Genomic DNA, 72,089 nt, shown 5'->3' on the forward strand with positions numbered 1-72,089 from the left:
TGTGTGGTATTTGTTGTTGTGGTTGTTGTACATCATGAGGAATTACTAGAACATCATCTTTTGGAGTATCATCTAGCACTACATAATCATCTTCTTTGTTCTCATGTTGCTACAACAGATCTTTGTACAACACTTTCTCATTGAATATGACATCCCTTCTTCTTACAATTTTTTGATTTTTAAAATCCCAAAGCCTATCACCAAATTCATTAATGTCATATCCAACAGATATACATTTCTTTGACTTAGCTTCCAACTTGGTTCTATTTTTAGAATCTATATGAGCAAATGCTTCACAACTAAAGGTTTTGAGAAAAGAATAACTCACCTTCTTACCAGTCCATGCTTCCTCTAGAATACCACAACCCAAAGGAGTAGAGGTACCTCTATTAATCAAATATACAATAGTATTGACAGCCTCTACCCACATGTGTAAGGGCAACCCAACATGCAATGTCATGCTCCTTGCACGCTCCATTGTAGTCTTGTTCATGCATTCAACCACTCCATTTTCCTGTCAAGTCCTTGGAACAATTTTTTGTTGATGAACATCATTAGTAAAGTAATAATCTTCAAATTCATGACTGCAATACTCACCACCATTATCAGATACAAGACATTTTAATTTGTTAGCAGTCTCATTTTCAACCAAGCATTTCCATTTCTTAAAAGTTTGACATACATCAGATTTTTGTCCAAGGAAATAAAACCATACTTTTATAGTTGCATCATCAATCAAGGTAACATAATAATAAGAGCCACCAAGGGAAGATACTTGAGCCAGTCCCCATACATCCATATGCACAAGCTGTAATTTTTCCCTTTTATTTTTCTTCCCAATCTTCACAAAACTCACTCTCTTTTGTTTTCCATACACACAACATTCATAGAAATCCACATTTCAAACTTGGTAAAACTTTCTTTGAATGAAGTACTTTCATACCTTTTTCACTCGTGTGCCCAAGTCTATAGTGTCACAACGTTGTATTAGAATCTACAGCAGCTACTTGTTCTCCCTACTCAACTATAGCAACTATTCCTGAATATTCATTTTTCTCTGAAACAATTAAAGTAGAAGGAACAATATGACTTGTACAAAGATATAAGGTGTCTACTTTCACACCTTTTGAAACCTTCCAATTTTTATCATTAAAAGTAACTACACAACCATCATCACCAAGTTGCCCTACTAAAATTAAATTTCTACTTAGCCTTGGAACATGTCTTACCTCATGTAGTGGCCAATGATTCCCATTCTTTAACTTAATCTTAACTTTTCCCTTTCCAACAATCTGACAGGGTTCATTATCCCCCAAATAAACAAGCCCAAAATCCCCTTGGACATAATCAATGAAATAACCTCTATGAGGCGTAGCATGAAATGAAGCACCAAAATCTAAAACCCATGAATCGTCAACACTTTCTAAAGGCAGAACCAAAGCATCCTCTTTGAATTTGTTACTTACCACATTTTGCCTCCTTGTCTCCATCTTGCTTTTCTCCTTCATTTTTATTTTGAGTCCAGCAGTCTTTCTTCTTATGCCCTAGTTTACCACAATACCAGTAGTCATTTGGTCCTCTCGATTGAGACCTCCTCCCCTTTGACTTTCTTCTTGATTTCCCATGATTTCTAGAATTATTTCCTCTTTTAGTCATTCTACCTCTACTTTGTGCTTTCAAAGCACTTCCTAATGTAGATCCACTTGTGAGTTTCCTCACTCAAAATAACACTAATCACATCATCATATTTCAAGGTACTAGATCCAAAAATAGAATTACTCATAGCCATTACCAAGTCATTCCAGCTTTCAGGCAAAGAACACAAAATCAAGAGAGCCCTAATTTCTTCATCAAAATTGATACCCATAGAAGATAACTAACTAGTAATAATATTGAACTCATTTAAATGATCTACAATAGATCCACCTTCTTCCATTTTCATATTAAATAAATGCTTCGTGAGAAATACCTTATTTGAAGTGGAGGGCTTTTCATACAATTTTGCTAGGGTTTCCATCAACTCTTATGTCATCTTCGCTTTTGTAATATTAAATGCCATTGATGGTACCAAGCATAATTGAATGCTTCCAAGCGCCTTTCTATCTAAAAGATCCTAGTCATCATTTGACATAGATCCCTAATTCTTGGATTTGTCTCTCAATGGCTTCCATAAATCTTTTTGATAAAGATTGTCTTCTATTTGCATCTTCCATAACTGAAAATGCTTCCCATTAAACTTGTCAACCCTCAGCTTACCCTCATCTACCATCACAACCACTCAACCATGAGACTTTCCTATAGAGCATAACTGAAAAATAACCTGGCTTTGATACCACTTGTTAGGAGTTAACCACAAATAGAAATAACAATTACATGCAAATATAAACAATATAAAAAAATAATAGATCACACATAAAAGAACATAAGACAACAAGATTTAACATAGTTCACCCAATCCTTGGGCTATGTCCACCAAACAACAAGTCCAATATTATTATGATTCAATGATTACAACCTGATTACAATACGTAATCCCTTACAACTCAATATCGTTGCAAGAACCAATTTTTGTATCACACCTTATCAAACAATCCCTAACCTTAAGCCCTTTTATATAAGTGTTTGTGTCAATTTAGGGTTAAAACTAGTTACAACATGTTAGCCATAAATTGGCGAATAGTAGCCCAAAATTTTGTGCCATTGGCAAATCAAGAATAGTAGCCCAAAATTTTGTGCCATTGGCAAATAATAGTCCAATTTTTTTTATAAATAATTTATGAAGTATGTACAATACTTTCTTGGTCAGTCACCACAAACTAATATTGACATGGAGGTCTACCAAAAAGGTCATAGGAGATGGTCCAAGGCTAGAGGAGATGGCCCATTGTACTAGGGAGAGAGGCAAGAGAGGACTCCCAGGTGAGGGACAAAAGTTAATGTTTATAGCAGCATGGAGGAGTGGACTTCAGATGAGAGATGCACCTTGGAGGAAGCCAACATAAACTCCATGGATAGAAGTCACAAGAAGATAACTTGAAGGAATATTGCAACAACACATAGATAATGAAAGAAGAACAAAGAGGCATTAAATGAGAAAGATGAATGAAGACAAAGTTGATGATCTCACTCAAAAAAAAAAAAAATCTTACAGGTTATTTTCATCCATGTTTCCAAGGGGGTTGGAAACTTTTCAAGATTGGGAGTATGGTGTAGGAACACCTAAATTAAAAGAAAAAAAGGAGGTTAAGAGTCCTAATGTGAGATATTTAAATTAATTTAAATTATTTTTAATGTATTTGAGTCCATTAAGTTGAGATGTAAAGGCTAGAGAAGTCATTTGTAATAAGTTGTCAAAATTGTGCAAGGAGATCTTAAAGTGATCAAGAAGGTCAAATATGAAATAATGCCTTATAAAGGATAAAATTTATGTAAAATTTTCATTTAAGGGTGATTCAAGTATCTACGCAAAGATTTGTCAATTTTGGAGTTAAACTTGTAAAAGTTGTAATGCAAAATGCATAAAATGTTGTCATGAAAATGCATCATGATTAAAAAAATGTAAGGAGTTGGTTCAAAAGGTAGTTGTGAAGTTTTAAACTACCAAAGAGTCTATAAAAACTGATTTATGGTTGAACCAAAGTATAATGGAAGGAAATAGTTACATTTGAAATGAATTTGGAGTGATTCTAAGTTGTTATTTTGATTGGTTTTTCAGTTTTTGTGTTGGTTCCAAGTCTTGTACATCCATGTAAAGCATGGAAACCATGTATAATCTATACATTTGGATATTAGGATGAATAAAATTTCTCATGGCTTTGGTTTGGGTTTATTTCATGAGTTTTGGTAGTTTTGGTAAAAGTTATTATTTGCCTATTTGAGGATGCTTGACTAGGGTCAAATTGAAACGTTTTGTGTGGAAACATTTTGATGAATCAAGAAATCTATTTATATTAATTGGAAATATATGTGAACTATCTTTCATTTACAGTTAGTGTGAGTCATTTTCATCCAGATTTGTGCAAGTTATGTGTATTGGACTGAAGACTAGCTTTTAAGGATCTTCATTGAAGTTACAAAAAAAGATTGCTATTTTTGTAATTATATATGAATTGGAAAAAAAATTATGGCTTATGGATTCAAAAAATATACTCATATATTGTTAATTAGAAATTGGTTTGGTGTCATTTGGAATTGTTTGGGGAAAGTTATTAGATGCCCTAGGTAGGGTTACTGGTTTTACTTCTGATTTATGATAATGAAATGAGTCTTGATACAAACATCATAAATTGTAATTTTTTTATTTTATTGGGATCATATCTTGATAATTTTTTGTAATTCCTAATTTGGAACAATTCATCCAAATAGTTTGGAAAGAAAGTTTTAGAAATAAAAGTTATGAACAATGGAATCAGATTCCTCTCAATTTGCTTATCCTGATTTCTATATCTGATTCCATTGTTCATAACTTTTATTTCTATGCTTGTTCTTCTCTTCTACACAACAGATTTTGGTTCATCTTTAGAAATCTTCTTGTTCTTCACTTGCTTCTCCTTCCATCGGGAATTGCATCAATGTCTTCTATTTAACTTTTCTTCTACCCTCAGAGCACACTGATAAGAATCCTTAACCAAAGCAATATTCAACATACCAATCTCATCCTAAATATTAATTCTTAGACCATTAATACATCTAGCCACATTTTCCTTAGAAAGTTCTCTATGTCCAAACTAAATTGTTCACTTGTAAAACTCCTCATATAATCCTTCATGGACATGTCCTTTTGTTTTAGATTCTACAACTTCTTAAATAACTGAAGTTCATAATCAATGGGAATAAATTTAGCCTTCAATTTAGTTACCATAAATCTAGACCTAGTGATCTTCAATTCACCTTCCTCTTCTCTATCTCTTAGCAATTCTTTCCACCATAAAGCAACGTGTCCTTTCAACTTAGTCTGTGCCAACCTTACTCTAAGCAGATCTCCAATATCCTCTAACTCAAAGTAGTATTCTATCTCACTAGTCCAATCAATCAGGTCTTCAAGAATCAAAGTACATGCATTTTATGATTTAACTTCAAGTGAGCACCAAATCTATCCATCCAACCAACTCTGTTGTCCATAGGTCTCTCCATCCAATCAGCTCTGTCTTCACAACTAGATCCAATAGCCTCAAAGTGTTCAAAAACTTCCTCATAACCATCTTCAGCACCCACATTTCTTGGTACAACATCTATAGCCCTCATTATCTTAGCGACCATATCATTTTTTATCAACTTCACCTCAAATTTGAAATATGATCTAATCTTCTCTATAATCCTTGGCTCCATGGCATCACAGAGATTGCAATTTCCCTATGGTCTAGTCTTCTCAAAGGCATCTTCCAAGATCTTCACAAACCCAAGTCAACCAACCCACAAGATCAACTAGCTCCAAAAGATTAGCACTGCAAGATAAACTAGCTCTGATACCACTTGATGCAATACAAGGCAAGAGAATCCCAAATTGAGATGTCCTAGCCCTAAATGAGTAACCACACAATGAAATATAAATAATAACACAAATATTTAAATCCAACAAAATGCCAATTCTGATTATAGAATCATAATATTTACATCCAACATGCCTGGCTAAAAGGCCTTCCAAGTTATGACCAAATATAAAGCAATTACAATAATAGTTCTACAAGACCTTGCAAGATCCAGCCACTAGCTATCCCAGACCCACAATTTGGTAAAAAATCCAAGAAGAATCTAAACTTGTTCTCACAAGCCACCAAGAAACCTTCATGTTTCCCAAGCCCACACTTAGCTACTAGCTCTACTTAGCTTAGCTCCTCCTAGCTACTCCATTTTGAATGATAATATCAATCAAGACATCACAAGGCCCTCTACTTATACTAAAAAAAGCCATAGGTTAGTCTAACATGTTACATTAAATAAACACTTGCATTAAATACACCCTAAAGCCACAAGCCGACCTAATAGACTAGAATAAATAACACTTAGGATAAGCCCCAAGTTTACAATGCATAACTAACTCAAATGAAAAAATAAAAGTATGCATCCTTAGGCATAGGTCCACATGGTATCTGATGATCCAAATCTAAGTGCACATAAGCAAACTCCCACAGATCAAAGCTTGTTGAAATAATCTCCAAGGTTTGTCTAGCACATCAGGACACATTACCAACAACCAACAAAAAAGGCTCTAACTCCAAGATGATTAATTCAAACATTATGCACCCTTAGAAAAAGGTTCCCCAATATGGATTGAAGACATCCCCAATTGCACAAACCATAAGTCCATAAATCCAAGATCAATGTCCCTGCATACAAGATTGTCGAATACCCTAGGATGCCCCTGCATCACAATACCTCTGTTAGGATGTCATCATCATATGGTGCTCCAGGAGTTGAGATTCTTAAGATCTCACTTAGACATGTTGTAATTACTAATTTTATTTCCACATCATGGTGTCTCAATAACTTAGGTTGACTTAAGGCGTCCTTAATTGGAGAAAGAATCTGCTATATAAATATTGAAGATAATTGGTCCACCTTGCATAAACATAATTCTAATATATCTAGTGATAGATTAACACCCTCATTGAGTTATTTTCCAATCTTTTATAGTGCCTTCAACCACCACTATCATTGTTGGGCACTATAGTGTGATCCAAATAAATAAATCTCAACCATCTTAATAGACTAGCAAGATCACCATCTTCGATACAATGTTCCCAACTTGTGCCCATCTGAGTTACCCCTTTTATGGTGAACCAAGTATACTCAAATAGTACAGGCCTATCAACCTTCTCAATAATACACTCCCACTATACCAATTGGAACTACCAACATACTAGTCTACATTGCTACCATATTAGTCAACACTACCAATGTACTAGTTGTAGAGCTATGAAATCGAGTGTGCTAAGAATATCAAAAACTAGTCTAACATTCACAAACTAAATTAACTAACAATACATATGATTAGACAAAGGAGACACTATAGATGTAGGCAAACCAAGAATAGTAAGTTCCCCAAGTGTGACTTTGATGTTATCAATGTGTCCAACAATGAGGGATGTGTGCTCAAATGTGCTCAAGCTTCAAGTGATGGGTTTCTGGTCAAGCATGGAGATGGGTGAAGGATTTGGCAATGGAGGTGTAGATGGATTTTGACATGGTAAGGATGTAATGGATATGTTGTGGTGGCTAATGGGGCATTATAAGTTTGCATTAAAGGTGGATGATTTGTGAGATGAGAGGGGTTCAATTTATAGGCCAAGGAGCGCTTGAATTACCAAGTTTTCACCATTGGAAACTTATTTCTTTTTACTATTTTCTTTTGCCTTTTTAGATATTTTGATTTTTTAGGTTTTTTTCACAAGACTAGTAGGACACACTAATGAGCTTAGGCATAGAACTTCTTGAGGTGATTTATGTTGGTGGGATCATTCAATACTTCACCTTCTAGGGTTGATAGTTGATAAGCTTCAAAGCCAAAAGATGTCATGACAACATATGGACCAAACCATGTGGGCTCAAACATGCCTTTCTTTTCTCAGCTTACCTAGACTTTCATATTTTCTTTGAGGACCATGTCACCTTCTTGAAACTTTCATGGGTGAACCTTTTTGTTGAAGTTGTCCTTGAGGCGATTTTGATAGATCGTGAGATGGTCATAGGCCTGTTGCCTTTTTTCATCAAGTAGGTCTAGCCATGTGAGTCTAGCTACTTTGTAGTCTTCATCTATTATTTTTCCTCGCAAAGAAATATGCAAGGATGGGAGTTCAACTTCAATAGGTAGGATTGCTTTGACACCATAGACCAGGGAGTATGGGGTTATTCCTGTGGATGTACAGAATGAGGTATAGTAAGACCATAAGGTGGGGTTGATTTGTAAATGCCAGTCGTGACCAAAATCATTAACAACTTTCTTGAGGATCTTGAGTATGATTTTGTTAGTTGCCTCAACCTGACCATTACCTTGTGGGAAGTAGGGGCTAGAAAAATGGTGATGAATGTGGAGGGAGGTTCATAAATCTTCTATATTGAGGTTTTCAAAGTTACCTGCATGGTCTATAAAAATGGTAGCAGGGATACCAAAGCGACATATAATATGATAAAGGATAAATTTGGAAACTTGAACTCATGTGGCAATGATAAGAGGGACTATTTCTATCCACTTGGTGAAGTAATCTATTGTTGTGATTATCCATTTGTGACCTTTTGAATATAGAGGTGCAATAGCACCAACAAGGTCAAACCACCAACATGCAAATGGCCATGGTGGTGAGATGCGTTGAAGATCTTGAGCTGGAGCTCATAATAAATTTGCATGTTGTTGACATGGTAGACACCTTTTGACAAAGTCACAAGCATCATGTTCTATGGTAGGCTAGTAGCATCTAGCTCTGAGTATTTGTTTGGCTAGGACTATATCGCTCATGCGAGCACTACAAAGTTTGGTGTGTACCTCTTTGAGAGTCATTGTAGCCTCATTTTGGTCTAAACAATAAGAGAAAGTATCATGATAACCTCAACAATATAGGGTCTTAGCTATGATATTGTATCAAGATTCTCTGTGAATAAGGTTTTGGCATTGGGTTCTTGTGAGAAGAGGAGATATGATACCATTTTTAATATAAGCATACATTTTGTGGTACCACGGGGATTGAAGACCAACCAAGACACATACTCATTTTGATTCATCATTCTCATATGCGAGCTCATGTAGCTGCTCAATTAAGAATTCATATCGTGTGGCTTCCTAAGGGATCTCCAAGAGTGAACCAATAGTGGGCATGGCATTTGCAACCTTGTTTTATAACATGTGCACTTGTGTGAATTGGACTTGAATGAAATGTTGTTTTAATTGATAAACCAATTCTTTGTAGGGTTGAAGTTTATCGTCCTTTGTCTGGTACTCGTCAGGGACTTACTTGATAATTAATTGTGAGTCTCCAAATACCTATAGCTTTGTGATATTCCATTCAAAGGCTATCTTGAGTCTTGCAGTAAGAGCTTCATACTCTGAGATGTTGTTGGTGCACTGGAACTGAAATTTAAAGGATTTAGGAATGTATTCACCTTGAGTTGTGACCAATAGTATGCCTACTTTGGATCCATGGGATGTGTAAGATCCATCAAAGTATAGCTTCCATGATGGTTGTTCCTCTATCATGTAGAGATGTTCATCTAGAAACTCCATAATGAGAGGTTGATCAACGACTAAGGGTGCATCAACCAAATGATCTACTATAGCTTGTCCTTTGATTTCCTTTTTGTTGATATATTGGATGTCAAATTCACTAAGAAGCATGATCTATTTGGCTAGGTGACCTCTAAGTATTGTGCATAACAACATGTATTTCAAAGGATCAATCTTGGAGATAAGTTGCACAGTATGACTCAACATGTAGTGGCGAAGCTTTTGAGTGGTAAAGACCACAACTAAGAAAGCTTTTTCCATAGGCATGTAGTTAAGCTCATAAAAAACTAGGGTGTGGCTGATGTGGTAACTAGCCCTTTCTTTTCCTTTGTCATCAAGTTGTGCTAGAAGTGCACCTAGTGTTGTTGGGGTAGCTATTATATACAATATCAATGGTCGTCCAGCAACTGGCAGAACCAGGATAGGTGGGTTAGCCAAGTATTGCTTTGTTAGTTCAAAGTTGTGTTGGCAAATAAGATCCCATCTAAAATTTTAATCCTTTTTTAGCAAATGTGTGAATGGTTGACATTTATTTGCAAGTTGTGAGATAAATCAGCTAACTAATCGCAACTTGCCTTGGAGAGAGTGGGTGGGAATTCTAGCAAGATAAAAGGGACTACCTATATACTATAAAGACAGAGGGAGAGGGGGAGGACCCTCTTCAATTATAGGGGGGGTGGGGGGCCCAAAGTTGTCATGGTGTTTTGGGAGGAGACACATCCATGATGGCTTCAAACTTCTAAGGGTCAACCTTGATACTGCATCATGATACAATAAAACCTATTAGCTTGCCAAATGTGACATCAAAGACACATTTCTTGGGGTTCAACATGAGATGATATTTGACTAGCCACTCAAACACTTCCTTGAGGTGAGATAAGTGATCAAGGGCATTGAGAGATTTGACCAAGATGTGATCCACATAATCTTTAAGGGTTTTGTGGATGAGATCATGGAAGATGATCGTCATAACTCACTAATAGGTCACCCTTGCATTCTTTAACCCAAATGACATCATGCTATAGCAAGAAGTTCCCCAAGGAGTAGTGAATGCAATCTTATGTTGGTCTTCTTTTTTTATCTAAATATGATTGTACCCAGAGAAATTGTCCATGAGAGATAGGAGCTCATGGCCTGCTGTGAGGTTGACAATCATGTCAATATTTGGTAAAGGGAAGTCATCTTTTGGACAAGCCTTATTGAGGTCCGTGAAGTTAGTGCAAATCCTAATATCACTTAAAGGCTTGGTGGTGGGTACCATGTTAGAGATCCAATCAAAATTAGTCAATGGGGTGAATGATCTTTGCATCAATCATCTTTTCTAACTCCACTTTGATGAGTACAACAACTTTGGATGCATCTTTCAGAGTTTATGCTTGACTAGTTTAACCTTCAGATCTACAACCAAGTGATGTACCACTAACTTAGGATTGAGTCCTGGCATGTCTTGATATGACCTTGTGAACTGACCTATATTTTGTTGGAGCACCTCAATGAGAAGGTCTGCTTGTTCTCATGGTAAAGATGTTGCAATGTATGTGATCCTTGTTATCTCTGTTAAACTAATGTTGACTGGTTTGATGTCCTCTATAAGGATGGATGATACTACAAGCTTGTGATCTTGTGGGGGAAGGATGAAATATCCATCTTTGGGTGCCTTAGAAAGGTTTTCACCATCATATACATCCTTTATTTTTATTTCATTTTTTGAGTGATCTGATGGTGCTTTAGAAGAGTTTTCACCAAGGGATACTTTTTCTCTGCTCTTTTGCTTTTTGTTTTCTTTCTTTTGATCATTTTTGCAACTATAGATTTCCTCCTCCCCAAAGTAACCTTGGGATCCAACTTGTAGACATAAGCTAATTGTGGTGGTGGCTTTTTCTATGGTGTCTCAGCTCCCATGAATATGAGGAGCACATGCTCCATGAGAACTTGTCGACATGCATAACACTTGGTTGACCCTAATCAATGAGTTCAAGATGAGTGAGAGGGAGGTCTATGAGGTTAATGGATAGTTCAAAAAGCATGAAGGCTCCTAATATAAGTTTGTCAAGGAAAATGTTATTGTAGGATTTCTTTTTGACTTCCTCAAGGATGTCTTCAATCTCGACAAGATTGTTTTGGATGTTTAAAAAGGCATGACCATCTTTTATGGTGCCCCCAATTGTGGGGATTCCATAGCTAAGACCTTTCTTTTTCTCTTCCTTGTATGCTTCTATAGGGTGTCTAATGCTTGACTCGTCATGGCCCAACCACCTCCTTGATGATCTCACTATTTGGTAGCAAGGCGATGTGAGTGTGGGTATTTTTGTTTGAACTAGTTAAGGAACTCTTTACCTTTTAGAGGTGGTTTTTTATATAGCCATGCATTAATATCAAGGGTGGTTTCCTCTCCATTAAGGATCCCATTTGCAACAAATGTGGTGGGTTTGAGTTGTTTGATCTGAGGAGTCATGTTTGGCTTGTGCCCTTGAGTATGTGGATCAAGCGGTAAAGCACCCACGACAAATGCATCTAAGAGATTGTATTCACCACAAACTTGGTAGTTGACATTAACTACGAAAAGAGTGGAGACTAGTATGGTATCTGGATCGTGGCAAGTACCAAAGGAACTGGCCATGGTGTTGCCAATTTTGATTTTGGGGCAATGGTTATCATATGAGGCATCGACCACATTGCAATAAGTAAAGGGTTCAGGATTAGCATGGATGGTTATCTTAGTGCCATGATGAGGAAATTTGATGCACTGATGATATGTAGAGGGAATGACTTTCATATTATGGATCCATGGTCGGCCAAGGAGAATGTTGAATGGTAGGTTAACATATAGAGATGTAGGGCCGATCCATTATCTATCATGACCATTTTGACAACAAAGTCAAAGACCATGGCAACTATGCATAGTGAGAGTATATGATTTGGCTTAATAGCTGGGATATTAGAAGTTTTGAAGGACAAGGTGCATGAGGTAGAGAGATGGCCTACCAAATTTTGGAATTCGACAACATTGATATTAGTGGGAACATGAAACAAGGACACTATCAAGGATTTGTTTGTAAAGTGGAATAGTGTGCAAAAGATCTAGAATGAAGATTTGCACTGGCATGTTCCCAAGGTGTTCCAAGATATTATACTGTAGGATTGTTGGGATAGGTGCAGATGGTCCAACTATGTTGAGTCGAGTCCTTGTGGTAACTACACATTGATTGTCTGTGCCTTTGATATTTATTACATTTACAGAAGGCTCTATCTGAGATATGCAACCGATCAAATTTTGATAGTCCAAGTAGGTCAATGTATAGTTCTATGTTTTATTGTGGTTATCACCTTTTTTGGTTTGATAATTATTTGGTTTATTGGTGTTGTTAGTGGTAGTATCTTTCATAAGATATTTGCTCACATCTTTGTTGCGTGGGGGAAATACATTTTGGTATACCAATAACCCTGCATTTGGGGAGGTTTGTGCCCCCATTGTGATTTCCTTTTGATCAATGATATCTTGAACAAAGTCTTTGAGTTGCATACACTTGAGGGTGGGGTGTCCTTTAATGCAATGAACTTTGTAGAACTCGTTTTCTTTATACTAAGATGCCCTTGATTGATTTTTTTCTAATGGTTGAGTTTGTGGGTGTCAAATAAGATTGTTTTTAGCCAACTTTCAAACATGATGTCAAATGGTTCCCCCAAAGGGGTGTATACTCAAGATTTCCTCTGGATGCACGACCTTGACCCAACTGCGATAGTAATGGTGTTCATATGATTTAGAGGATTTTGTGCTTGTGGATTGTGTTGCATATGTTGTGATGGGGGTTGTTGGTATGATTGTTGGTACACACTCTATTGATAATAATATTGTTGTTGTTGCAACATTTGTGGATAGGTGGGATTAGTTGCATTGGGTACTACTCCTACAACATGAACTTGTTGTGTATCGGTGGCACCATTAGTGACCATGTTTTTATTTTTGTTCCAATATTGTGGTTTGTCATTGTATTGCCCTCAATCTTAGGTGTTTTCTTTGTAAATTTTGATGACACCATCTTTAATGAGTCCTTTCTTGAGGCCTATTCCCTTTTCCTTGATGTCTTTGTATGTCTGCAAGCAATTCATAACCATGTGGTGTGCAAGACTACGATGTGCGTTGTTAATGAACATCTTGACAAGGTGATGTTCGGGTATGGTGCATGAGATCCAAGTTGTGAGAGTTTTCCATAATTGTAAGTAATTTGTGAGGCATTCCTCTCCTTTTTTTTGGTATGAATTACATCCACTACAAATAACTCAGTCTCAACTAGGTGAGCATATTCGGCCACAAAAGCTTTTGAAAGATCAACAAAGGTACTAATTGTGCCCTGGGGTATGTGACAAAACCATTCAAGAGTGGGGCTTCCTAGACTTTTGGGAAAAAGTTGCATGAGGAATATGTTATTATAAGCCACTTCTTGGCAATGCATATTAGACTCTTTGACATGTGCGACCGGATCACCTTTCCCCCTAAAGTTATCAAATTTTGGGATTTCAAAGTGTTTAGGAAAGGACGTCATTGTTATAGTCTTGTCAAATGGATATGGATAGTGATTTTCAAACTTGAAGATCTTGGACTCATTTCCATCCTTGAGTGCTTTTAGGGCACTTTTCATTTCTTCCCACTCAGGGTTGATAGGAGTTTTGGCTAGTGCCTCTAATCCCAGTGCCCCCGATGGAGGGTATGTATTTGACTGTGTAGGCGAATGTAGGCAACTTTAGTTCATATACTATCGTGGATGAAATGAGAATTGCGTTACTACTAGGATGAGAGGCATGGGTTGTTAGAATGGTGTTTGTACATACTGTTGTGCTTGCTAGATGTAGTTTTGATAGGGCGGTTGTTGTAGCAGAGGGTAGATGTGAGATTGTTGTCCAGTCAGAGGATTTTTTATGGGGGTTTGGACATGCGATGACTACAATGGGAATTGTTGGAAGGGTGGAAGTGGTGGATATAGCGGTGCAACAACTTGAGATTGAGTGCCTAGCTGAGGTGGCAACTGGAAGTTGTATGGAGCCAAATAATTAGTATAAGGAAATACACCCATTACTGGCACTAACCGAAGTGGCCTAGTTTGGTTGCTTCCTAGAGGTGACATGGAAAAATAATTCATGATGGTAGGTGTGGGGTTGATAGAAAATGGTGGCGGCGATTAGAAATTAGGCATAAATGGATTGCTAGTGAAAAGATTGGTAGGTGGACCCTATGATTGCTTGAAACTCGAAGGACCTAGTGGAAACGAGGTGGCGGGGTTATTACTGGTAGCAAATGGGTTACTATTAATAGTGAGCAAGATAAAAGGTGGATTGCTAGACCCCAAGGATGACATCCTTGTGGTATAATGATTGGTTGTGCTACTGAGAGGGATGGAGTGTAGTGCTGGTAGATGCATATGAAGTGGAACTAGAAAGTTGAGAGGATGTAGCACTACTGAATGAGATAGAAGTAGATGGCATAGTGAGGGTCGTGGTGTTTATAGATGCAACAGGTGTAGTAGTGGTATGTTGGGATGTTGTGTGGACCAATGATTGTGCTATGGTGGGTTGATTGCTTTGTGGGATTGGAGAACCAAGTTGGGTTGATGGTATATTTGAATTCACGGGTTATGGTTGTATCATTTGATGTCCTCATTCTAGTATAAAAAAGGATCACTTGGATCAGATGGTCCAATGGGGGGTGGTAGCTTTCTAAATAAGGGATGGGCAAGATTAGATATGTCTAAAGGCAATGGCCTCCCAAAGCCAAAGACACCAACGTTGTCTCTTAGGAATTTTGCCTTGATGGTTTCCCTATTTCTATCTATGATGGCATTAACAATGATCACATTTCCTGGTTGATTCATAAAGGCATCTATGTCTAGTAAGGGACCTGACTTTTCTAGATTTTGTGATGGTGGATCATGTGTGATTGGCAATACTGTTGGGTACAACTATGCACTACTTGAACTACCGCTAAGGTTAAGATCCATGTCTTTCTTCTTCCTTTTATTCCTAGCGAGATGTGTGGCAGGTGGCATGAAATAATGATGTTCCCAAGGATGAAGTGCAAGATGGTAGGACAATGAGTGCAAGGATAGATGGGTGGATGGTTTTGCTAAAACTTGATAATGATATATTATGATGGTGGGATTTTCTAGGACACAAAAAGATGTATGATAGATGTGCAGGAAGGATCCTAGTTCTTCTGATATGATACCTAAGAAGCCTAAGGATAAGTGATGTGATGCCAAAGTAAGAGAGAGGATGTTTTTTTCCCTATGTGCAAGCTCGAGATATGATGGTGATGTCAACTCTAAGGTAGACTTATGAGCTTTTGGAAGACAAATGATAATCAAGTGTAGAGCCCAACCTTTTGCTCAAGGTGACGAGGGACACACGAGACAAAGATAGTTTACCCTAAACAATGCTTAGTTTGATGGATAACCAAGATAGTATGATGGATGTAGGATGTAGGATAAACAATTCTCAACAAAGAGATATCAAATGTTTAAGTATGATAGAGATGATGTAGGATTTTGATCTATGATTCTGTGATGTGGATGGGGTTGGATTTCTAAAGCCTGATCTAAAGATGATGGATCTATAAAATGCCTAAGTAGGATGAGAACCTATATGAAGACCTAAATCTATGATGGACATGTAATCTTTGATATGATAAGTGTAAAGTGTGTGTGGAAGAAGAAGATCCTAATCAAAATGGGTATAGCTAGTATAGTTGATAAGGTTTTGATTGACTCCATGTCATAAGGTTAAGTTCTAAATTTTGTGATCCCATTCGATTTGTAGAGAAACTTCAACACCTTCTTTCTCAGTCTGATCTAGTTTGACAAGTCTTGGATTAGGTGTATGCTTTTTACATTCTACTTCCATCTCTCTATAAACTATTGTTTGTGGAACCTTGACCTTTTTGAATTTGGTTTTAGGTTGGTCTTACATAAGGCATTCTTAATAGGTTTATCGCAACTCGTTGGTTAAGGTAGTGACTACACTAAGTATACCTTTCACTTTAGGTTGGACAACATGGGTATTTTGGATAACAAAAATAGGTTTAAGTAGGCAAGAGATGGTGTTTATGAAAGGATTAGTTTGAAAATAAGGAATAACAAAGGACAAACTAGCCTTAGGGTTGTTGCAAATAGACTTGCTAACAATTTTTTTTGAGATGGCAAAGACGAGTTTCTTTTGGTAAGGAATAGCGACTTTTAGCAAAGGATGGTGTAATGACTTTCACTTTGGAAGAGGTGAAGTAAAACCAACTAGACTTAGGGTTGTTGCGAATAGACTTGCTAACAACTATTTTGAGATAACAACAATAATACTCTTTTTGATAACCAGATATGGTGTTTTGTGAATAAATAATCTCTCAAAGGACAAAGCAACTTTGAGAGAGATAGACACATGATCTCTTTAGCAAAAGGATTTGATAGTAACCATAAATGTGTATATTCTACAAATATTTGTTGAGGTCACTTGCACAAATAAGACAATTCAAGCACACTTTTGATCCCTAAGATCAATTTGGTTTCAATGTATTACTCCTTAGGCCTGCCGAGTGGAGCTCATCTTGGTGTTTTCTAGATCTAGTGAGATATTTCCCTCTAATTGAAGAGGTGAGTTGATACAAGAGTTGATCGAAAAACTTACATGTCAATGATCCTTCAAGGTATGACAAATAGAGGCCCCCCTTCTGTGAGGACAATGACTCTTGGAGATGAAAACCAAGTAGCCTTATGCCTCTACCAGGGAAAACACATATGTCAGGTAACTTCAAACAAGCCTTATATTCTCTTGCACCATGAGTAATACACCAAGGATAAAAGGGTAGCTACTAAATTGGTTTGTAATTAGGTCCATGGAGTTAGCCACTTAGTTATTACGTATGTGATCCACTTAAGAATCTATTCTGGACATGCTAAAATTGTGGGAAAGTTTTCTCACCTTAGGCTACCCCCAGAAACACATTGCCCAAAATTTCCTGATGGAGCAAGAAGGTTTACCCTTCCTCTCATTTATATACCGGCCATATTTTTGACCAGTTTGAGCTTCTATCCAAAGGGGACGCGCTTCCCAAAGGATGATGAACTCATTGGAAGCAATCCTAGGTTGTTGCAGACGGTCTTGCTAACAACTTTTGGTACATGTGTCATGTATTTAAATGGTCCTAGTTTGCAAGAACTAAAGAAGTCAAAGATGTGCTAAAAGGCATAATCTCAAGACACACAAGGCACTTGATTCATTCTATTTGTGAAACTTTTAATGTATCCATCCTATTGACTAATTGAAGACACTCGTGATTAAGATATAAAAGGTTCATTCCAACTTAAATGATGGTCAACATAATAAATCAAGTCAATATAAGAAAATCATTCATACGAAAGCTTTGAAAAGGATGGAAATAAGAGCAATTTTGCTTTAAGGCATTCAAGATCATGTCAGTTTCACTTTAAACCCCAAAGTTTGAAGTGTTTTATCCACAATGTTCATTAACACCTAAACTAAAAGTTCATCGCATTGATTCTTTTTAATACTTGGCATTCAAAGTTTTATTTTTAATTACTTAATCATTCATTCCATTGAAACATGTTAATTTATCCTTAAGACATTCAAGATTTGTTTTTAGCTACGTAATCGTTCATTCCATTAGAAACGTGTTAATTTGTGCTTGAGGCATTCAAGATTGGATTTTTGCAAAGAAAACTAAGTAAACCTGCAAATAGATAGTTAAAGGTTAGAATCCAAAAATATGTTTGCAAGCTATTTCCTTGCAAGAAATCTAACATAAATAGGTTAATAAGAACAAGTGAACCCACAAGAGTCAACCTGTGATCCAGCAGCGTGGGAACACAGTCAAATAGTGTAGGATTGTGGTACAAAAACTGGTGAAAAACAAAGAAATTCTAGGCTATATGAAATATACTTATAGTGCAAACCTACGATAGAGCAATCCCGCTGGTTTGGTAAGCATTCCCATTGAAAAGTTTAAATGTGGATTTGAAGGTGGAATTTTGAAACAAGATTTATGGGTTGAAGGTTTTGGCTGAGTGATCTCATAGATTTTGCCAACAAACCTACTAGTATAATAAGTGTTTACATGGATATATTAGAGAGCATGAATGAAGGGGAAGGGTTTAATAGCCATGTGGTAGGTATGTGTTGTGGTAAATGTGGTTCTACATTTGCAGGTTCACAATCTTGCGAATTTCTTCCCACAAACTCACAGCTGCGGGTTGGAAAAATTGGAGTTTTGTTAGGTTTTTACTTTCGAAAAATGGATTATGTGGCTGGGAGGGTGTTGCTTGGATTGAGACTAATACACTTGTAAACACCGTTAAAACCCTAACATGCAAAACAAAGAGCACACCATGTTAGTTGGTTTGATTAGTAAGCATGAGTGTAATAAACGATAGAAATGACCTGAATGTGGGGTCCCACTAGGTGTGCCAAAATGTAGAGCTATGAAATCTAGTGTGCTAAGAATATCAAAAACTAGTCTAACATTCACAAACTAAATTAACTAGAAATATGTACAATTAGATGAAGGAGACACTATAGAGGCAGGCAAACTGAGAATGGTAAGTTCCCCAAGTGTGACCTTGATGTTATTGATGTGTCCAACAATGAGGGATGTGTGCTCAAATGTGCCCAAGCTTCAAGTGATGGGTTTGTGGTCAAGCATGGAGATGGGTGAAGGATTCAACAATGGAGGTGTAGGTGGATTTTGACATGGTAAGGATGTAATGGATATGTTGCAGTGGCTAATGGAGCATTATAAGTTTGCATTAAAGGTGGATGATTTGTGAGAGGGGAGGGGTTCAATTTATAGGCCAAGGGGTAGTGACATGGAGGGTCAAGATGCAAGGATGGAGGTTTGGTGAAGAAGGGCTAGGATGCAAGGAAGGGGGAGCACATGGATTGTGCTTCTTCAAAGCCCTAGCCTTGTGACAAGTGTCACAAAGGGATCAGATGGTCAAAGTGGAGGGTCAAAGGAAGTTATGAGGGATGAGGAGTGTGGAAGAAGGATGTAAGAGACAGTTAAGGGCCACTAAGTCATGTAAGAGTCATTGATGATCTTGGATACAAATGTAAGAGGATGAGGGAAGACCTTTGACTTTGGTTTGGGTTAGAAATTCTTAACCTGTGCTTAAAGTTGTGCACATGTTTAGGAGGGAGATTAGGCTTGGCTTAGGATGGGATTAGGAGGTAAGTGGGTTAGGACTTAATGAGATAGGGTAGTTAGTTGGCTAAGGTTAGTATAGGTGGATGGGTTGGATTTAGCTAATGATAGAGTTTAGGGATGGTTTATGATTTTAGGATTGATTTAAAATGATTTATTTTAATAAAAGAGAAATGAGAGATTAAATTAAATAGATTTGTGCATTTATTTAATTTAATAGAGGAATACATATTTAATTCATAATTTAATTTTGGGTTATCATTTGATTTTATCAATTGGACTACAGTTAATTAAATAGATTAATTAACTAGGGGATGATGATTAATTAATTAAATATAAAATATTTAATCAATAATGTCTTAGAAGATGACTAACTAAGATTACTTAGCAATGTAATCAAATTTAGGTGTCTACACTAGTAAGCTTTACTAGTGTACTAGTCCAGATAACTCTTACAATTGGAGGGATGAGATTGGCCATATGACAGATGGAGGATATAATGGTGTACAATTGTATGGTGAAGGATGTTGCACAATAAAGGAGGGGTGGGTCGTACTATGTGGATGATGGGGTTGTATGGTACCTAGCATAGGTGATATAGATGGTTGTAGGTGACGAGAGTCTGCTAGAGATGAAGAGTGTTTAGTTTGGCAGAGATGGAGGGTGTTCAGTCTACCAAAAATGGAGTGTGTTTGATTTGCTAGAGATTGAGGGTGAAATGGAAGGTTAGATGGAGGCTGAGATGGAGGGTGGGATCAATGAAGGGTGAAATGGAATGTGAGATGGAGGGTGACATAAAAGGTGAGATGGAGGTGTACCATATGATGATTATTGAAAGGATTCTATATGACAATAATTGGATCGAGGAGCAATAAAAGTACGAGGAAAGACTTTCGTATGGAAGGAATGGTGAATTCACCAGATGCTAATAATGAAGTAGTATGCAATTGATGATTCCAAACTTGCTATTAACTAGATGAATATGATAGGCCGCAATACAAAATAAACACAAAGCTATATGTGATTTGTTGCTAAAAATAATGAATCATAGTTACAAAATTATAGCACACAGATTTGTTAGATCCAAGAAAAGTACCTCACAACCAGAATAGGATAGGCCTAAATCCTATCAAACTGTAACAAGCCAAATCAAGAAGATCTTTCACTTTTGAAATGGTGAAAATAGAACTCCAATTGGAATCTGCAATACAATAAAATAATTCAAGTCACATACCAAAAATATGCTACATGCCAATAATAAATACCCCATTTGAGGAAAACTTTAGAGATGCACAACAAGTGCCAACAAGTCAACAAACACCTATGACCAATATAAAAGATGGGCTTGAGATATATATAAAACAATCAGAACCCCAAAAATAGATATTATTAGTTTATTAATCTAGGCCCCCATTTTTATTAATTAAATTAATTAATTAAAGATCCTTTTATTATATTATTAATATTCTGGGACCAACTAATTAATTTAATCAAGTTATTACAATAAAAAAATGGGGACATCACATCCTAGTTGTCCTTTACAAAAGTGAGATTTGAGGCAACAACGCATCATATTAGAAATGGGGGCAATTAGAAATAATTCAAAAATATCTAATCATCAACAACCTCAAAATCAAAATAATTGTCCCTACTGATATCTTATTGGTATAGAGAGGCATTTTGTTGTTAGAGGCTTTGACAATGCTCTGATTGTTAAGCTACTTAAAGAAAACACAAAGTATGGAAAAACACCACTAGCCCAAAATTCATTATAGAGGAAAAACTAGATAGAAGAAAGAACACATGGATGAAGTAAACTGATAATGGATGAAAAAATGAGATGTTAACATACAAGAATGTCCACATAGCAATGAAGAAATAAAAAAATTGTGGTGGCAAATTTTGAAAGTGTCATGTGGTCAAAACAAAATGGATGTAAAAAAGTCTACAACATCAAAGAACATAACCCTGCGAGAGTTCGATAGGAAAAAACATGCATAGGAGGAAATATCAATTGAAGAGCAAAAATGATTAAAATTCAACTTAAGACTAGTTCTCACCGTTTGAGGTGCAAAACATGTAGATGGATGATACCTAAGGAAGAATGAGAAAAAATGATATGCTTATTCTACAACAAGGGTGCCATAAAAATAGAGTGACATTTTATCATGAAGTGCCCAACATATAATGATATCCGTTCTAGCTATGTAGATATTTTAAAGTAGACAATATAAGTACTCTATTTGAAGAAACACAACTAGACAAAACAACAAACTTTGTGATCAAAATACATGGTCAAAGAATAAATATAAATAAGAGGTTTCAAAGTTAAAGATATATTTTGCACCCTATTTTGATGTGTGCTACTCAGGAGGTCCTATATATTGTTTTGGCCTTGTGGACATTATTAAATTTATTCAAATGTAGAGAGGGTGAGGTTTGATACTGGAAAGCTATTCATACCCTTTTTGGTTTTTAAATTTTGGTAGAACTATTCTTTATGGTTGTGAGGTGTGGGCTTGTAACACCTTCGTCTTACAACAAAAGAAAATATAGGGAATTGAAAAATGTTTGATCACAAGCAAGTTCAAAATCAAAAGCACTATTCCATATGATATCATGTTAAGTGAAACATGAGCTTCCCTTATTGAAGTAATGACTATGGTGTGTCTCACAAGCTACCTTAAAAGAACCATGCAAATGGAAAAAGTAAACGGCCTAAGATTGTCTTTAATGATATATTATGCAAAATGAAGAAGACACAGATGCAATAAAACATCAAGTGGACGAGTAAATAGAACATTCATTTAAATACTCACCCTATAAATACAAAAAAAAGGCTTTCATTACAGATAAGTTCTACAAGAGAAATTAAGGCAATGAGATAGACACAAAGAAGAAATACTATATCAATAAGTTCAATCCTAGGTGTGATCAACTTCAAAAAGCTTACATGGGGCTCAATATTTGATGGAAAGCAAAAACTCTTATTGCTCAACTTAGGACTAACTTGCATCAGCTTTGTTGTGAGACTAGGCATTGGAAAAAAGCCAAAAAGGCACGAAAGAACGAGTTTTTGCTATTTGAAATTTTAGAAATATGAAAAATGAGCAACATTTTATTGTTGAATGTGTTTCTTACAAGAATAATAGAAACAAATTTATAAATATTTTAACGACTTACTTTTAATTTAGGGAGGAGCACTTCCGAAAATTAAAAGCATTGCTCATCAACTTATATAAGAAAATAATTGATTTAGCCACTCATCTTTTTCAATCATACACACATCTTTCATTTATTCAATCGAGTCCACCTCTCTTTGACTCGACATCTGGAATTATTAAGATGACATGATTTTTTAATATTATTTGGATCCACGTGACATCCACATGAACCCACGAAATGAGGGCACCGTCTATGCAACAACATATTTACACCTTGGTAAAAACAAATTACTAACAAACAATAGTATTTTTTGCAGTTATGTTATTTAATTGTAAGTGTTTACAAATTACTAACACATTAATACAATTAGCTAACATGATTGCTACTAGGCCTGGAATTCGATGGCCGCCCTTGCTTGCCATATGATTTTTTCATGACAACTAACTTTTTTTCATACCTTTCATTTTGCATTTTAAGGAAAAGGTTGATTGTAAACTTTTTGCTTTAAAATAATTTACTAGAATATTTTAAGTTTAAATATTTTATAAATTAGAGAAAAGATAAATATTAATTACTAATATATGCAAAATTCTTTATGAATAACTTATAATTATACATTAGTAATATATTCGAAAGTCTCAAATAAAAGAAACAAGTTTCATCATATTAAATTGTATAACAGATATTGATGATTTAATAATAAATTTACTTGTATGTTGACGCATTCTAAAAATTTAGCCTATCAATTCATAGGATTGTCATATATAGTTCAAAAGTTAAAAACTGTCAATACCGCCATACCATACTATTAGCTAACATGCTATTGTTTGTTTAGCAATTAATTTTTGGTCGGGACCATACACTCCAAGCTGTCGGGAATGAATGAACACCTCACAGGTTTACAGTCTTCATGTATTTGAGCTCTTCTACTTCGTCCAAAGATTTGTTCGGCCCACGTCTCTCCAGCTGTCCGATTTGCAACGCTTACCACGACTCTCCACTACCTAAGGAAGACTCAAGTTCCATGCCAAGCAGGTTTGAACCTTGTGCTTTCTACATTTTCCCCGTCTGTACTGCACTTTGCTTTCTCCGCGGATGGTGTAAGATATATTTTGGTTTCTGATCTTTGATAGTGTCGCTAGATTTTATGTTAAATAGATACATGTTAAGAGCTTCTTTTTCGTGGCAAAAATTGAGAATGTAGTTTTCCGAGGAAGCCCACAAAATGCTTTTTATCAAAATTTCTTTGTTGATGCTTCACAGTATTTCTGATATGTCCATTTATATTAAAGGTAAAGTTATCCACTGTTACTGTACATATCAGCGTTACTCATCCAAGGTATCCTGGTGTTAGGGTTTGTGATTTGTCCTGGGTTTGAACCAATAGTATTAAAAATTCTCCGAATTATCCCTCATAGTGGTCGTTCAGTTTATGTTTGCATTTTATTGTGGCAGGTGTAACTGGTCAAACAAAAAAATTCGAAGTTCTCATATTTTGGTGATATTTAGAAACAAATCCCACAGTGACTTGTCGTACATTAGGCAAGCTCAAACCTCGTGAAGGTCTTTAAAAGATAAGAAAGTGTAAGCCCTTCACCTATGTATACACTTTGAGGTTATGTAGCACTAAGATACTCGATCGAACTTTTTAGCGATCTTAGTATCGTTCTTCGACGGTGTGTATTTTAAAAGAGTTCGTGAGATATTTTGGTTTACTGTCAACAAATTGATGATAGAGCTTAAGAGTACAAATGGATTGGGATGATGATTTTAAAGAGGGCAATTCATGATTTCATTTGTAAACAAAAAAAAAAAACACATATATTTGCATTTATTGATTTAGTTTTGTAATTTATCCCCAAAATTTATATTAGTGTTGTTCATACCATAACAATTGTGAATTTAAACTTTCGATATTCAGTGAAACGTTATATGTTACCCACCAGTCTCGACCTTTGTTTCAACTACGTTAGTTTAATCAGTAAGCAGAGTCGCACAATGTTTGCTGTTTGATTGCTCGCCAGAGAAGATGGACAATGTGCTTTTGCCTTTGATTGTCACGAAGTTTTTGTAGAATACGTATAATGTATGCATACTACATAATGACGCACTAATATTGAATGATAGGAGATATGAATGGATGGTTGAATATGGAATTGATAATGCTTATTATATGTGTGATTAAAGGTTACATGAGCACTGTATTTACCTTACTGAGTATTAATTTTATGATTAAATTATTATATATTAGTTAGGACCATAGAAATCTATAGCTCATAACTTTTCATTTTTATTGGGCTTACGCAAACTACATTTAGGACCCTTTTACTTGTATGCTAGTTTTCCTTGTTTAATTTTCCGAGGATAATAAATTTCCTTATTCAGGATTTCTTTTATAAATCAAGAAAAGGCTCATATAATTGCATTGCATATTGACTTAGTTTTTTCATCTTTCCTCAAAATTTATAACATTGTTGTTCGTAACTTCATACCATAACAATTGTGATGTCAAACTGTTCCATGCGTATTGAAAATGTTACATGTTAGCTGCTAGACCTTTTTTTAATTTCAATTACACGAGTTAAGTCAGTAAGCATATTCACATTCTGTTTGCTGTTTGATTGCTTTGCAGTGAAGATGGACAATGGGCTTTAGCCTTTAATTGACATGGAGATTATGTAGAATGCACACACAGTAAGCATATTACATAATGATGCACTAATATTGAATGATAGAAGTTATGAATAGATAGATGATTGAATATGAAATAGTTAATGCCGATTACATGTGCGATTAAAGATTACATGGGTACAGTACTTACTGCGAATGATTTATTTATAATTAAATTATAATATATTAGTTAGCATCATAGAAATCTATAGCTCACAACTTTTGATTTTTTGTTGGGCTTATGCATGTGACATTTAGACACCTTTACTTGTATATCGATTTTCCTTTTAAGTTTTTTAATTATTCAAGAAATATGAGTTTCAAACGAGTTGTTAAATTTGTGATCTTTTTTCTGTATATGCAGGATTTAAAGCCAGCCTAAGTTACTAGTCACAAGATTTAAGTTTAGCTTCTCATGTAAACATTGCATCTATGCTCCTTTGTTGCTTCACTTCTGGGCTGCAGATGCCTTGGACTAAACAAGGACATGGATTCACCAGCAAAATGGGAAGACCTGTATAACATAAATTTGACTCCGAAAGAGATTTTTGTAAAACTCAGGAAACAGGTTGAAGGACATCAGCTTGGTCTGAATTTTGAGGTACTCTCATGTAACTCAACTTTGTTGGCATAATTATTAGCTCAACGTAGATTTAAAAAACTTTCAATGACACAAAATTGTTATCACAAAGCCTTTTTCTTCCACTGTATTTCTTCCACTGTATTTGAGATCCAATTCATTGCAAGCTGCTTTTTGTGCAAGGCCAGTGTTCATGCCTTTATCACACCGTAGTCATAGCATGAGGGAATGCTTGCTTAAGTTTAATTTGTAATGGGAAGTTTGCTCGGTCAGTTTTGCTTTCTTAGATAGGCATTCTAAACTAGACTTTGGATTCCACATGTTATATTATGCTATTTCAATTCAACTATATGCTTTTGTCCATATTTAATATTTTCTATACGCATATGATTTAGCCAGATAAATATTAAGTTTTCTCTGCTATTCAACTTACAGGATATATTCTCAATTAGCTGATTCTTATGATCATGTGAGTTAAGTGCATTTTATAGTTTTCTGGGTCATGCTTCTATCTTTACATCATCTCACCATATAGTGGTACAAGTACTTTCTACTCTTGTCTTTCTAGGGTCACAAGCTTGAATGACATAAATTGGATCAGTAGTAGGCATATGATTTAGGTATAATAAGCTAACTAAGCCACTATTCTCATTCAATAATTGGAAACATTTGTAAAACAATTAATTTCAATCCACAGTGAAATATGAAAGTTAGTGAGAGGTCTATAAAAGGAACTGATGATTTTAAGGTGATCTGAATGTGTTGCACTTAGTTGCAAACTTGATTGAAGCAATTCCTTAAGAAAACCAAGAAAAAACGAGTAATCACACAACTGGCAGCTGCAGCAAGGGGGCAAATGTTCAGGTGTCATGTCAGTTGTGGAATCTCCATGGTTTTGTCATATTCGATAAGGAGAAATGGATAATCATGGTGATAACTACAAACAGAGTATTCCTGGCTTTTGTGTTTAATTGTTCAAGCCCAAACTTGATGTAGATTTTTACCTACACCCTTAGGGGGCCCAGGTCATTGTAAATCATCTTTCTGACTCAATTCTTCTTTGTTAAGTATAAGTAGTCGAATGCAGAGGAGGAATGTCTGAACTTTTAGAACATTGCAAGTGTTTGGATAGTATCTGAATCATAAAGGTGATTGTGTCTTTGAAGATTTAAAGAAGGCAGTAAGCTTATAAAATGAAGAAGAAATAATGGCAAGAGAGGGTAAGGCCTTATGGAGTTTCATATGCACAGAATTATCCATGTTCAATCTGGCATGAAAATAAACTTATTTGTAGAGGATATACCTAATGTTTTCTTATTTCAAATGTTTTTTTAAGCAATTAATGGGAGAACATGAAATGAGTTGTTAATTGGAAAGATAAAGATTTGTGTTGGTGATTAATCATTTGTACTAAATTATGAATCATGAAATTAGGTAGAGATTCTCAATAAAGTGCATACAATGGTTAATCATATTCAATTTCTAAATCCTGATCTTATTCTCACTCTTTAGGTATTTGAATGTCAAAATCCCAGCCAACAAATTTAGCTAATCTAGGAATTTGGAGTTACCATTTAGTTGGAGACACTCTTCATTAATTTGAATATGATAGCATTCCCTTGGATTTACCTTTGCGAAGTTCTATCTATTTTTTTCAACTGTCTTCCATCCCTTCCATGCTGTAATTGGGCAGTAAAATTAGTCTAAAATAGTATCTCCAATCAGTATGATGCATCGGCTTCAGATTTATATTGTATGGTGGTTTTTTCGTTGATTTTTTTCTTGTTCACATTGATCCTTCTGTTTGCTGGAGGGTACTGTTGATGTGTGTTTTATGAACGCACTAACAACAAAATAAAATACCAAGGTATCTTATCCTTTCTTGAGCAAAATCTTGTGTATGCTAAGATTGCATAAGATCAATACAGGTGACTCCAAGGTTCCTTACTATCAAGTCTTGACTTGTGGATAAGCTCAATGGTTGATGTGATATGCTAGTATCACAAAGGGACTTACGTTTGAATCTGTTAGAATAATAAGGTGTTTTCTTATTAACTCTATTTTACTTAAGCTAAACTTTAAGCATATAATAATTAATTCTTTTATTAATTATTATCATGCAACCTAGGTTTTACCTTTTAGGGTTTTGATCTCCTTTATAAGCATAGATCTCTCTTTGTAATCTCTTTGTAATCTAATTCATTCAATACAATAGCAATTTCTCTTTTTGCTCATCAAGAATGTTTCCTCTTCTCTGGATTTGTGAATTCCATCCTCAATCGCTGTTCTCCTCTCTTTTTGTAACAGGTGTTTGCATGCAATGATTCTTGGGAGTTGTGGGGTTAATCTTTCATCAACTTCAACATGGTATCAGAGCTTCAAATTTTCATGCCCCTGTTCTATTTATGAGAGTTTTTGAGTTGGTTTTCAAATTTGGTTTTGGAGAGAACTTTTTTATTGGATTTGGGGGGACCTTTGTTTTTGGTTACTTTGAGTTTGAGTCCAAACAAACATCATCATTGAGCTCATAGCACCCAAAATCCCCCATTTCCATATAAAATGTCTAGTTTGGACGCTGTTGAAATCAAAGGCAAAACTTTTTTACCCCAATGCCGTACGACCTTGGGCATATCACAAAATAGGAGCATGCTTTTTTCTCTAAGTGTTAGGTGCTCATATTGAAAGGTGGAGGTGTTATTTTTTGCTTTTGGTGCTGGGGCCAAATGTTTTGGAGAATGTGCGTTATTTGGGGAGGGGGCGCATGTGAGTAAGGTACCACTAACAACGTGACCCCAACCTGTGTTAGCTCTTTGACCCGTAGCTCCCCTGCACTATTTTTCGTGCTCCCGCACTTGACTTTTGTCAGATCGCCCCTCTACCGTTTTTCTTGGGGTCTATGTGCTCATGTTTAGTTAGCGCATTTTTTCTGCTCACGCTTGCCCTTTAGAGACCACATGGCGGCCTTGAGGCCCACAATATCTTAGTCTCGAAACCTTTGACTTTGGGCTGCACACCATATGTAGGCAGGCCCCTTGGGCTTTGGACCCTCTGCTAGCGATTTGACTATTACCAGTCATGTGTTTCAATGCATTGTCCCATTGGCAGTTTTGCCTAGGATTAGTGGTTTTTCCTGGGATTGGCGGTTCTTGAGCTATTTTGGCATTTTCCATGCATTTGTTGTGGGCCCCTCTATGTGTTCTCCTTTGCGCCTTTTTTTAGAGGTCTCATGTGCTCCATGTTATGGACTCTCACACAAACCCCACCTAACTGTGCCACGTAAGCAGTTTATGATGCAGGCGGATTTTTGGCACAGTAGTTTTTAGAGTTTTTGAAAGATCGTCTTTAAATATTTTGGGGATACTATTTTACAATCTCAATAGCTTTTACTAGCTCAGGTACGTTTTTTGACAGTTATGGTGGTTTTTTGGCATGTTTCTTGAATGGTTTTTCCGCCTCATACAGTGGTTTCCAATTTGCACATTTTTTCGGGCTTGATTTTTCCACATGCTTTATTTCACGGGCATCGGTAATTTTTCTGGCACCGCCTCTTGTTTCTCAACAAATTGGTTTTTTCGGGTCTTGCAATTTTTTTTTGGCAAGGGGATTTTTTCAAGGATTTTTTTGCCTCAATGGTCATTTGATTGTCAAATTTTGACTTGTCACTTGCTAACGTCAGATTGCATTAGTGACCCAACAAGCCCTTTTGGCTTTGTTTTGACTTACCTATATCTTGAACATATGATATCCGTTTTCTGCAAATGAGATACCGTTGGAAAGCTAGTTCTGACTCTGTCGTGATGGCAGAGGTATTTTTTAGCTTTGATGCTTTTTCAATAGCTTTTTTCTATTTCAAAGTCAGGAGTTCTATTTTGCACTTTGAGAGACATATCTTGAGCATCCGATTTCCAATTTAGGAAATCTTTATATCGTTGGAAAGGTATTACTCTTTCCAATGATGTTGGTTGTTTTTCCAGATTCTACTCTAGGCACATTCTATTTAGTTTTTTTGCATTTTTGCATTTTGGTGGATATCATGGTTGTTTGAGGTCTGGGGATAATTTTCGTTCATTTAGATGATTCATCATGGGTTGTACTATTTGTTGTATCAACCTTATGTCTCTTTTGGTCTTTGTAAACATCTATTGCATGCATTTTTGCAAACACACTGAGATAAAGTATCATACTCCTTTTGTATTTTTGTTTCAATTATATGCCTTGTTTTTATTTCTGATTCAAGTGGTGTCATATGAGGACACTCATACATATTACTATATTCTTGGGATTCAGTATATCTTGTGCCTTATTGTACATGCACTATTCTAATTAAATTGCCATGGGGGGTTGATGTTTTGCCTTTATTTGTCATCTTCCTTTGTTAGTGAGTTTCCTTTCATGACATTAGCCTCACAACGTGTCTGAGATTGATCCCCTTAGTATGCACGTGTATTCTTTTGTGCATCTTGATTGTGGTTCCTTGACATGTAGTTCTATTGGCTCACTTTTCCAATTGTCTATCACCTCACCTTTCTCTGCATTAGGGGGGGTTCTTTTGTTGACTCCTATGCTTCCTTGGGTCGATAGAGTGAGCTATGTATTTGGTATTTGTTCATGTGTACTAGGCGGATGCATGGGGTGGGTACCTATGCATTTCGGTGAGATGGATCATCTACCATATAGACTCCTTTCTTTTCGTTCCTACTTTGGACATAGCCTTTCATCTTCAATTGATCAACTCTTTAGGCTTTGGTGTTTGCCTTTATGTGCCTCTTGATTCGAGTAGCCTACTGAATGCTATTGGACAGTGATTATCAATAGATTTGAGATAATAATCAAAATAAACAGAAAGGTAGTGATCAATTATAAAGTGTACCCCTTGCAAGCTTGCAAGGACAACAGTTTGGATGAAGGGCTGTGACACTCATCAATTGACTATATAGAGGGGGGGGAAGGGGGGATTATTCATTTGAGAGGAAAATAGTAATTTGGTATGCGATATGAAGGAAAATTAAGAGATTGACAATAACCAATCTGTAATTTAGTAATCAAGATTATTTATAATAATCAAGTGAACAATTATTTAAATCAGGAACTCTATATTATTATCAGCCATATGTACAATCTAGCAAGTTTTAAGATTATTCAAGGATTTATTGCATCTCATTTGAGAGGTTTATATTAGCAATTAGTAGAGCAAACTCCATTAGCAATCTTTTTTGAATTTATAGAAATGTCTCTGCAAATAGCAAGAGTTGCCAGCCTTTCGAGTTCACAAGGCTGAATTACAAGAAATCCTTAATGCATCTTATCAAGTACACCACTCTGAGATGTGCGGATTAGGAATCCTGCCATGCTTGTGGGCTAGGAGGCTGATTGGACCAGAAATCCTTTCTATGCTTTGGGGCTTGGCAGAGGAACATAGCTAGACTCCAAGGTCGATTGAGGGATGGAATCAACCAAAAACTCTTCCATGCTCTTGCAATAGAAGGATGACCATAGAAATATGTTTGACCATAGAAATATGCCTTGGACTAAATATTAATGATTTAGGTATATTTATTTAAATAAAAATGATGTTTATATTGATTTAGATGCTATCATGATTTCTTGATATTTAATGTTATACCTTTAACATCAATTTTTAGTAAGTAACATTGTTTCAGGCCCTAAACCAAGACTAGCCCTTAAAGTGCATTACAATTTCAAATGTCATATTTATAGTAGAGTTTACTTATAATGACTATCCACTTATGTATATATATGATTTCCATTTATGTTCCGTTGACGATGGAGGAGGAGATGGCATAGGTGAAGATTTCTACACTTTCAGCCATTTCATTTAGCCTTGAAACTTCCATGGTACATATGTTTTAATTGGGTGATTCTATATATTGCATTTCTTATCCAAAGTTGGAATTGTTTTAGGGTAAAAATCAGGAATATTCAAAAAGGGGACAGTAAAAGTAATAGGGATATTGACATGGGTGAGCAATAAACTCTAATTGGACAAATACATAAGGAAACATATTAGCTAGGAAAAAAATAAGATGAGAGTATAGGGATCTTCTTTTATAGCAATCATTAGACTTCTCATTGATTTGCTGATACATCTAGCTCATGACATTTACCCTAGTCCACTTCTTCTAGAATTATCCATCACCACAATGCTATTCATATAAAAAATACAAAAGTTAAGGTATTTCCTCTTGCTGTAACTCCTAATCTTAGGTGACAGATATCATCCCTTTAATTGAATTTTGTCTTGTTCTATTTGTGGATGTCTTCACAACAAAGTGTCATTCTAGGTGCAATTTTTTCTAGGCATGTTATAGACTTTATTTTTATTTTGTTAGAGGGTAATAGTGTGCAGTTCCAAGGTGGTAAGGACATAATACTTAACAATTACTGCATCACTTTGGGAAAGGGGGAAGTTCTGTTGTAATCTTCTGCTATATTTATTTGTCGAGGAGATCCATCTTGGCATATAAACAGCATGCATTTCCATCTCAGGGTATATTGTATTGCTGCACCATATTTATGACTACACCGTGATCTTCTGGATCTCTCTAATAGTATTCTATGTTGACTTCAAATATATAATAATAGTGCACTTAGACCTTTCAAGCTTCTCTTTCAAAACAACATTCTCTGTAATATCCTAAATTCAAGAAAGGAAATGGGGTTCAACATTAACTATCAACAACTTTTCTTGAGTATCTCCATTCCACTTTCATTCAGGAGTACAGATTGACCTTAGTTTGGATCTCTTTTCTAAAGAGATGTTTCCCTTTCTGGGTCAGATTAGTGGCAATCCATGTAATAATGCTATGGTGTAAAAAGTATTTCCACAACCAATAAACCCTAATTAACTATCTGCACATTCTAAAGTGGGACCCTGATGGCCGCTTATCCCATAATTGGGAAACCTGCATTTGACCTCTGTTTCAAGTATAGAATCAGGAGGACCTTTGAATCTATTTGGTAAGTATTCCATATGGTTTTAACTCTTTCAGGGGATTGTTTGAGCATAACTAGTCATTGTGAAGGGCATTCCAAGCTCATTGCTCACTATTTTACTTGTAGTAGAGGCCTTGAAGTCCATTTCAATGAAAATTGGAAATGAGAGGTTCAAAATGTATATGTGGCCTATCTTTAGTTTCTGGTGTCTTAGGTAATCTTCCTTAGAAAATGAATTTCGTTTTCCTTAAATTCATTTATCATAACATAGTATACCTTCTTCTATTCCATTGGTTTCTTTGTCAGGAAACTTATTACCCAAGCTAGAAGCCAGAGTGCAGGCAGATCTTATTGTGGTTAAAAGTATGCTTGATCAATTGTGCTTCCTAATTCATTACGCCCCTCAAACTAGAGAAACAGCAGATTGCCTTTTTACGACATCCCTTTTGATTAGAGAAGAGAAAAAGTAGTATCTGCGGTCTATGTCTTGTTTCATTCGTGTATGTTAATCTAATTGCTGTTAGATTGTACACGGCATCCCAAATTTGATGAGATAGTGACACATGTTGCCCTCTATTTTCAGAGTACTGTGCTCATTTGTTTTACTTGTCTCACTTAATAAGCTTGTCCACAAGTGAATAAATCCTAGAATGCACAGGGTGACACATGTTGAATCCTGGCTCTTATTTATCCCAAACATTAACATCATACCCTTAAGAGCAGTTGAGCATACTGTGCTGAATGGACTTTTAAGTGTTAGTATTCTAAACTAAGTCACTGTTCTAAATGAGAAGAAAATTCAATTTATTAAAACACTTGTTTGGTCATTTCCTCTTGCATATCAGAAAAAAATAAAGGACAAATGGTATAGGTGGGTAATAGAAGCAAAGGCATGTCCAAGGTGATCTAGACAGAACAGATGTGAAATTCAGTTAAGTGAATGTCTGAAATCGTTGTATAACCACTAATTGTGTAGATGGTGGTTTTATAATCATTAGGGTTCAAAACCACAACAGTGGTTTTATTCAAGTTTTCTCAGTTTCCTTCTTGAGCTCCTAGAGAAGTAGAAAAGATATAAGCACTCTTGTTATAAGTTTGGTTGCACTGGTTGAATAAGATCTGGATTGCAATGACCTGGGATGTCTTATGGACTTGAAGTGTTTTATAAAGATGTATTTTTTAGTTGCAGATCTTTCATTAGTGTTTAGTTGTCTTCTACATGTGAAGAATGTCTGTGAAATTCTAAAAAGGACAGTAAAACTTCATAGCTCAAAGAAAAAGTGGCAAGATGATGAAGGGCTACACCACTTAACACTTGTAAACAACACAACAATAGAGAATAATACAAAATTTTGTAATGGAGAAATTTACTTGCTTTAATTTTGTAATGGAAAATTTACTTGCTTTCTATTGCTTCAATAAATGAAATACAATACCTGTAATATTACATGCTACAGCCACATTGGCTTTCTCATTACAAAAATCTGCAAGTTGGAGCCACAATTTTCCCTGGAACAGTGGTCTGTAAACCCTAATTTTCCTTCTTTATTCTGGGTAGTAACTGCCATAGAATTTTCTGGAAAGTGTCACTTTCCTCTTTGTGACCAACCACATTTCACTCCCCTTTCTGCCTTGGAATATGTTGAAGATGTGCCCAAAATGGGTCTTGGTGTCCACCAGAGCATTTCAATTTTTGAGTTTCCCTCCTAAAGTGCACAACTTTCGGAGTCCATAACTTTTGATTTGGAAACGCGATTGAGCCCATTGTTTTATGAATGGAAGATTGCAAAGTGATCTACACCACGCTTTTCCTAGATTATCATTTGATTAGACCTTCATCAAGGCCCCATTCGATCATTTTAAGGTCCAAAATTCAAGTTGAATATTTTTTAATAGGGTTTTCAGCCAATCTACACCATCCTTTTCCTAGATCATCATTTGATTAGACCTTCATTGAGATCCCATTCAATAATTTTAAGGTAAAGTTGAATATTTTTTATAGGATTTTCAAACCTTGAAATAGTAATATCTCCCAAACAAAAGAGGATTGAGATGATTCTTTCACCAACCATTTTGTTTTCCCATTCTACTCCCCTAGAGCATTTGTCAGTCTCATGCATGGACAATTACAAAATTACTAACAATAGTAACCTTGTCGTTAAAGCCCCTATTGAACAATAAGCAATATTTTTGGTACAAGATTGTTCTTACACCTTGTATGCTCCTACAATAGACATCATGATAATTTGAAAAGTGTTTCCATTGCATCTCAGGAGGGAGAGGTCAACCAAGTTGATTAATCTGCACCCTTAGGTAACCATGATGAGTCTTCGATTAGCCTTCCTCTATATATTGATAAGGTTGATATTGATAAGTTATAGGAATGGCTAAACAAGACAAATGGAGGAGTTCAACTAGCTAAATATTTGATAAAATTACTTCTATTTGCGGATGACCTCATCGCAATTGCTGAAACAGTGGATGGATTGCATGAACTCTAACAGGTGCTTGAAACCTTTTGCCACGAGGTTGGGATGCAAGTGAATACGAGCAAAACCAAAGTGATGATCTTCTCTTTGGAGAGAAACAAGAAGACCCAAAGCACTTTCCTTTTTGAAGGCAATCCGTTAGAGATAGTGAAATATTTGAGAATTGATTTTCACAAAAAACTCAATTGGGAAACATGTAGAGAAAAATGAATTCAGGGAAGCTGTAATGCTATCACATACAAAACAAATGTAGGAATGTAGAGTTATGGGATTGGAAAATGCTTTTCGTTTGTCGGTCATCCCAGTTATACTTCACAGATGTGAGATTTGGGGTAGCAGAATGTCAGATCAGAAACGGAGGCAAGTAGAAAGAATTAAAAAACATCTCATCATCAGCAGCTTCAAGCTTAAAATTGTTGTTTCTTATGATATCTTATTGGCAGAAACATGTATTTTCCTATTAGAGGCCTCAACAATTGCCTAGTTGTTAAGCAGCAAGCTACTTAATGAAAACACAAAGGATGGAACAACATCACTGGCCTAAATTGATTACAAAGGAAAAGCTAGATAGAAGAAAGAACATGTGGATGAAGCAAGATGACAAATTGATGAAAAAATGGAAGGTTAACATACATGAATGTCCGGAAACCAATGAAGACATAAAAATGGTTGTAGGGGAGAATTCAAGAATATCGTATGGTCAAAGCGTGGATGCAAAAAGGCTACTATACCAAAGAATTTAACCCTACAAGAAACCATGAGGAAAAAGCATATGTAGCAGCAAATATCAAATGAAGAGCAAAAATGATCATAGTCCAATTTAGGACTAGTTCTCATCATTTGAGTTGTGAAACAATTAGATAGTTGAAACCTAAGGAAGAATGGGATGAACGAAAATGCCTAGTTTGCAACAAGGGTGCAGTAGATATAGGTTAACATTTTATCATGGAGTGCTTAACTTGCAATGGCATCCATTCCAACTATGTGGATATATTAGAAGAAGACAATTTATGTACCCTATTTGAAGGACGACTAGACACAACAAAAAACCTTGTGATCAAACTACATTGTTGAAGAAGAGACCTAAAGAAGAGGTAAAAAAGTGCTTAAGACTGTGGCACCCTATTCTCAGGGGGTACCATAGATTGCTTTGGCCTCTTGAATGTTAATAAAATTTAAATATTTTATTCATTCTTGATTTAACTAGTTACTCTTCATATTGCTTGTTTCCTGTGCTTTTACCCACATGAATATCCAAAATTTCTTCTATCTCCTTTTCTAAAGTAGATGTTGCATTATTCCATTGTGCATCAACTGGCTTTCTTCATTTCCTCTATGATATTCTGTCGAATTGGAAATGATAAGTACAAGTGAAATGTTAAGTCCACTTGGCAACTCAACCTCCTAAGCGTTCCCCAAATCATTCTTTAGGATTTTGCATGACCCAAACTTCTTCATATGCAATTTATTGTATGTTGCCATTGAAAACCTTTCTTTTCTCAGGTGAACTACGACTTCATCTCCAATTTGAAACTCCTTATTCCTCCTTTTCTAATCAGCCTTAGCCTTGTACTAAATATTCAACTTGTTAATGTGCTTCCTAACCTCTTCATGTAAGTTTTTCAAATGCTTTATAAAGTCTTCAACCTATCACTCTTTTTCTCCCCTTTGTCAATTTTGCGTAATTGTGAAGTAACTCTTGTGCCACTTCAATATACAAATCAGAATGGTGTTTTAGGAGCGCTCATGTTGACAGAATTGTTGTAAGCAAATTGCACCTATGGTAGAATGAAATCCCACCCTTGGGGCTTATCTCATACTAAGCATCTCAACATGTTATTCATACCTTTGTTTACTACTCGTTGCCCATTATTTTGTCAATGGTATACAAAAGGTAAACTTCAAATCTTTCTTCAACTTGCACAATGTTCTCTAGAAATAGCCAACAAACTTGGTATCTTGATTTGATACTATGCTTTTTGGTAGACCTTGAACTCTCACCACCTCTCTGAAAAATAACTTTGTGACATGAACAACATCGTTAGTTTTCGTACAAGGAATAAAATGTGCCATTTTTAGAATTTATCCACCACCATGAGAGCGGACTCATATCCTCTCCGTGTCTTTAGCAAACCAAGAACAAAATTCATACTGATATCCTTCCATGGCCTCTTTGGTACAGGTAATGGCTGATATGGCTTCATGTTCTGACTTTTTCCTTTTGTCATCTGGCATGCTCTACAACTTTGTACAAACTTCTTCACATCTTATTGCAATTGTGGCCAATAATAATGCTCACTAACAATAAACCAAGAACAAAATTCATACTGATATCCTTCCATGGCCTCTTTGGTACAGGTAATGGCTGATATGGCGTTATGTTCTGACTTTTTCCTTTTGTCATTTGGCATACTCTACAACTTTGTACAAACTTCTTCACATCTTATTGCAATTGTGGCCAATAATAATGCTCACTAACAAGAGCTATGGTATTATCTCGGGTCTAGCTAATCCTTCACCATGCTTCTCCTTAATCAGGTTTTCTCTTATGGAACTCCTTATAATGCACAATTGGCTTCCTCTAAGTAGCATCCTATCTTTGATTATACAATCCAACTACTCTTCCATGTTTAAATAACAGTCTCCTTGAAAGATTTCTAAGCCTCTCTAAAATCAAGATCCTCCAAATACAAATTATTGAGTTCATCAAATCCAAACTATGAACTGTGTCTTTGTTTCTGCCTTGAATAAATTCCAGCCACCTTGTCTTGTCTAAAGTAATAGGCTTCTTGAAAGGTTCCCAAGCCTCTCTAAAATCAGGATCGTCCAGAAGTAAATTTTTGAATTCATTGAACTCAACAAATTTGATCTGCATTTTTGTCAACAAATTTTGCCTTCTACTCAAGGCATCTGCAACTCTATCAAACCTTCCACTTGTGCCTTAAAACAAAGGTGTAAATCTAGCAAAGCTTAGCTATTCAGATATTGTAAAGCCTGATGATCAACAGACAAAATAAACTCTTTCAACAAAAGACAATGTTTCCATTTCTTCAATGCCTGAACTATTGTATAAAACTCTTTGATCATAAACAATTTTTTTTTTTTGGCATCATTCTACTTTTCACTGAAATAAGCAATGAGTTTACCTTCCTAACTTAATGATGCCAGTGGACCCTAAATATCATATTAAACTCTAGGAGTGCCAAAACATGTTGATTTGCAATTTTCTACTTGAACGTGTCAAAACTCTTTCTTGCTCCTATGATTGACTTCAACTCTTTTATATCCCCTATCATTGTTTTAGTTAGGGGTGCACATATTCTACTGAAATCCTTGATAAACTTTTTGTAAAAACTAGCCAAAATATGAAAGGATCTCACTTGAGTAACACTTCTTGGGGTAGGCCATTGGCTGCCATTCAAAGATAGTTTTCACCTTCTTTGGGTTGATTCTAAGACCATCTCTTGAGACAACAAATCTCAAGTACACTTAAGTCCATCAAAATTGCACTTCTTCAGGTTAATCAACACTTTTCAAAGACTCTACGAATATGCATAAAATCCTCCTCCAATATGTCACTAAAATCAGAATATTATCCAATTGAACAATGACAGATGTTAATGATGTAGCTTCAGCCGGATTGAAGCATGCTGTACATCATAATTAAAATGATGTATATATGTGTGATTGTGTGTATACACACACATAAACACACTTATCTATTTGATCATCCTAAACTGATTAGTTAAACAATAATAATAAACACGATTTACAATATTGAATGACCTGTTGAGGACAGATCGTACTACATCATTATGACCAAGTTTAGATAAATCTGTATTACATATTAAGCATTGACTATATTTTGATTGGGCTTGTCTTAACTGAACACTGATCAGACTTATCTTTGGACGATTGTATTAATGTAATTGGGCACCATGTTTTAGTTATCACCAACATAGAGTCATGACCCTACGTGGCATAAGCCACATAGAGTCATATATGTGGGTATAACTCTTATATATATAATGCTTGATATTGCTGCTGGGGAAATCATCATGATCAGTACATGTAATTACCTGCAGAAATATCCGAAGTAAGGTATTTTCTTCCACGAGTATAAAGCATATAATATTAAATAGATATCAGTGATATTAACACAGTTACAGAACTATCTCGAAGTGTAAAGAACTAAATCAGTATTATCTTACTATCTGTTTGAACTGAAGTAATAAATTTAGTATTGTACTCTCTCTGATCTATATTCCTTAACAACAAATTTACCCCAAAACATCTTTTATCACTTCATTCCTGAGCTGCATGAATGTGTGTGATGCTTTAGTTAGCCAAAAAGGCAAGACCAACTACTCGTACTACTGTGTTACCTGGGGATGCATTTCAAGCAAAATTTGACCCATCTCCATTTCCGGGATGTCCTGGAAACTTGGAAACTTCTGGAAACCTTTCCTTTGGCTGCCCCGTAAAATTAATGTTTCAGTTTTAAAACTTTGTTTGATTTCCACTCTCATATGAACTCTAGAGTTAAATTATTTAACACTTGTTATATGTTAAGGTTCTATAATTCATATAGGCATAAAGTTAAATAATTTAACACAAATGTTATATGTTAAGGTTCTCTAATTCATATAAGGATCATAAGCATGCTTTATACATGTTTTTATATAAATATTTAAATTTTCCCTTCATGTTTAAACTTTCCCCTATTTTTTATATAGTCGTTCCCATTGTCATCCCTTGCCATTCCCGACTTCGAGAAAGAAAAAACTGTCCCGGAAACTCGTTTCCTATCCCTCTGTCCCCGCGTCCTGGAAACTTGGGGTAACATAGTTGTACAAGCCCTCCTTGGTTTTGAAGGCTGTCTTCCATTCATCTTTTTATCTAATCCAGATTACATGACTCTACTCAAACAACCCCTAATGTCATCCCTTTTGGGCAAGGGAAATCTATACTGTGATAGTAATCTTGTTGATGGCTTGTGAGTTCGTACACAAGCTTCTTTCTCCATTCTTCTATGCTACTATTATAGGTATCCACATGGGTTCCAATCAATCTCTTTTTCAACAACTCTTCCACTTTCTAGTTAAATCTTCATTTTCAATTGGAGCTACCATATTGAGAAAACAAGCTCTAGGAATTAGTTCCATTTGATGAATAATCCTTTTCACTTGTGGTAAACCTTCAAGTACATTATTAGATACAATATCCTTTCCCAAAGCTCATTCAACAAATGTACAACTTCTATAGATACATATTCTATTTCCTGTTTGTTAGCTTTACAAATTAAAGAAAAACACATATGCTCATACTTCATGCCTTCTAAAGATTAATCAACTAAACATATTCTTGCATTATTACATACATTTTCCTCTACCTCTTTTTAATGGCTGCAGCTTGTGATGAAGTCCATCCTTTGTAAAGGAATATGTATGTGTGACTGTTATGTACCTCATGTTGATCAAATTGCCACATTCCTCGTAACAACATATGTTGAACATTCATAGGCGTAATAGCACATAATTCTTCATCATGATATTTTGCAATCCTAAACTTTACCCAGCATAGTTTATTGACCAAAGTTTTATTGTTCTTTTACAACCAAACAATCCTTTATGGATGAAGTGCCTCCTTTCCATCTACAACCTTTTGACCATTTCTTCAAAAGCAAGATTTTTAGTACTACTATAATTAATAATCATGTTGTAACTTTTACCTTAACACTTAAATATTGTGCGAGCCAAATTCTTCGTTTGAGCTAGTTCTTTCTTCTTATTTAGAAAGGTTCTTTTGGTTACAAGAACCTCTCCACTTTATGCATCTTTAGAATGTGAGGACTCTATTACGGTAATAGATAATCGTCTATTATTAGTTAATGGTAATCTATTGTAAATATCTAGTTAGCTTTAGGTTTTTTAGCTTTCTCAGTTAGAATAGAATGTTTCTATACTTTACAATTATTTCCTAAGGAAACATCGTTTTATTCTTTTGTATATAATGACCTTTCAGTCTTTGTTAATAACAAGCAAGTATTTTACCAATTACTTTGTAATATGGTATCAGAGCGTGGGTGAATTTTTTTTTGAAAATAAGAATTTCTTAATTGAAATTTTCGGATTATTATTTTCGAAATTATTCCGCACATACCTGCTTCACCTAGTCATGTCTAGGGTTTCGTTTTGCTTTGATCTTGGCTCGGGCTTACATGTCTGAAAAAAATTCGAATTCTATTTCCAACTTGAAAATCGTGGCCATTTGCAAATTGTGATTTTTTATTGGCTATTCGTCTGCCACTAATATTTATTCTGAGCATTTCCTTGGGTATTCTTTTTGCTATTCACGACTGTAAACAAACATCATAGCTGATCATAGAAAAAATGCAGGCAACTTGAGTTGTCTATCATTTTTTTGGCCGCCGGTTTGATCCCTCACGCACGTTTCAGACACTCTCCGTGGTGTCATTTTTGCTCCTCTCAGCCATTGACGACCTCAGACTAGTTGTTTATGACCACAAATCGTCATTTTGTTGGCTTCCAATTCCCATTTTTTCTCAACTTTGACCATTCATGGCTATAGAGTAGGGTTTTCTTTGAAACCCTAGTTTTTGACCTAGGAAATTTGTTCTGGCTATAGATTCTTGGTGGGTTTTTCGAGAGCTCAATTGGGTTGTTAGATTTTTTTGGGTGTCTCGATTTTTGAGCTAGTGGATCTAGAAAACGACAACATATTTCTTCTGGGTTTTTCAAGCTCTCTTTTGGGTCACTCTGAATTTTCTGTGTCTTCCATTTTTTTGCCTCAAAGAATTCGCCTTCACAGATTTTCATGTTTTTCATTGAAAAACATGCCATTACATCTCTGAAAAACATTCTGTTCGGGCACCACTCCAAATTCAATGGTTGAAATTATGGCACTTGGAAGTAGTGAATCATTGCAATTTTTGAATATCGGGACACTGATCAATTTGTTCTGGGTGTTACGAAGTGTCCGACTACTGGTCTTGATCAAGATACATGGGATTTGAATAGTTGAGAGGTTGTGATGCTTCTCAAATTATCTGTGGCAAATTATCAACTTTCTTAGATTCCATCTGGCAAGATAGCTGCCGAGTTCTAGACACATCTCAAAGGTCTTCATGAGACTTCTGACAAAAGCAAAGCTTTCTTTTTGAAGAACACTGTTTTCTATTGTCATGGATGAGCAAACCTCGCTCCAGGCACACCTGAATAGGATTTAGGAGATCCGTGATTAGTTGCTTGCCATTGGTCGCAAGATGGAGGAAGAGGATATTGTGGGTTATCACTCTTCGGAGTTTACCAAAGTCCTATGAGCATTTTATTGAGACTCTCAACATCATGTCTTTTGGTGTTGATTTGAAGTTCACTGATCTCTGCACACTTTTGCTCCAGCAAGATCGGTGGAAACAACAATTCAGTAGAAGCTCCACCTCCACCTCCACCTCCACCTTCAGTTCACATTAGTGCACCATCACTGATTGGGCGTCTTTCTCTAATGTTGCAGTGGGTCTTGAGGATCATGGTCTTTTCAAACTTACCGATTTTGGTGATTCTTGGGACTTAGCTATGGCTGCTCAACGGTCTTTTGTTAGCACACTTTGGCATTAGCGATATGGGCACTTAAATGTGCATTATCTCTCACAGCTTGCTCGGGATGAGCTTGTTCTTGGATTGCCAGGGATTCAGACTCACTAGCTTGGAGTTTGTGATGTATGCCAAGCTGGGAAGCAACATCGCACACCTTTCACTAGTGGTGATTCATGGTGAGTTTCTCAAGGTACTTCAGCTTGTTCATGCCGATATCTACGGCCCTATGGCCCCTCCTATTCTTGGGACCAGGTATTTTCTGTTATTTGTTGATGATTTCAGTAGAAAAATGTGGGTGTATTTCCTTCAAAAGAAATCAGATGCATTTCCTATATTGCAGAAATTTAAACCTTTAGTTGAAAAAGTTTGGGAAATCTATTATTACTCTTAGATCAGACAATTGGGGCGGGGGGGGATTTTGTTCTAATGTTTTCTCTAGCTTCTTGGATACACATGGCATCAAACGCCAGTTAACCACACCCCACACGCCACAACAAAACAATGTAGTTGAATGTTAGAAACAGACAATCATCGAGATGGCTCGATCCATGCTCGAACACAGACATGTTTCGAAGAAGTTTTGGGTAGAAGTAGTTAACACTGCAGTTTATCTGTTGAACTAGTCACCCATAGTGATAGTCAAAGGTAAAACTCCGGAAGAGGCCTGGTCAGGTCACAAGCCCAGAATCAGTCACCTGAAGGTTTTTGGCTCCCTTGCTTTTGTTTGGATCCTTGATGCGTCACGCACCAAGTTGGATGCCAAGAGTCAGAAACTCATGCTTGCTAGATACAACAGTCTTCTCAAAGCCTACTGCCTGATCGATGTTGAGACATCTTGTCTCATCTATAATTGTGATGTAGTCTTTGATGAGTAGCGAGGACCATTCACGCCTGTTTCTCTTGTTCCTGATCCAATAGACCAACCTATGAAGACCCATGAGTTGGGAGTTCGGCTTCCATTAGGTCCACTTGATGGGAGGGCTCTATTAGCTCTTGCAGCTCCAGCTATACCAGTGATCCCTGTATAGACATCTCCAGCTTCTCCTACAAGATCACCTCGATTTGTGGATGCTTCACTTGAGTTTGATCTAGATTCTTTTGATGAGGAACTTGATCACCAAGCATCTCCTGATACTAATGTTGGTCATTTTCCTCTTCGGCCTAAGTGGTGGGCTAAGACACTTGTTGATCTTCGTGATGATGAGCTCATTGATGGGAGAATTGCTCAGAAAAAGAGCAAACCTACAGAGTTTGTTAACTTTGCTCTCATGGCCAACATTCATAGTGTGTTTGAACCTCAAACATATTTCGAGGCTAAAGGAATTGTAGAGTGGGAATAGACCATGACATCTGAACACCAAAGCCTGCTGAAGAACAACACCTGGGTCCTTTCTGATCTTCCACCGGTGAAGAAACCCATTGGCTGCAAATGGGTTTATAAAATCAAATACAAATTGGACGGTACTTTGGATAAGTACATAGCTCGTTTAGTTGCGAAGGGCTTCTCTCAGCGTCAGGACATTGATTATGAGGAGACCTTTGCCCCTACTAAAAAGATGAGCACCATCAAATTAGTCTTAGATAGGGCAACATAGTTTGGTTGGAAGGTCCATTAGATGGACATCAAGAGTGCTTTCCTGAATAGTGATCTCCATGAAGAGGTCTACATGATGCAACCTCCTGGTTCCAAAGATGGTGGCAAAGACCATCAGGTTCTCAGATTGGTAAAAGCTCTCTATGGCTTGAAGCAAGCCCCTCCGGCATGGTACATAAAAATTGATAAGTACCTCAGTGATCAAGGCTTCAAGAGGAGTTCTTCAGACTCAAATTTGTACATCAAGCCTATTGACCGTGACATCATCCTTCTAGTTATTTATTTGGATGATTTGATCATCATTGGCAGTTCGACATCTTTGATTTAGGGAATCAAACAAAATTTATGCCAATCTTTTGATATGACTGACCTTGGGCTCATGCATTATTGCCTAGGTGTTGATGTTTGGCAACAGTCTTCTGGTATATTCATCTTTTAGTCCAAATATGCTAGGGCTTTGTTGGACAAATTTCGTATGCAGGATTGGAAGCTTGCATCTACACCTATGGAGAAAGGTCTTAAGTTATCCGCAAAGTTTGATTCCTTCCATTGATGATACTACATACAGACAACTAGTAGGCAACCTCATCTACCTCTCTGCTACTAGGCTTGATATCAGCTTCACAGTCAGCTATATGCCACGCTTTATGACAACTCCTAAGGCTGATCATTGGATGGTAGGTAGCAAAGCATGTGCTCCGTTATGTGAAGGGCACTTCTGATTATGGACTTCTGTACTCTCAAAGTTCTAATCCCAAACTCAGTGGGTTCATAGATTCATATTGGGTAGGCTCTGTTGATGATAAAAAGTCAACTTCTGGATATGTGTTCAGTTTGGGATCCGGTGTAGTCACATGGACCAGTAAGAAGCAGTAGGTAGTTTCTCTTTGCTCTGTAGAGGAACTATCAAGGCAGGATGTGAAGCTGTTTGGCTTCATCGGATGCTTGGGGATATGCATATGTCACTAGCAGGACCGACTACTCTGTTTGTTGATAACAAAGACGTTATCAAGTTAGCCCAAAATCTAGTCTTCCATGAATAAACCAAGCATGTGGATGTTCACTGTCACTACATACGCTAGCTGGTTGAAGACGAGACAATAGTCTTACAGTATGTTCCTACCACAGAGCAGACTGCAGACATTCTCACCAAGCCTCTTGGACTTGATAAGTTTGTCAAATTCAGAGGATAGCTTGGTGTTCTAGATAAATTAACCATTAAGGGAGGGTATTACGATAATAAATAATCGTCTATTATTAGTTTACGGTAATCTATTGTAAATATCTAGTTAACTTTAGTTAGCTTTAGCTTTTTTAGCTTTTTCAATTAGAATAGAACGTTTCTATTCTTTACGATTGTTTCCTATGGAAAGATTGTTTTATTCTTTTGTATATAATGACCTTTCGGTTTTTGTTAATAACAAGCAAGTATTTTACCAATTACTTTGTAATAGACTCAACACCTTCATCTACATGGACAACTTGTGCATTGCTTTCAGGTCTCTATTTATCCCCTTCATGTTGGGGACACTCATATGCTCTATGTCTTCACACTGGAAATAGGTTCCACAAAAGCCTCCTTTCCTCATCTCGGTCTTCAGCTTCCTCTTTGATCTCCACTATTCGAATCACAGGGACGGTAGGCATTATTTCCTCTTTGATTCTGGCTATTACTAAATTCTTCTGTCTTCTTTTGATCTTCATTTTAGTCTCCATATGATTATCTACTAGTCTTTCCACCACGACTGCCAGCTCTTTGCTTTCTTTCTATTCAACATCTCTTCTACCTTCAAATAAAAATGATATGCATATTCAATGGTAGACATTATTACTAGACTCAACTATTTTGAATATTTGGCTTCAAATCAATTTATGTTACTGTTAACTTTCTCCTTGCTGGCCTTAGAATGACCTGCTCTGATCACCGTTTAACTCTTTTGCATACTCTTTGACAAATTTGCCTGCATGCTTCAAGATATGCATTTTCTTTGGCAAATCAAGCTCACAATCCATGGGAACGAACTGTCTCTACAACTTGTCCATCGTCAGATCCCATCTTGTTGTTTTCTCTTTTCCTCTTCTATTGAGTCCGGCTAGACTTCTTTATTTCCACTAGATAATAGCATGACCTCTTAGCTTGGTCTTTGTAAATTTGACCTTCTTAAGATCCTCTCCTTCATTCTCAAAATACTCCTACATGTCATTGATCCAATTGATCAATTCCCCCAGATTTGGATTTCCAAAATGTGTAGATACCTTTAATCTTTTCCCTCTTTCCTATCTTGAAAATGATCAAGATTTCATACTTCTTGCTCTGCTTCAAAGTGTTCCTCGTTTTCTGGTTCATTCTCACTTTCCTCTCTTCCTCTAACATCAACTCTATGCAATTCCTCTTGCAGTGCTTGAACTTTTTTTTGTACGGTTTTATAACCCTCTTTTATAATATCGTTTCTTCCACTATGTTTTCTTTGTAAGTGCATTATGCTCATTTTTTTCACAGACCCACAATCACAGTGCTTGTGCAATTTGCCTCACATTCAGCGAGTTATTTACATACTTAGGAATTCCTACTTTGATACCACTTAATGAATGGCTACACCATGCAGCACTCATAAATAACCCATAAGCAGAGAATAACAGTAAACTTTGGAAGGGTGGAAATAACTTTCTATTATAATGCAATACTCAGAAATTATATGTTACAATCACATGGGCTTTCTCATTACATAAATTTGCAAGTTGGAGCCACAATCTACACTACTGAATTGTTGTCTGTAACCCTTGTTTTCCTTTATTTTTGGAGTATAACAACCCTAGAATGTTCTATAAAGTGCAACTTCTTTTTGTGAATGATCGCTTTCACTCCTTTTTCGCAGGATGGAATATGCCCAAAATGGGGTTTGGTGCTCGTAAGAGTATTTCACTTTATTTTTTATTTTCCGTCCTAGAGTAGCACAACTTCTGAGGCCATAACTTTTGATTCAGGAATACAGTTGAGCCCTTTTATAAAAAAATGAAGATTTGGTAGTGATCTGCACCATGCTTTTCCAAGAGCATAATTTGGTTAGACCTTCATCAAGGGGTCCCATTTGATCATTTAATGATGCAAAATTCAATTTGTACAATTTTCTAACCTTGAAACATTAATATCTGCTAAACAATACAAGATATTGAGATGATTCTCTCTCCAATAGTTATATTTTCCCATCTTGCTATCTATGGCCAGGATTCAGATTCTCACACACACACAATGCAAACCTACTAAAATAGTAACCCTGCCATTTTAGCCTTGTTGAAAAATTAACAATGTTCTTGGGTGATGCAAGATTCCTCATACACCCTAGGTGCTTTTGCATAACAAGAGGAGGATTCCCTCAGCCTTCGGAGTTTTATCTTGATAAAGGATTATCCAATTCAAATGCTGTATTCTATTTTGCGCGTGTTTCTTTTTCTTGTTTATAAGTTTTGATATTCCTATATCAAAAGTGCACTCAAGTTTCAATGATACAAAGCTAAAGGCATATTGACTGGTTCTGTTCTTCAATTGCATGAATAACAACTTAATCAATCAAAGCATATCACAGTTATACAAGATTAGAGTTGATGATTTAAATAATGCAATATTTATTCTTATTATCGATAACATATGCTGAGTGGCATAATCATTCCAATGTACTCTTAGGGCCAGCAAAAGTGCATGTCATGTGGCACAATCTTGTGTTGCCTCATCATGAGCACTTTTTATTTATTGGTAAGTGTGTTACCACAAACGACTTAACTTCAGATTAATCTCGCTCCTCCCATGAAGAACAGGTTCATTGCACATTATCTTGAACTCCTTAAACTTTATCAAAGCCATTCCAAAACTATAGATTCAATGAGATTACAATAACTTGTCTTAAGCTTGCATCATTCTGCTTTGTACATTTTAATTCTTAACCTTCAAATTTGTTGTTCTACCAAGTAAACCTTAGGGTAAATGAGTGCATTTTATGTGGCTTAAGCTTTTTAAAGCTCTCGTAGCATGTCTTTGTTGTGTCAATTTTACTTTTCTAGAGTGAATGAGTAAACAAGATTTATTGTATGCTCACTTCATTTTTAACTCTCAAACTTGTGAACCAATGACCTAGCAAACTGACAGAAAAGAGTATCACTCTATCTGTTCAAAATAGACGTATCCATGGCCACCTTCTGATTATTTCAGATCAACAATCATCTTTGGTTTACCCTTAAGCAACCAATTGGTCTTTCACGGTGGTAAATTGTGGAAAGGCAACTAGAGAACGTGTTATAACCATGGCCTTCAGATGACAGTGGAAGTGTTCAGAGCTTGTTGCAATGAAGGCATTTTTTAATGCTTGAGACTCTTGTTTAGTAAGGGGGAATATACTATATATATTACTTACGGCTCGATTTTGAAGTGAAATGTGTGTATATACTTCAGCTCAGTGACGAAGTTAGGACAGAGCATACATAGACGACAAGGATATAGATATGTGATTTGTCATTGTAATCAGATAAAAATATTATCTTCAGGACATACTTCAGGGTCATTTTTATGTAATATCCGAGTCTCGGCTACAGTTACCCAGGTTTCATTGCCAACAATGCTGTGGACTCCTCTCTTGAGCTTTGCTGTATTCATGTATCAATGCTGCTATTAGTTCTTCATTTTATATTTTGATCTCCTCAGTTCCTGGCATCATAAGTTGTTTATCTGAAGTTAGATCTTATGCTCAGGGGTTTTAACCACTTTCTGTTTACACTCTTTGATTTTCTGCTTTTGTTTTGTGTTTTCCCGTATAGTTACTTTCATAGAGTAGGGTTCACTTTAGTTCTGTATTTTAAATGGTTGTAATTTCAAGCCCTGTTGAACTGTATTGGTTGTTTGTGGACATTATTTTCTTTCTTTCTCTACAAAAAAAAAAATTAAGTGAGCTGATTTCCTCTCTACATTTGCATTCGTAATACTTTGTTCAGATCATGTGCTACTGAACCATGCAGGTTTCCTTGATGTTAATATGAAATTTTCGGAAAGTGCATTCAACTGTATTTTAATTTCTTGTGGGCTTGATGGAATTTCCGAGGCCTTAAATATTTTTCTCAAAAGATCATTTCTTTTGGCTGATAAAGGATATTGCAGTTCAATGAATCACAGGAGAATTCATACAACACAAAGCTGGTGTTTAAGCCCCTAATGCCAGAGAGGAAATGGAAATTCATTTATGAGCCTAAAATTGGTGATGTACGTTTGCTCACAAATAAAATTCCGATTGGTAAATATTTAAATCTCCAGGTTTGCGTCTTTCTTTCTTGGATGGGTTCACCATATTGTATTCATTCTTATTGAGTTTGTTCAATTAGTGATATGGTCATTTGCTTATTGACAATACGGAGTTATTTAATACTGAAATAATTGTTGGATGGTGTTTCATTAGTTTTTGTACCTTTGAAGGTTAAGAATTTAATAAATCTGTTTTGAAATTCATTGTGATGGCATAAGATACAATTTACTTAGTTTCAATGCCTGCTGAGACCTGTTTGGCTATGGAGTTTGCCGGCAGCTTAAGGGATGGCACTTTTCTTCCATTTCCATAAGTTTTCTTGCAATCTTTCTCTTCAGTAAATGTGTTTTGTCTTTTTTTGGTAACACAGAGTAAATTCTGAAATCTTATATCTAATTCTATTCATTCTTGTATTTAATTAAATTAGCAAATGGGAAGAACGTTCTAACTAATAGAAAGATATAGGTTCAGAACTAATTGATTACTAATTTATTTAAATTTTTATATAGGCTTTCCACAAGATAATTGTGAATTCTATACGCTTTCAATTAGAAAACTGTGAAAGTTATTAATGGGATTGTCTTACTGTTCTTGCATATTTCTGCTTGGGACTTCTCTATTAATTCTAATACCATATCATTCTTGGTTGCCAAACCATTATCCATGTCTTTTATCCTCCTTGTCCAAGGGTTTGATAGTGATCCTTTTGCCTGAAGTTGAACTTTGATATGGATAACCTCATTCTTTTAGTTGGTGTATTTAAATTTTTTTGCTGGTGTCTTTAAATTCTTAAAAGGTTTAGTCTCAACAATCATTAGCATGATTAAAGATAAGGACTGTCATATTGATTATGTTTCTCTGTCTATTTTTATAATTTAGAAATGAACTTTGAAAAGATTATAATGGGTGAACTATGGTGAATAGTGGATAGTCTGTTGCGAAGCACTTAACATGGTCTGCAACTATTAACTGTACTTGATTGGTCCCTTTATTTCAGGTTGGTATGGGTTATAGTTTTCATGACCACAGTGCAGGCTGGAAATGGAAACTCACAACATCACTTGGGGGAGATGGAATCTCACAGATTCGACATAAGGCATTGCTGCCCATATTTCCTGGATTTGATGTCCGTATTGGATGGAATGCAGAATATGTTCTTCCCGATATCCATGGGTAAGTTGCTGGAGATGTATGAACTATATTATCTTTTTAATTTATTGTGGTGATTTGGTGAGATGCTGAGCATATTATCACCTTCTACTTAGAACAGTTTTATTTGGATGCTTGTATTCTGCAGGGCAATGGGCACGGGTGAGCCAATTATTGGGATGAATTTGGGGCGTTTATATGCTTCTATTGATAGAGTGGAAGCAATATTAACTCATGCGACTTGAATGAAAAAACATGGACATAATACTATTCTTGACCAATATTGGCCTTTTAGGTAGGGCTAGAAGATTGCTCATTGATAGTTAACTTTACTGAGTTGGAAGGTACCGTTTACAATTAATTTTCCAGGGAAATTAAATAAATGTAATCTAGAAAACTTTCTTGTTGACTGCTGATCAATGCTATTAATCTGCAAATCTTTTGTCCGTGTACAATATTGCACATTTGGGTGCATGCTAAATAGTTATCCATGATGTATTGGATTCATTGATAATATTACAGAAGGTTTTAGGAGGTTTAATTAGTTAGGAAGCTTGGATGCCAAATTCTTTCTGTAGGGCAGTCAACATCTCTTCTGCAATTAGTTGCATCACACTCATCTATTCTAAATTTTATTAGTTCTTTAAATCCACTTGTTGCACAATATCCCCAGAAGCAATTCCGTTTAGTAGTATGGATTGCAAGAACTTGCAATCTCTAAGAGAACTCTTTGGACAGATCCATAAAAATATTTAACATGAGAGTATGCTTGCACATGTTCTGAAGCTGAGTATCCCACAAATTTGATAGCTTTTTGAAATGAGCCACTATTACTTTCCAATCAATACACCCCAGAAACCTGCAATGAAATGCAAGTTATCTACAGCAGAAAAAAATTCTTGTGGAAGAGCTACCTTAACAATTCAGAAAAAATGGGTATGAGCAAAATTCTGATCCAACCGGAATCAAATGCATTAATTACACAGTTACAAGCAAACCATCCAAACAGCCAGTTATGTGGTTTTTAATAGCCAATCTCAATTGCCAAATTGTTTTTTGAGGCAGGTTATTAAGAGAATTAGTTTTCATCAAATCAGAACCAAGCACATGGATGAGCTACTCGTTAACCCCAACCATGCACATTGTTATTTATAAATTAAATGTATTTTGTAGTATTTGGGGTTGATTGGCATGTAGCATCTTATATCCTCCCAAAATCAATAGCGTATTGGTTGCCCACATTTATGCTGACATGTCACAGAAACCAACCGATATCAAGGTAGAGACAGCAAAAGAAAACCAGGCCCTTATTCGCACAATTTGTGTGGCAAGTGAAGGAATCGGGGATTAAGCTGCACAAAATATGGCAGAATAAAAATGACAACGTCCTTGTAAGATTTGGGGTTTGGATGAAATAGTTCTTATTGCCAGGAGATGGGACCAAACTGATGTGGAAGTAGCCATTGATGATGTTGAAAACAATTGTTGTTTAATTTGAGCAGCTGCCAAAGATTGTGGGCATACCAGCCAACAATAAATTACACCCCGGCTCATAGATCTTACACAGACCACAAGAATGGATCCATTCACTGCTGTGATTGGCGGGGAGGAGCAGAATATCGCTGTATGTGTCGAGAGGGCTTCCATTGGTAAAAACTTATTCCGCCTTAGGCATATAGTACACACATTTGTTAGAAGAGTCTCATCCCTTTTGGTGGGGTGGTCTTTTGGGAAGTTTAATTGGGAAGACTTTAGAAAATTGCATCCTAAATTGAGCTTGCAGATTGATTAGGGTATGGATAGAGACAATGCTATGAGCCTAGGGCTTGCCATAACACAATTTTGTAATAATTTGAAGCCTGATTAAAAGGTCAGACAATTCAACTAACATGTCAAACTGCAAGGAAGTGGAGGTTCAAGCTGGAAGGAATCACCGAATGTTTCGAATGGCCTGCAGGGGAAGTATAAGTGTGCCACTTATAAACTTGAGGACTTGTTTGATCGCCTATATGTCATAATGTTCCAATTAACAACCACTCAACAAAACACTACAACACGGGTAACAATATTTTTTTTTCATTCTTTGACAATCATTAATAACATTTCCGACATTCCTCTTCTAGGGTTGAAGAAGTTAATGACATAGGAATTATCTCATCACGGAATCACTAAATTAATGTATTCAGAAGAATAGCTCTGAAAATTTTCTTAAGTCATCCAATGACATTCTAGAATGATTTCACGATAGTAGCACTACCCCTCAACTTCCTATGGATGTAATGGAAGTTTGAACCTCTTTTGTAAGAATGTGCTGGTTCAGCATTGTGATAACATTCTTTGAAGGATGAGGATAGTTTTCCATATCTCAGGGATGATTCTCTTATCTAGCGATTTAGGACAATTTATCAGATCCTCAAACAAATGAGTAATGGAAATACATACACTTGTATTCTTTCAATCATATTCCAATCAAATCTTTCAAAATCACTCTTGAAAAATAACATCCTCTTTGCTTTATTCACCATAATAACATTAAATTCTCTATAGTAGACTTTGTCATCTCAAAATTGACAATTGCAGAAGCTTAAGCTTAAAATTTGGTTGTCTCCCGTCGTAAGATACAACAAATTTTGTAACATAAAATTCAGTCCACTGCATCATCGTGCACCAGTGTTCCTAGCATAATACCAGGCTTATGCTACAAAACAGTGCACTTATCAAACGTAGATCCCTTATGAAGCATTGGATCACATAAGTAAATTGAGCTATCTTAACCAAGTATTGGCTTATGGCTTTGGAAAATCAATGTAGGTTCTTTGGCCTACATATTGAAGGCTTGGATGAAGATTGAATGGACAATTTTATTTGGCTTTTTTAAGGAGATGGTATTTGAATTCATAAGAAATTAGAGTGTTGATCTCTTATGAAGCATTGGAGTTTATGATTGTATCACAACCTATATGGAGAATTAACACACATTCGTGTGTTTTGGGGTAGGATGGTTATTTGAGTATATATCTTATATTTCTTTTCACCTCTTGTTTTCTCTTATGTCAACACTCTTCTTAATTTTTATAGATTTGGTTTTGTTGCATTATTATCTTCAACAGTCTAAGGAGGAGTTCATTATATTTTCTTCTAGTATTAATAAAGTAAATATTAAATGTCTTACAGGAGGAAGTACAAACAACTTAGATAAGTATTACTTTCAACTCGCCAAAAAGTATTGTTATTGACTCAGAATTTTCTTGTGCATTAACAAGTTACAAGTTTTTTTAATGTTGTGATGTTGCTATCAAGATTCAACTGTGTAGTTTTTGGTCAAACTCATTGGCCTATGTTTATGAGTAGTGTTTCAGGTCAAACTCATTGGCCTATGTTTATGAGTAGTGTCTCACAAGAACTCCTTTCTCATTAGAATGAATAGACCACTAAGTACTTGTTGCATCTAGGTGATGCTCACAAAGGTGAAGTGTTGGGCTTTCTCAAGATGTTACCACCCAAGCACCACTCCAACTCAAATGTTCTTAACCATGAAATTTTCCAAGGTTAATGTCATGCCCAAAAATCACACAATTTAAAAAAAAAAGGTAATAACAACTATGTTTAATATATACTAACATCGTAAATGTTGCGAAAAGATGACGACAAGATAAAGTTAGTTTTGAGTCATAAGGTTGCATGATTAGTTTAAAGAGTTCTAGGGTTTCGGTCTTTGATTATAACCTCGATTAGGGTAAGGGTAAGTTGAAGTACTCATAAAGGAGTTCGTTCTCGTTTCAAGAGTTAGGCAAACATTTGAACTTCGATTACATTTCATGAGGATGTAGAGTAAGTATCCAAACAAATTGCATTGGTTCAAAACCATAAATCATAGTGCTACAAGAACTCTTAGTTTGGGTTGATTTATTTCAATTGATTAACCATTAGGTGCATGATTACGAGGGTATGACATCACGTTTGAGAATTATCTAAGTTTTCCAAGTTTTAAGATGAATTTGAGATAGTTAGGTATAGATTTAGTAGACTTAGGATCATAAGTTTAACCTTCTGTCATGGGGGTGGGAATCTTCATTATAACATTCGGGTTTTAACCTCGATTAATGTTTGATAAACCTTAACGATATGGAATTACACATCATATGATTTGATCAGTAACATAAGTTACAATAGGTTTGATTTGATACCTTACCCTCGTTAATTCTGCACTTACAAGTTAACCTATCATTATATTAATACTTGATCTCGGTTAGTAACATAACCTATTAGAACTAATTAAAACATTAAATATTTGTCATTAAAACATTTATAACATACAATTCATCTTTAACGTAAATCGAATCATCCTATCAAGTTATCTAGAAAACTCTTCTAATAACACACAGTAGCATCTATTATCGATCAAATTACCAACTTAAGCCCCCTATATTTAATTATTATATTTGCAAAACATTGTCCTAATAATATTGAAATATCTAAATCATGTTTATAAAACTATAATCCAACACTATACATATTTAAAATACAATTTCTCTTTCATTTTCCTAACACTATTCATCTCTAACCCATGACCCCTTCTATAACTAAAAACCCATCAAATGTCCACTAACTTAAAAAATTTAAAATTCAAATGCAACATAAAATGCAATTCCTAATATCATCACCAAACACTAAACTAATAAAACTAAATAATGTTTATTTAATCCTAAACTAACCTTAAATACCTACTAATAATCCTTAAATCTCTAAGCACCTATTAAAAAAGCCCACTATCCTACCAATTAAAAAATCATTTAACAACTACTTCTTAACACACAACACTACTATAAAAGCTTAATGTGAGTAGTCTCCTGAAAAAGCTTGAGCAAGAAAAAGGACAAGATTCCCCTTCAGTGGTTGACAACCAGGGTTCTAGCAAACGAACTCGGGCTTATTCTAAGAAGAATGAGGATATGAACAAGATGGAAGAGGTGAAGCCCACTGCGGAGAATATGCACATTCTAGCAGACCACGTTGCTGACCTGATAAAGACTATATAGCTGTTTGGGTGCTAGTCTTTTACTGTTCTTTTCAGCTTTGTTTCTGGTTGGCCTCCTGTTTCTATGTTTCTCTTTGCTCTGTTAGGAGGTTTGTTTTATGTTGATCTTTGCTTTAAACTCTGTTGCTAGCTTTGGGCTTTTCTTTCTTGACTCTCGTTATTATGTAAAAGGTTTCAGGTCTTTTAAAACCTGTTTTTACTTAATCAAAACACACGACACTACTATCTCCCACTCGTTGCTCCCGCTCCTGCAGATGATCTGTGAATGGTTGTTGGGGCCACGTCTTCTCAGCTTGCCTCTGACGATCATTTGGGGGTTAGGTTTCTTGCTTCGGCTGCTAGCGACAGTGTTGCTTCCTTTGCAGATGTGGCCGCTTTTGAAGCTGAGGTCCATTAATTGGGGGTTCCGATTGTGGATTGTCTAGTTTTCTCCTTGGTTGGGACTCCTATCATGGTTTGCAATCCAATCTGGTTAGAGTTGGAGGATGATGTTACTGAAGAAATTGCTCATAAGATTGAGGACTTCTTTGAGAGGGCATCTATTTTTAGATTTCGAGGCTTCTGGCCTTCTCTTCAGGCTCTTCATGCTTGGATTTCTAAGCATTGGGACCCGTTGATTTTTGATTCTGTCCAGATTTACCTTGTGGCTAGGGGTTTTTTCACAATAAAATTTGATGCTGCTAAAGATAGGAGGGCTATTTTGTGTAGTCGCTTCAGCTGGGAGGATCATTATTCTTTGTTGGCCAAACCCTGGCATGAGGGTTTTGACCCTACATCTAAATCTTTTTCTCATATGCCTCTTTGGATTAGGCCCATGAATCTTCCCCTTCACCTGTGGTTGGATTCAGTTCTTGAAGTTGTGGGAGATGCCATGGGAGACTTCCAAATGGCGGATTCTAAATCTTCGGATATTCTTCATACTACTTACGCTTGCATTCTCATGGTGGTTGATATTTCGAAGGGCCTCCTATAGAAGATCAAACTTGAGGTCCCTAATGGTTCTTGGATTCAGACTCTAGACTATGAAGGAATTCCTTTCCACTGTAGGGTCTGCTCCAGAACTGGACATGTTGCAGTGCGCTACCTTGCAGAGTTGAGGAAATAAAATAAAAGACCACCTTGGTGGGCTGGGGCTTTGGTTCAACATTATTATGTCCTTAATGACTTGGCTCCTTTGGTTTCCCTCGCTTCTGTGGTTGCTTCGGGTGCTTGTAGCTCTTCCCTCTTTGACCAAGCTTCTGGTCCATTGCTGAATGTGGACGTTGTGGTTGCCCCTCCCTGTGTGGGTCGGGATCCTATGGGCAATCTTTCTAGTATGGTTTTGCTTGTTTCTCTGGTTGGGTCTGATGTCGATGCTTTGGTTTGGGAGGAGGCTTCTTTGGTGGAGGAAGGTTGGACTAAGGTTAAAGAAAAAAAATACAAACGATCCCAACATTCCTTCGATCGACTTCTTAGATCTTACTCTTTTGGGACTAAAGGGTCCTAAATGGTTTTATTGAGTTGTAATTTGGTGTCATAGTGTACTGTGTTATCGATGAGGCCACCCTGGTCACTTTATTTTGGTTGGTGACATGTTTCACCGTCGGTATGTTGATCTTTTTTTTGGGCTCCATTGAAAATATTTTGATGTGTAAAGGGTTTCAAGGACCCTTCAAAACCTGTTTTCCTTAATCAAAAACACATGACACTACGCATAATTAACAAAATACTAAACATCAATTACTAATTCTTAAACTCACTATTTAACTACTAAATAAAATTATCCAAACTAAAACTACCTACTAACCTAGGGTCTATCCTAAACACCTATACATGACAAGTGGGCCACTTGGCCACTTGCATTCCTTCTCCGTAGGCTCTTGGGCGCTTCCCAAATGGTTGACAAGCTCTTACCATGTTGACATCACCCCTGTCATGCTTGGGTAGCGATCCAAGGAGCAAGTACATTGGAGAGTCAATGCTAAAAAATGGTGTTGATGTTTTTTAAGGGGAAGTAAATTCTTTCAAGAGGGGGCTGAATTCCTTGACTTCTCCCTTTTTTTTCATGCTTATTTTCAAACCAACGTGGGAGAGGGAATTTTTGAGGGTGATGAGTGGGAGTGGGTCCCACCCATTCCTTCTACCTTTACTATTTATTTTATATTTTTTAATATTTATGTTAATAGTTTCCATAAAGACAATTTTTGAGCATTGACTTAAATAGGGTTATATGTCAAGTGGGTTTATTAAAACTTATATTAATATTCCTTGCCCATTGAATTTAACATTAAAATATAATGTCAGAGCATATCTAGGAATATTCTCTGCACTTTTGTGGGAAGATTTTTTATTTGTCCCATACATTTTCCATCTTCTAGGTGCATATTTTGGATTTTGTCAATGCATATTTTCTTTCTTCCTCACTTTTTGTTCTTACTCACGGAGGTTAATTAACATGAGTATTTATATTTTTCCTATAGGTTGAGGGGGTGATTTAAGGTAGTTTTCATTTATTCCAATGGGACCTTAATGTATTGATTAACCATTGAATGTACTAAATAAAGTTGAGGTGCAAACTAGGACAAACATATCTATTTGAATATTAAATTAAGTCATGAACTTGAGGAAAGCCTATTCATATTTTAATTTAAATTCCTCATACAAAAACAAGATCTTATTAATATCAACCTCTTTTCTTACAATATTGGAATCCAAGATTTCAATGGATAAATAACATAATAATCAACTTGATAACTATGTTAAAGCAATGCATTTAAAGGCAAGAAATGAATTGAAATACATTGGAATGTTGTGACATAATATAAACTTCATTCTTATTACCAATATGCAATTTATAACATAGGATCCATTTCATAGATCAACATCAAGATACAATTCTTTCTTCATTACATGAATGCAAGATACAACAAGGTGTGACAATGCAAAAGTCTCCAACACAAGTGACTCAAGAACGCCATCAAGAATCCAATACCAATTTTCTCGCTCTTCGAATATACCACAAATCTCAATTACACATAAAACATGCCATGGAGAGCTCACCTCCCAACCTAGACCTCAAGGAGACCAACCATTGAGCTAGGAGAAACAATAGCTAACCGGGTGGCAATAAAATCCAATCCACAATTACATAAACACGATAACAACACCCATTCAAGGTATTCATAATGGATTTCACCTTGAATCCATGACAAGGGGTGAAGATGGATTACCATGTAGCAGATGTCAATGAAGAACATAGAAAAAAATGCCTCTCCCAAGGCTAGAATTCACATACAACTTTCATGGTTCTTTCTTATTATCTCCTCCAACAAGATCAATAAGCATTCAAATGCAAGGGCCCATACACCTTGCATTTTCCCCTCTCATCTCTATGAGAAGAGACTACACTTCCATGGAGTCCAACTAACCCATTCCCCCATACTTGACCACTTCTTCCCTATCCAAGGGTGAGTAATGCCATTACTCCCTTCACAATTCCCTCATACAAAAATCAAAAGATGAACATGAGCAAGAATGAAATCAAAGCTAAAATACCATCCCTCACATTACAATACCATAAAATACACAATGCACGTATGCAAGAGATTACAAGCACAACAAGAACAAGAACAAGTTTCCACGGCAACAACAATGCACATATGCAAGAGATTACTAGTCTATTTGCAAAACAAGAACAAGTTTCCATGGCAATGGAGATTACCAACCTTCCCAATGTGTTATGACAAAATGATGTTTGAGAAGAGCCCAATCTCTTTTGCTTGCTCCAAATCCAAAACCCTCATATATCTAAAGATAGAGAGTGAGTGAACACCCACTAACTTCTCCAAGAGTCTCTAAAAAGGTCTCCAAATCCCACACACCTACTAGCAATAAATTTAGAATGACCCTAAGTCCTTTGGCCATCAACTTGTCCCCTATCATAAATGCATGATTGGGACGGAGTGTGAGTTTGGGAAAGGTCGTAATTCTCGCAACATGTAGAAAGTGGAATATTTAGAGAGTCACCAAAGCCACTAAGAGGTTCTAGTAGTGTTAAAAAGGTCCCCAACCCATACACTTGACACTTAGGTACTTAGATTTCACTAAATTTGGGGCCTATGGCCTTTGGCCTCTAAAAGTGACTAGAAAATTTGAATTCAAATAAACTAATTGGTGAAATTTTACAAGTCATCTCTAATCAAGGGGGATTTAATTAGGCTCCTAATAATTTGGTTAGGTTAAGGGTTACATTGCCAACACTAGTAGACATGTCTTTTACACATACACAAGTGTCATGTGACACTATAAAAATTACATTACATAACATCTGTGATGTCACTAATTGCATAATGAAATAACCTAATACATCCACACAAATTATGATCATGAATTAAATCACTTGACAACGAGGTTCAAATTTCTTCATTAGATTCAACCTTGGTTTTTTTACAGTTTGCACATAAGGTTGGTTATTGATTCTCCAATTATTTTCATGATAGCTTTCCGGCACACTCAATTTGAATATTAGTAGTTTGATAAAATCACACACACACATCAAATTTACATGCTCATATCGATTGAAACATTACAAATCTCATTTTAATAAACTTTTCCCATTTCTACACATTGATTAAATATAACTGATTTGTATGATTGAATTAACCATTTACAATATATAATCTCATTTCTATGAACTTATCTTTTCTAAGTAGTATTCATGTAAAACACTCATGTAATTCAACACCATGATAAAATCCATCGATTTCAATCTCATACTTCAAAAAAAAAAATTCATCAAATCATTCTAAATATAATTCCAATCAATTTACTATTATCAAAATGAACCATCTGAATGAGTATAAACATAATCATCAATGTATCATATATAACATCTTAAGGTAAAACATCACATAACATCAATAGTATAAATCAATGTTTAAATAGTCAAATAATGTATCAATTTTCAAATCATAGAATATCAAACATGAACGTATCAAATGATATCATTCTCTATTAAAACACCTAAACCATATTCGATTTCCCATACCGTCACTGTCGTGCTCATACATCCATTCGATTCTCCTATATGCGATTTAACATAGAAATTCATATTTAAATAAATACATACGAGGAGGGGTCTGCAGCCCAATTTGCAAAACCTTAGCAAGTGTTGTGCCTTATGAATTTTTCATCATTGAGCGTTTGTAGCTTATGAATTGATAAATAAGATATATGTCCCATATTGTTATCAATATTTAATAAGTTGTTCAACACTTCAAACTTCAACAAACCTTTAGCCTTAAACCTCATATTTGATTAATGAACAATAAAACATAGATTGACAACACATAACATCAAGACTTTAACAATGATTACCTTGTTATGGGGAGAACCACACTGGAGATGAACCCACAAGATGTACACACTATATTCTTTTAAAGGTATTACAATGGGGATGCTCATGATTTCAAGTACACTGCCTAGAGCCCACTTCTCAAATATAATGGGGAAGACTTATTGCCTTACAAATTCACACAAACTACAATTCACAATTTATGAACTCAATAATAACATCTTCAATGTGCTTGGGTCAATTCCATTAAAGTGCATATTACGAGTTTCTTTTCCACATCAGATCTCTACTTCTATTTGCAGATATGTCTCTTATCCACACATACAACCCATTTGCTTGTTCATACACATACATGATTGCAAGATCATTATATTTATACAAGTCCTCAACCTCGGAGAAATAAACAAGGTTGAGTATACTTTCACCATCTAAATTACAAAATTACAATTATATGTAATAAATATTTAATGTGACTTAATTCATGTAAGCTAAGACATGACTCAAACCATTAACTTCATCCTTGAACATGCTAAGCATCTAATAATCATGCCTCGATCATTCCCAACACAATATACCGCCAAGTCAGCCAAGAACATGAAGAACATGAACTCACCAAATATCATAAAAAATGCACACACCAACCAATGCTAACGAACAACACAAAAAGTGTGATCTAGAAACATCTACAAGCATCATGAATTACCTCAAGAACATCCACATTAACTCTAATCTCTGAATTCAACGACTTATTTGGACCACACCTCAAGAACACCAACAATTTCATCTGTAACTCTAGAAAAATTGCTTGTGAGCCTCCAAATGACAAACCAATTGAGTTGAGGACACACATCCATGTCCCAAACACACCACATAGGTTGAAATATCGTAATATTACAATGTCAAACCTTAATAAACTTGTCACACTATCATCACTGAACACTTGAAAATACTCGTCCCAACACAAAAAAACTCACAACTCATTCAAACCACAATGGAAACCTTTGCAAATTGAACTGAGTCAACTACATACATCCCTCTACACGTCAAACATACACATACACATAACTTCAATAAACTAATCACATCGAGTTAAAGAACTCTTTGAACATCTCCAAATAAGTTGACATCACTGACATCATCTCTTAAATATTTGATAGCAATCTTTGAAGTACATATTTGTACATTATTCCAACAATCTCCCTGTTTGGCATTAATGGAAACATATGATGTAAAAAAAAAATCAATGTCAAGGAAATCAAGTCAATAATATTACCAACAATATCATATCTTTTAGTCTCTTTCTACAATATCTCCCTCTCTTCTTTATATTTTCACCTAAATATCTCTCCTAGTACTATTTTTCACATGAACATCTCTCCCCTTTTGACATCAGTGTAAAAGGCACATATGTGCAACACCATCAGAATACGAATCTCTAAGAAATACGAATCTCTAACAAAAAAATGAACATGCAAATCACATAAGACTAATTGTTCCCCTTGAGTAGTGGCCACCAAACACCAATCCAAATTGTTGGATATCTATATGAAATGCCTTAGATTGATACATACCAATGCACCTTAGTTCTAATCAAGAGAGGCAATGACCCCTAACTTACCTTTGAAATACTCATTAAGTATCCTTACACAAGGGATTCATGAAGATATTTGCAATTTGTTCTTTAGTGAGAGCATACTCCAATTTGACTTCCTTTTTATTCACCTTCTCTCTGAAGAAATGAAACTTGATGGATATGTGCTTTATCTTTGAATGTAACACTTGATTATTTGAAATATTAATAACACTTGAATAATCACTATAAATGGAAAAAGGCTCATCAATATTTATTTTGATATTTTTCAACATTAGCTTCATCCATACTACTTGCGAATAATTGATTGTAGCAACAATACATTATGCCTTTGCAATAGATTGTGAAGTACAATTCTGCTTCTTGCTCAACCATAAAACTACTCTTTCCCAACAAAAATGCATCACCACTTGTACTCTTCTTGTCATCTACATTACCTGGAAAATCAACATCTATAAAAGCACTCAAAGTGAAATTATCATCTATATGATACCATAATCCATAATCATCCATCCCTTTTAAATATCTAAATATTCTCTTAACAACAACAGTATGAGATTATTTAGGATATGCTTGAAATCTAGCACCAATGCAAACAACTCTCATAATATCAATATTTTTTTGAGTCAAATAAAGTAATCCACCAAACATTGATCTGTATCTAGTTTGATTTGCACTATGAGAATTATCAAGCTGATCAACTTGCATTTGGCCATCATAGGAATACCAACTAATTTTGAATCTTCCATGCCCAAATTTTTTAACAACTTTTTCACACACATGGACTAGGATATAAATATTTCATTATCTATTTGTGTTATTTGCAAACTAAGAAAGAAATTTATTACATTAATCACAAAAATTTCAATTTTTTTTAGTTCATTGGCAAACTCTTTACTCAAATTTTAATTTCCCCCTTAAATGATATCATCAACAAAATTATTTTGGTCTTTTAATCAGTTTACATACATAATTAGAAGCAAGATGCAACACTATAATATAAACCACCATAACAACCTTTCATCAATCATAACAATCAAACATCTTCTATCAACACTATTCAAATGAAAAACATTACCTTCGGTCTTTGTATCCGACGTAATCTCAATACCTAAACTTCCCAAGATACTACACTTCCTATTCTTGAATGAAAAATCATAAACCCTGTCAACTAATTGTCCAACACACAACAAATTATACTTTAGACCTTCGACATAGAAAACATAATCAATATTGTTCTTACCATCAAAAGTAATAAACCATCTAGCATGGATTAGACGAGGATGTCATCATTGAATCTAACTACACCATCATACCTTTTCAAGCTCACAAACTTTCTCTTATCATCTATCACATGATGTGGACATCTAATGTAAATCGTCCATTCATCCTTCTCTTCAAATTGTGCAATGAAAGCTCTTTCATCAGTCATGTAGCTTGTAAGAATCATATCATCTTCTTCCTTGATAGCAATGGATAACCATTCATCATCACTTTTACCTCCTTTCTCAAATTTATCATAGCCATTCTTCAAACCTTAACAAATATTTAATCTTGAAACTCAGATCTAATTAAATAATAAATGAACAATAATACAGATCCACAGGACATCAAGAACACATAACACCAAGATATTTTGCATGGAAAACCTTTTTAAGGGAAATACCACAAAGGGGATCATCCCACAAGATGATGCACTTTGTTCAAAGAGCTATACCCTGTTAAAGGTATTACAATGGTAATGCACATGCATCTAGGCACACTTCTACTCATATACAATAGGGTAGACTTACTACCTTACAAATTCACATGGACTACAATCTACTATTTATGAATTGGATAATAACATCTTCAACAAGTCTGGGTCAATTCCATTGAAGTACATATTATAACTTTCTTTTCCACACTAGTATTCTGCCTCAATTGCATATCCATCTCTTATCTACATGTACAACCCATTCACTCATTCACTCACTCACATACATGATTGCAAGATTATTAAATTAATACAAATCATCAACCTTGGAGAAATAAACAAGGTTGGCTAAAATCTCACCACTTAATTTTAAAAGTTACAACCATATGTAATATAAAATTTAATGTGAACCAATCCATGTTAGCTAAGATAGCTTGGAACATTAACTTCATCCTCAAACATGCTAAGCATCCAACAATGATGCCGTGATCATTCACAACACACTATACCACCAAGTTGACCAAGAACACAAAGAACATGGACTGACTAACATAAATAACTAGAGTTGTGCACACCAAACAATGCAAAACAACAACATACTTGGAGCATGATCTAGAAACATCTACAAGCATCATGAATAACCTCAAGAACATCCACACCAACTCTAATATCTAAATTCATCAACATCTCTAATTTGAACCTTAATATTACTAACATTACCATGTGTAACTGTAAGAAATTGAGCAAAATGAAAACCAATAGAACAATCCAAGAGAGCTTAATGAGAAAAATATTACCATAAACCAAATGAGTTTCCCAATGGATCAAAAAGAATGGAGACAAGAGATTTTGAAAGGGGAAAACAAAGAAAACCCCTTGTGTAATATTAAGAATGTGGCAAAAAAGCCTAAGAAAGGAGAGAGGAGGAAGAAGGATTGTGGAGCAAATTAGCTCATTACAATAACATCAAGAAGATGTAAAGAAAAAGTTGTAGAAAAATGAGGGAGGCATCTTTTTTTATAGAGATGAGAAAGGAGTTGCATGTGTAACTCCCATTTCTATGAATGCCACCATTCATAATAAGTGTGTGCAAAGTGTCAATATCCTCTTAAGGAGGAATAAACTACTTTCCTTAATAAAGGAATTACAAAAAAGAGTTATCCTCACATTTGGACTAGAGGACAAGAAAATAACATGTCCTTGACATGTGTACTAAAGGATAAAATACATAAGGGATACCTTGGTTTATCCCATTTAATAAATAAATACAACCAAGGAAAGATTACTACTTCTAACACCCCCCTTTAATCTTTACTTGGGGAGCTTACACCAAAGAGAGTTAAACCCAATTTACAAAAGTACAACTTGGTTTTTTTTAAACATCTTCAATCATGCAAGAGGTCTCATATTAGTGTGGGTACATCATTGGTGAGCCAAGAGAAGTGGATAGTCCTTCAAGTGTGATACATCTTCAAGTGGATTCATGTGGCATAGGATCTGTACAAAAATAATGATGTCTTGTATGTGTCTTGATGGATTACTTGAAACATTAAAACAAGAAACAAGGCAACTATCCACAAGGATAATTTCATCTTATATTTAAGTTAGAAACTTTTGAAATAGAGTGATAAATATAAGTGTAACTTGGTACCACAAAGAAATCAAGATAAATCATATTCTACAAAGAACAAATATGTTGTCAAAAACCTCAAGAAATGACGCACAAATGACCATAGACAAGGCCAAATAATGAAACCAAAATCAACAATGCATCAATCACGTGGATATAGATAGTCCACTAATAAGTCATTTTACAACAGGTTAATGGGTGATCAATCCATAGCCTGCATGACTCTCGATTTAAGCAATGAAGTATACATAACATTATATAACATATTTTCAAAGATGTCAAAGGGAAGAAGTATGAGTATTAACAATAGATTGCCTTCAAGTAAGAGTAAAATGCCTTCAAGATGGGTTAGATTAACTGAAATTGGAGGGAAACTCCAAGAATAAATGGTATAAACCATAAAGTGCCAATATGGCAATAGAATGATGCTAGAAAAGCATAAAATGCACTTATGTGCCACTCAGTAGAACAAAATAAATGTTGAAGGCAATAGTGTATAATAACTCATAATCCCAAGGAATAAGAAAAAGCGAAAAATAATTTACTTATGTGAAAAGAATGCACTCATATTTGATAAGTCACAAGAGACAAAATAATTTGCATATTTATTAGGATATATATGTGGGCCCCCATATATATTCACGAATAAATATACCTAAAATATCATGGTATGAGATCATGCAAATAGAATTAAGATCATAAAGTCAATAGTTAATAGAACATAATTTCTAGGCAACATACTAAAGAGAAAAGCCAAAGATGATGAAAGAGAATCATTAACATCAAACAATATTTGCAGTAATTAATCCTCTTAGGTTGAAGTCCACCCATTCTAGAAATTGATCTCTTTTACTAAGTAATTTCTTAAACCATTTAGTTTTTTTCTTAACAGATTTATCACTAGAAGAAGAATCATGATGTATGAATGTACCATTTGTATCAACATTAGCGTTATTACCATTATCAATATTAGCATTATTACCATGATCTATAAATGCATCATTATCATTACCATTGTAAGAAAGAATATGAGGAATAAAGGTAGATATATGAGTAGGGTTTAGAGAAGGAGGTTGGTCCTCCACTAACACAATTCTGCTTCCACTAAATTGTTCATTTTGAGCATTAGAAGAATCATGCACACCATTTCCTACAAGACAAACATTTTGTGCTATGTGCACTTTGTTAGTAATAGGATTATAAGCTTGATAACCTTTGGTATTTTGCATGTTTTCACTCATGCACTTTGTATATGCAATCTTAGATGAAGCAATAGGAGGTAAATTTTCAACTGTATTAGATGAGATATGCTCATTTTTGAAATGAGCAAGCCTTTCATGCTCCATATTAAAAGCAATATCTTTGTGCAAAGAGTGTCTGGAAGAGGTGAACCCAGAAAATTTAAATAAGTTATCATGGCCTAACTTAACATTAGCAACAACTTCATTAGTGTTAAGATCAATAACAGAGCACACGTCCCTATGAAACTCAACTTTGTAATTTTGATATAATTTTACAACAGAAAGAAGATTGTATTTCAACTCAGGAACATAAAGGACATCATGTAATTTTCCATTTGGAATACTAACATTACCAAATCCTTCAACTTTGCAACTATGATTATCAGCTAATTGAATTGGAATATTAGAAGGATCGGGTTTTAAATTATCAAACACTTCTTTATGAAAAGTAACGTGTTGAGACGCACCAATATCAATAATCTATTCTAAATTTTTAGGAACATTGTAACTAATAGTAAACACATGACGAGATGGATGAGAGTTTTGATTATTGTTATTGATAGATTGCTTATCTTTTTATTTTTTTAAACAATTATTAGTTACATGATCATCTTTCCTACAATAAGTACAGTGGGGTTTTTTATTAGATTGATTAGGATGAGTATTATTACGATGTGTGTTTGGATTATTATTATTAAAATTATGATTATTGTGATTATTATTATTATGAGTATTGGGAGAATCATTATTAGAAGATTTGAAATTCTGATTTTGACTTTTCGACACAAAGGCATGTTCATTAAATCTAAGAGTACCAAATTGTAACAACTTAGCTTCCTCTTGACGCAACAAATTTTGAAAAATACTATACGTTAATTGATTAGACAAAGTAGGAATAGCAAGTTGAGAATGAACATTAATGATAAATTGTTGAAACTGTCTAGGAAGATATATCTTTAATATAATGGTAATTAATCTAATATCAGTGAGAGTAACGCCTAATCCAATTAGTTGACTTTTAATATAATCAAATTTAAGTAAAAATTCATCCATGGATTTGAAATCAATATACCTCAAGTCTTCCAAATTGTCTTGCAATTGAATCTTGCATGATTCAAATGGTCTATCATGCATTTGCTTCAAAATATCCCAAGCTTCGTGGGCATTAGTGTAATGAGCAATTAAAACATATAAATCAGGGTTAAGGGAGATACCAATGAGGCCAAGGGCTTCCTCATTTTTAGTATTCCATGCATCGTTTTCATCTTGTCTAGCTGAGGTATCGAGAACTACAGAAAGGTCAGTAGCAACATCTAAAATATGCTTAAATTGAAAAATAAAGGAAAGATGTGTTTTCCAAGCATGATAATTTGAATTATTTAACTTAATTTCTAGAATTAAAATTGACAAGATTAGAAGATTAATAGAAAAAAAAAATCCCCCTATTTAAAAAATTGATAATTTAAACCTTAATAATAAAAAAAAATTACTATTTTATTTCTAACAAAACTTATATGTTTACCCTTTTAAAAAAAAAATTGCTTTTGTTATAAATTAAAGGTAACTATTTATTAAAAACTTTTAAAGAAATATTAAGTTAAAATGATTATAAAGTTCTTTTATAAAATATTAAAAAGTTCTTTAAAAAAAAAAAAGAGATTTGCAAGCTGAACTATTTTAAAGTAATGGAATTTAAGAAAAAACAAATTCCTTATATTGAAATTGATAAGCTCATACGTGTGGTCCTCCTTAAGAATTTGACAAAAAAGGAGAATAGAATAAAATTTGAAATTTTATAAGTAATTCATATATGAGATGTTATAGGTTATTATAATATTGACCTGTTAGACAATGTTAAAAAAGAAGTGCTATTCGAACGCTGGCAGCCCAAGGTAATTAAAAAAAGTGACAAAGCACTTGCGAATAGAGGCAAAGACGAGCATGCAGTAATGTAGAATTAAAGGAAATAGAATTAAAGCAACTTCTTAATAAAGACTTTTTGATAAACCAAACTGAAGTTGTCTTTATTTAGAAACATATCATGAATGCTTGCAAATACGTTAAAAAATAATAATTAATATAATAATCTGCAGCAAGAATAATATCTCAGAGAAATAATAATTGTTGTCAAAGAATGAAGAAAGTATGGCAGAGAAAGAATCCAAATTTGTCTAGATGATGAAGAACAATAATTAAACTGGCAAAGAAAAATGGATATGGAGAAATTAGTTGTGAGTTAAACAAATAATAAACAAAAAAGACTTTATTAAACCTAACAAGATTATTATATAAGTTTCAAAGCTTGGTGGAGCAGCAGCCGCAAGGAAACCTTGGTGGCGCAATAGCAAGAAGAAAGAGGTGAGCACACAACAATAGATTAAATGTAAATATTTATCTGATTCTACTGAATTTGAAAAGCAACTAAGGCGAGAGGGAGGCACACGCAGGTGGGGCAGAAGAAGTGGGTCCTTAAGTAACAAAGAAGGGAGCGCCACCCACAAAGGGAGGGAAAAAGAAGCAGTGAGGAGAAGAAGGAGGTCTGCGTGGCTGGATGGGGCACGCAGGAAGGCAGCGAGGAAGAAGCAGCTATAAGGCTTCGTGAATGGTCTAGAGAAGTTCTTGAAAGATCAGATCAAGGTCGGTGGTAAAACAGGGGTTTTGGGTGATGTAGGACCACAATATCCCACGACAAAAACAAACTCAGTGTCACTTCTGAGACAACCTTTTCTAAGAGATATTTGAAGTACTAAACAAATAAGTATTTGAAAAAGCATAATGTCAGGGATTGGCTGGGAGTGATAGAATCCAATAAGGATCGTAATGTCTACAAGATATGTTATTTCAACATTGCTGAGAATGAGGAAGAAGGTGGAATAGAGGGTAGCGAGAGGCACAAGAGATTGCTGTGGGGTTATTTCAGTTGGCAGGAGGAGATAGTTCGCAGCAAAGAGGGTGAGGGAGAATCTCACCACACCACACTTCCACTGCGCAAGGATAGGCTCATAGCTAGGTCAAGTAAAAAAGAAATATTGAAAAGGTAAGATTAGTTTAGAGATTGATCCAAAAAAAAATTAAAGAAATAATTGGATTAGAATATAAAAAAGAATAAAAGAAGTATAGCTAGAGTTAAAATATTTAAACTTTCAACAATAATATGAATAGGTTTTGACCTATAAATAGAATTTCAATCAAAAAATTTAATCATGAATAAGATTTGTTTAAAATTTCCCTGCAATAAAATGTTAGGGAAAGAATAATGATTTTTTTTAATTTTGAATATTTCGAAAAAATAATAATAAAAACAATGCTATTAATCTAATAATTTATAAATGTTATTTGTTAAAACAAGAGTAAAAAAAAATACCCTTTGGTGGCAAGCCTTCCAAAGAGGGTTAGAAAAAAAATAAAAAATAAAACTTGCAACACAAAGGATTAAAAAAGAAGTTTTGCTTCTCTTCTCCTCTATTAACAAAAAATCTCCAATATGGTAACCTTCAAAACATCTCAAAACAAGGATTAGAAAGCTCTGATACCATGTAAGAAATCGAGCAAAATGAAAACCAATAGAACAATCCAAGAGAGCTTAATGTGAAAAATATTACCATAAACCAAATGAGTTTCCCAATGGATCAACAAGAATGGAGACAAGAGATTTTGAAAGGGGAAAGCAAAGAAAACCCCTTGTGTAATATTAAGAATGTGACAAAGAAGCCTAAGAAAGGAGAGAGGAGGAAGAAGGATTGTGGAGCAAACTAGTTCATTACAATAACATCAAGAAGATGTAAAGAAGAAGTTGTAGAAAAATGCGAGAGGCATCTCTTTTATAGAGATGAGAAAGGAGTTGCATGTGTAACTCCCATTTCTATGAATGCCACCATTCATAATAAGTGTATGCAAAGTGTCAATATCCTCTTAAGGAGGAATAAACTACTTTCTTTAATAAAGGAATTACAAAAAAGAGTTATCCTCACATGTGCACTAGAGGACAAGAAAATAACATGTCCTTCACATGTGTACTAAAGGATAAAATACATAAGGGATACTTTGGTTTATCCCATTTAATAAATAAATACAACTAAGGAAAGATTACTACTTCTAACAGTAACTCTAGAAAAATTGCTTGCAAACCTCTAAATCATGAATCAATCGAGTCGAGTACATACATCACTACCCTAATACACCACATACCAAACCAAATACTATTACATTGTCACAATTGAACATCTAAAAAAAACTAAGTCATCATAGAGACCCATAACACTAAAATCAACATGCAAACCTCTGTAAATTAAATTGGGCCACTTACAAACATCCCTCTACACAAGTCACACATACACATGCAAAATTTCAATATATTGATCATAGTGAATAAAATAACTCTTTGAACATCTTTTTAAAACTGTCACAAACAAATAAATATATATGCAAAATTTTAATATACTGATCACAATGAATAAAATAACTCTTTGAACATCTTTGCAACACTGTCATAGACAAAGAAATATGTTGACATCAATGACAACATGTCTCTCAAATATGTGATAGAGATCTCTAAAGCACATATTTGCACATTATTACAACAATTTTATTGAATATATAAATTATGCATACATTAGGTTTATATATGTTTTAGATTGCAACATGTTG

The 72,089-nt window shown here is 35.3% G+C and overlaps 1 protein-coding gene across 7 annotated transcripts; it reads left to right on the plus strand.

The window, feature by feature from the left end:
* The first annotated feature begins 23,371 nt into the window (after positions 1-23,371).
* On the plus strand, positions 23,372-51,455 carry ORG4 (OBP3-responsive protein 4 (ORG4)). Of its 7 annotated transcripts, none has more exons than XM_089814638.1 (7): positions 23,611-23,677; positions 24,033-24,161; positions 25,210-25,271; positions 25,612-25,848; positions 49,624-49,776; positions 50,763-50,938; positions 51,063-51,455. In XM_089814638.1, exons 4-7 carry the CDS (start codon positions 25,735-25,737, stop codon positions 51,157-51,159), a joined length of 540 nt encoding a protein of 179 aa, XP_089670764.1. In that variant the 5' UTR covers positions 23,611-23,677; positions 24,033-24,161; positions 25,210-25,271; positions 25,612-25,734; the 3' UTR covers positions 51,160-51,455. The 7 variants fall into 7 exon arrangements, with proteins under 7 accessions (XP_089670766.1, XP_089670761.1, XP_089670762.1 ...); XM_089814642.1 differs by having other exon boundaries at positions 49,624-49,725; XM_089814636.1 differs by lacking the exon at positions 24,033-24,161 and having other exon boundaries at positions 23,466-23,612.
* The last annotated feature ends 20,634 nt before the right edge of the window (positions 51,456-72,089 follow it).

This window comes from Cupressus sempervirens, chromosome 2 (genome assembly GCF_028749045.1).
Source record: "Cupressus sempervirens isolate cs-2001-9-10 chromosome 2, ASM2874904v1, whole genome shotgun sequence".
NCBI classification, from domain to species: Eukaryota; Viridiplantae; Streptophyta; class Pinopsida; order Cupressales; family Cupressaceae; genus Cupressus; species Cupressus sempervirens.

What these genes read in the sequence shown, in the direction of transcription:
- ORG4 (XM_089814635.1), top strand. Translation starts at nt 25,735, where the DNA reads ATGGATTCACCAGCAAAATGGGAAGACCTGTATAACATAAATTTGACT. An exon ending in AGCTTGGTCTGAATTTTGAG is followed by an intron (nt 25,849 to 49,623) that starts GTACTCTCATGT and finishes AGGATATTGCAG; the next exon opens with TTCAATGAATCACAGGAGAA. An exon ending in GTTCTTCCCGATATCCATGG is followed by an intron (nt 50,939 to 51,062) that starts GTAAGTTGCTGG and finishes TGTATTCTGCAG; the next exon opens with GGCAATGGGCACGGGTGAGC.